This window comes from Gymnoscopelus microlampas, assembly GCF_963454915.1.
Source record: "Gymnoscopelus microlampas genome assembly, chromosome: 5".
NCBI classification, from domain to species: Eukaryota; Metazoa; Chordata; class Actinopteri; order Myctophiformes; family Myctophidae; genus Gymnoscopelus; species Gymnoscopelus microlampas.
This window is the reverse complement of record NC_139942.1, coordinates 54680420-54752508: the sequence shown is the minus strand read 5'-3', so window position 1 is coordinate 54752508 and position 72089 is coordinate 54680420. Positions and strand designations below refer to the sequence as shown.

General features: G+C 42.3%; 4 protein-coding genes and 1 pseudogene across 5 annotated transcripts; 3 read left to right on the top strand and 2 right to left on the bottom strand.

Annotated features, from left to right (window-relative positions):
* Positions 1 to 7389: 7389 nt before the first annotated feature.
* On the bottom strand, positions 7390 to 14674 carry LOC311046359 (target of EGR1 protein 1-like). The gene is made up of 9 exons (XM_084058612.1): positions 14283 to 14674; positions 13285 to 13325; positions 12711 to 12807; positions 12019 to 12177; positions 11767 to 11880; positions 11071 to 11219; positions 10389 to 10554; positions 9494 to 9998; positions 7390 to 8666 (listed from the first exon to the last, which is right to left on the bottom strand). Exons 1-9 carry the CDS (start codon positions 14388 to 14390, stop codon positions 8284 to 8286), a joined length of 1722 nt encoding a protein of 573 aa, XP_083914738.1. The 5' UTR covers positions 14391 to 14674; the 3' UTR covers positions 7390 to 8283.
* A 1098-nt stretch (positions 14675 to 15772) lies between these two features.
* Positions 15773 to 22990, top strand: LOC311045216 (uncharacterized protein; the record flags this gene model as incomplete). The annotated part of the gene is made up of 4 exons (XM_084057015.1): positions 15773 to 15925; positions 18035 to 18227; positions 20592 to 20782; positions 22553 to 22990. The coding sequence occupies 4 exons, from the start codon at positions 15773 to 15775 to the stop codon at positions 22988 to 22990; spliced, it is 975 nt and encodes a 324-aa protein (XP_083913141.1).
* A 3881-nt stretch (positions 22991 to 26871) lies between these two features.
* LOC311045215 (selenoprotein Pb-like) lies at positions 26872 to 32726 on the top strand (annotated as a pseudogene). The gene is made up of 6 exons (XR_014602878.1): positions 26872 to 26898; positions 28914 to 29168; positions 30227 to 30439; positions 31637 to 31745; positions 32339 to 32491; positions 32574 to 32726. The product of XR_014602878.1 is annotated as a selenoprotein Pb-like (transcript).
* A 3148-nt stretch (positions 32727 to 35874) lies between these two features.
* On the top strand, positions 35875 to 46724 carry LOC311045213 (very long chain fatty acid elongase 4-like; the record flags this gene model as incomplete). Its single annotated transcript, XM_084057013.1, has 8 exons — positions 35875 to 35916; positions 39815 to 39887; positions 39992 to 40179; positions 41948 to 42028; positions 42709 to 42765; positions 43229 to 43343; positions 43499 to 43626; positions 46548 to 46724. The coding sequence occupies 8 exons, from the start codon at positions 35875 to 35877 to the stop codon at positions 46722 to 46724; spliced, it is 861 nt and encodes a 286-aa protein (XP_083913139.1).
* Positions 46725 to 54580: 7856 nt separating this feature from the next.
* LOC311045212 (outer dynein arm-docking complex subunit 3-like) lies at positions 54581 to 69087 on the bottom strand (the record flags this gene model as incomplete). Its single annotated transcript, XM_084057012.1, has 13 exons — positions 54581 to 54699; positions 54904 to 54991; positions 57587 to 57742; positions 57890 to 58046; positions 60090 to 60250; positions 61662 to 61817; positions 63193 to 63315; positions 64615 to 64740; positions 64924 to 65025; positions 65789 to 65986; positions 67137 to 67214; positions 67953 to 68074; positions 69009 to 69087. 13 exons carry the CDS (start codon positions 69085 to 69087, stop codon positions 54581 to 54583), a joined length of 1665 nt encoding a protein of 554 aa, XP_083913138.1.
* Positions 69088 to 72089: the final 3002 nt, after the last annotated feature.

The following is a 72089-nucleotide window of genomic DNA, read 5'->3' as shown; positions in this document are numbered from 1 at the left end:
CTTGGCCTGAAAACGTTCAAGACCCCTGTTTTAAGCATTATGTAAAGATGGACCATTTGAAAAAGACATTTGATATCCCATGCATTTAGATTCTTGAATCTAAAGCGCTTTCTTTGTCAAATAGACCGGCTTTTTTAAGATGACAATTTTGTCAATGTATGCAAACCTAAAAAGGGATCGGATAAGAGCACAAAAGAAAAATTACATTTAAAAGTATGTTTAGCATCAATTAAAACAGTTGACAATGAGTAGACAAAGCAAAATGATTACCTAAGTTGTCAGTTAGCCTGACACATAGAAGGGCTAGACAATGAGAAAAGAGATGCATTATCATTTAGTGTTTTATTTAATTAGAACAAAAATACATGTTTTTGTAAAACTGTGGAATATAAATTTAGATAGTCATTCTTATAATATAAGAAAAATATGTATCTTTCACAGTTCAAATTCTTGAACCTCACGGCTGCCCTCCTGTGTTTACTTGGGGTCATTACACACAGATGTCTTATCACATACAGTCAATGTTATCTGAGGTAGTGTTATCTTAACTAACTAGCCCTCCATGAGTAATGCACTGTGATTTGAACGTGCGTTTATGATCAAGATTCAGATTATAGTCTTTCTTCATTCCCTGCCATTGAATGCATACAGTAATAAGAGATCACTAAACAGCCGTGAATCACAATACTACCCTATATAAATATTACACTTGCTATGAAGTCCATGTCTATTAAGCATTATAAACACAGTGGTTATAATGAATTAAGTTTATGTAATGACATTCCTGAAGGTGTTTGGTTCTTGCATAGATTTAATGCTATCGTTTCATTTCAGTATTTAAAGCACCAAATGACCCTAAAAGTGACTTATAATCACAATATAAAGATTATAATGTATTTCAAACAAATTGAGCCCCAGGCTCTGGAATATCCTACCTCTCCATTATTAGATTGTATAGTGCATGTACTTATATAAGCACTCATGAGCATGTATGAGTGCTTATAACTCTAATTATACAATGTTATAGGCCGATTGTAATTCGTTGTTTGTAATGCATTATAGATATGTGATTCATAGGATGTGTTACCATATTGGCTTAATTCTTCGATGAAACTTCTCAATAAATTGATTTGGCTTCACTTTTTACTAAACGCTTTGGATAAATCTGGTACCTAATAATGAACACACCAGGTACCATGGTGATAGGATGTATCCTTCCAAAGGATACAGCACCAGGTATTGAATTATGTCTGGGCATATCATGACATGAGGTTTACCCATTACAACATGAATCTATAATATTCATCTAACCGTCTAAGACCCCATAATAATACCACAATGAAAACAAGTCCCCCGGACTTTTTTGTGTAATCTTTTTAGCCTTGACCCATTAAGACTGGGAACGCAGATTTCTTTGCCTATTCAAACATAGCAGGTCTACAAGCTATGAGCTTGTAGATCTGCTATTTTTGAAAAATCATGAAGATTTGTGCAAATCTTTGAATATATATATTATATTTTTAAAGCGAACATTTGGCCGTGGACCCCCATCTGAAAATATTTTGTTCCAGGGACTCCCAGAAGCGAAGATTTGAGTTACAAATGTATGTATAGAGAGAGAGAGAAAGATTTGCACACATTTTCACAACTTTCTTTAAAAAAAATAGCAGATCTACAAGCTCATAGCGCGGCACTCTATGTGCCACCCTATGAGCTTGTATATCTGCTATTTTTTAATAGCCAAAGAAATCTAAAAATGACACACGATGCGTTCCCGGTCTTGATGGATAAATGTCTGACTGTACTACGTACCGTTAACATTTTTGACTAATAAAATATTCAATCAAAACATTCAATCAATCGATGTCCATCTCCACAGATATAATCTAGTATCAGCCTGGCTGGATCTTTTTACTTTATACTTTTTACTCTCAGGCATTAGGGGACCACACCAGCTCACTTATGAGGAGGTAACAGCTGATTTAGTCTCTACTGTGTTGCAGGCTACTTAGTATCCAATGGGTGAACATTGGGGTAGTAAAAAACTACAACTACATCTGTCAATTTTGTCACAATGTTTCAAGTTCACAGACCAACCCCTGATTGGTTTAACGCATTAAGACCTGAGGCCTATTCTACAAAATATCTGCTAAATCCTAACTGTTTTTTTTAAAGACTTATGGTACTATGTCAGTGGTTATCAAACTCTTTCATGTCAAGGAGGACCCCAAAATGTATATGTATTTGGCCACGGACCCCCCCCCCCCCCCCCATCTCAAAATATTTTGTTCCAGGGACCCCCCAGAAGCACAGATTTGAGTTACAAATGTTCGCTTTAAAAAAAATATCTATTCAAAGATTTGCAAACATTTTCAAGATTTTTCAAAAAATAGCAGATCTACAAGCTCATAGTGCGGCACTCGGTGCCGCGCTATGAGCTTGTAGATCTGCTATTTTTGAATAGCCAAAGTGTAAAATAAAATAAAATCAAAAAGTGACACAGATGCGTTCCAGGTCTTAATGGGTTTAGAAAGACAATGGAAAGAGGAAACATTCAGACGGGCTGAGGTGTCGATGTGGATCCCCCACAAACTGTTTTACTGTAAAATGTTTTTGTTCCATATTTTGTTATAATACGATACTGTACATACACGGTGCATGTGATCTTTCTCTGACTCACCGTCGCCCTGAACTTCCACATTCTCATTATCGTTCCATAGCTGGAACGATAACGAGAACGGGTCTGCGTCGTCCGAGGCGATCCCAACAATTCTCTTAGGCCTGCCCATGAACCCATAATATCTTATATGCTTCTTCGTACACCCTCTCTCTTCTTCTTCTTCCTTCTCCTCATCATCACGATTCTCTGCGTCGCACAATGTGTCCTTACTTATCTCAGCCTCCTCGGCAGCACGGCTCTCCAGACATCTCTCACGTTTTCCTGCTTCAGACTCGTTCCTACTCGTCGTCTTCTCGCACCGGTAGGGCTTCTCCTCCTCCGTGTGTGTGAGGCGCATGTGGGATTTGAGGTTGCACCACTGGGTGAACGAGCTCTGGCACGTCGTGTGCACGTCGGCTATGTGCCTCTCCAGTGCACAGCCGCTGGGAAACCCCATGCTGCATACGTGGCAAATGAATGTTTTGGGGCCTCTGTGACTCAGCAGGTGTTCACGGCGCGCTAGCATCTTGGCAAACACCTGTGGATAGTCGGGATATCGATAGGGCTTCTCCGCGGGGAGGTGGCTCTGCTCGTGTGCACCTTTTTGCGTCTTTGTGTCAGCAGCACCAGAACCCTCTGGATCACTGGGACAGCTGTGAGCGTCACCCGAGGGCACTGCCTGTAAAAGATAGATAGAGATTTAGAGCATACATGGGCAACTGGCGGCCCGGGGGCCACATGCGGCCCCCACCTTCACTTAATGCGGCCCGCAGGTTAATATCAGAATACTGATATATAATTGATTTCAGCTGTTATAATTCCAAACATGCAAACATGACCCGCTTTAATTACTTCAGTCTATATTATAGTAGCTTAATGACTAGTATTATACATTTTATTGTCTTTTTTATGTCCATTGTATTTAAGTTCATAAAGTTAACATAAGTATAACTAAATGCATTTGAAATTAAATAAAAATGTTACTTTTCAGGATTCCAATTCAAAAATAGCAAAAATTCAAATTCCAATTCAAGGATTCCAATTCCAATTCAAAACGCGTCGCGCTGCGACGCGTTTTGAGCTTGTACTTAGATCGGCTATTTTTTTAGAGAGTTTGTAGAGTTTAAACAATGCCGAAACAATTAACTGTTTTTCTGATTAAAAAAACATTTGAAAAAAGCTTATATATTTGTAATGGGTGAAAAGGGAATTTCCCTGGCTGCTTTGAGAAGGCTCCGATGAACTTACAGTGTAATCCATCGGATCAGACTGTCCGTACTGTTGCTCAGTCTCCTCTTTAAGTTCTTGATCTGAGAGGAACAGATCCCGGGACTGACGGTTCTCCTGTGGTACATCCAACTCAAACTTAGGTTCAGCTGCGTTAACGTGGCCCATATACAGTACCGGACAGTCCACATCCACTGGAAACTGTACCGCGGCATCACGCATATTCATATAATCTGTCTGAGTTGCAGCATCGGTCCTCTTTATCATTGGAAAACACTGTACATCTATAGACCGCTCACTGCTGTTCGCTTCCTCCGTGGTCACTGACTGAACAGGGGGACTGTTGGCTTCTTCTGTGGTCACTGACTGAACTGGGGGACTGTTGGCTTCTTCTGTGGTCACTGGCTGAATTGGGTGACAGTCAGGTTCCTCCTTGATGTTCACAGTCTTAATTGGGTGACTGTCAGCATCCTCCTTGATCACCGACTGAACTGGGGGACTGTCGGGTTCCTCCTTGATGGAGTTTGCGTTAAATGGTTCATTGTTTTCAAAGGCTGCAACTGTAGGAGTGGGTCGTGTACCACGGTGGTCTCTAACTTCAACTTTAACCTTCACGATTTCAGGTGGTTTAGCGTAACCATGGTCCATATACACCTGATATTGCCACCCGTATAATGCATCCGCCGGACACTGTGCCGCTGCATCCGACCTGCCCCAACACGTATTAGTTTCAGCGTCAGTAAACACCAGTAAAGGTAAACACTGTTCACTTCCAGACCGCTCAACCGACTCATCAGCACTTTCTTCTACAGGAGGAGGCGGGAGGAAATAAGCATCTAGTAACTCCTGTCTCTGCAGGCATTCTGACTCCTTGCTATGGGGGAAAATCGTAGGCACAGCAACCGGAGTTAATCTCAGACAATTACGACCCACGACTAGAGTTCTTGTGTACCCTGCGAATGAATCGGGAGTGAAATGGCGAGAACACATCCGCGGGTTTTTGGCGAGTTTTACCCCCACACACCCACTCTCCCAGATCCTTCTCCTCTTCATGTCGCTGAGTTTAGGGAAGTTGTGGAGACTCATACCGCTGTCCCTGGTATCTTTAGCCGAGAAATCACAACCAGAGGCAGAACATGACGGCTTACCCATAGTTAAAACTACGTTCTACCGGACAGACCTCCACACTATCTACAACCAAAACACACTATCTACCCAGCATGCGTTGCGCGCGTGAATGTAATGGCGGACCCCTTAGCATCTACGAGTCTTAGCGACCACCCCCTCGGTTTGCCCTGGAATGTCACCAGTAACGCCCGTATTTCTCCAAACATGTACAAATGCAAACTATAAGGTGCTTTACCCGCTTGCCCCAAATGTTAAGTAGGCTTCCGGGGTGTTTGTGTAATGTATTAGTCCATAGTGTTTTAGTCCCGTCTGTGGCCGAACGCTATTTCGCCTCCTCGTTTACTTCCTGTTTACATTGAGTGTAATTCCGGCCTTCACCGGATGCGCCCCCGTCGCTACCGCTCATTGGGAACTTCCGACAGATTCGGCCACAGACGGGATTAAAACACTTCTTTATTGAAAAATATGGATTAATACATTGCACTAACGAACCGGACACCTAGTTAACATTTGGGGCAAGCGGGTAAGCACCTTATTTTTTACATTTGTACGTGTTTGGAGAAGTATGGGCTTTACTTGATCTAAGGCTAAATGTGGGGTAACTTTTTTTTTGTATTAAATAAAAAATATTTCATGTTTCTAACTACGTATTTAGGAGTAAAGCAAAGGGACACTTATAGTATATTAAAGCATATACGTCTTACTAGTCAGGGTTCCTTTGTGTCACAACAAGAGTTAACTAACTAATGTCTCACATAACCCAGTGTCAGTGTGTTACATTTACTTTGCGTGTGTAACGGTAGTCTCTCCGTTTGTTGTTGTTGTTGGCAAACAACTTTATGGTGCACTACCGCCATCTTCTGGACTGGAGTGTGTAGGTCCCCAATCTACATCATTCAGGCCGTGACCCCCCAAAATAATCATATTTGAACTGGGGACCCCCCAAAATAATCATATTTGAACTGAGGCATAACATTTAGTTTGACCTTGTTCCACAGATAAACATTGTGAAAATACAAGCTCACAACACCTTGCAACGTGAGCTTGTAGATCTGCTACTTTCAACATTTTTACCTCGTTATATTATTTGACAATTTGGCCAATATTACAAAATACTTAGCTTTTTTTGAGGTATTAAAAAGGTCTTAAATGGTCACTTCACTGTCATCTGGGGACCCAGACCCGCAGGTTGAGAACCACTGATCTACACCATTTCAGGATCTAGGAGGGCATTCAGAGCACTTCATGTCTTCTCACAAGTCATTCATCTCAAATCAGACACTATAGAGCGTCGCAGTTCCCGCCCACTTCCTGGTGCCGGAAGTAAATACTCAATGCATTTTTCCCATTGACTTTTACAAAAATATTTATATAAATTAATTTAAGCCTAGAATCAAGCTATCCAGGATAGCGGTGAATCATGACCATAAAACGTTTGATTCTGTGAAAAAACTTTTTTGAAAACGGCAAAACAAAGGGTATTTATTAAATAAAGTATATCAGTAGTATATCATATCATTAAATATAAATTTTTTAAAAATCACAGAAAAAAAGGTTTTATGGTCATGATTCACCAGGATCCTGGATGGCTTGATTCTAGGCTTAAATTGATTGATATAAATATTTTTGGAAAAGTCAATGGGAAAAATGCATCGAGTATTTACTTCCGGCACCAGGAAGTGGCGGAACTGCGATGCTCTGTTAACAACACCTCTACTCTATTATTGCTGCTCTGAATAGAAGCTTTTTTTTTCTCTTTGTACCTATGATTGTTCGGGTTGATTTCCTGCACACATGTACCTATATGTCCTAGTACAGGGGTCTTCAACGTTTTCAGGCCAAGGAGGACCCCTTGGCTGAGAGAGAGAGATAAAGCAGGGACCCCCATTATATATTGTATCATTATTTTGTTTCCCCCATAGATTTCATAGGCAGCTTGATCGTTTCACAGCACTATCATGTTGGATTCATGTTAATGTGTATTTCCCAGACATTGAACCATGCACTTAAACAATACTTAGCAAACCTGACCTTTCACTCTGTACTTAGTCTGCTCTTTTTCCCCCTGTACCAAACCACTTTGGCTAAAGTTCGCCTCAGAATAGGGATGCTCGGTTGAAGTGGTTAATGTAAAAATGACACAAATATTGGGCGGACCCCCTGTAGTAACTCTGAGGACCCCCTAGGGGTCCCAGACCCCCTGTTGAAGACCCCTGTCCTAGTAGAGTTTACACATTGGTGTGCGTTTCACCCACTTTTGTTTAAAATTAACAAAGTATGTAAACCTAAGAAGACATAGTTCAGACACTTGCAATGCGTACATTTTCAAAACGCTTTCCTGTGATTTATAATGACACGACAGTCAGGATGTAAAAAAGTATTCAATACGGTACTTTAATTACTTTTCTACAAATACATTGTGCTCTGAAAAAAAAACATGATACATTCTGAAAAGAGCGTGTCCATTTGTATTGTAAGTCCTCTATCTAACTAACAGCCCGATTATGTCAACAAAGAAAATCAAACAAACTTAAAATTTGTACTATATAAAACAAAAGTGCTGACATACACATATCCCCTTGCTGGGTGGCGAACGGCCTTTTCCTGTGTTGTTGAAGCGCAAGGGGGCGGGGGGGGGGGAGAGAGTCAGCGCACTGAAGTCAAGGCACAGACTACTGTGTTGTCGACGGACAACAGATGCACGCTTATGAGAAACGACAACAATAAAACCTGGCAAAACAGTTGCGTGCATTAGCGCAAGATGAGGATATAAAAGGAAACATTCAGTCTAAATGTCCAGTTTGCTAATTCACAAAGTCCTACTGTGCCAGATAATCCCCACACCAAGAGAGTAAAAAAAGAAAAAAACGTTTCGGTCATTATTCAGTCCGACTTCACTGTAGCCTATAGGAGCCTTTTCATAAATGATATTTGTACTTAGGCTGTCCTGAAAGTTTATAACATTTAGAGAAATGTAAAGTTTCAAATACAAAAGTGGTAGCCTAGTAGTAGTTGTGAATGAGCAAACTGGACATTTAGACTGAATGTTTCCTTTATCCTCATCTCTTGCGCTAATGCACGCAACTGTTTTGCCAGGTTCTATTGTTGTCGTTTCTCATAAGCGTGCATCCGTTGTCCGTCAACAACACAGCAGTCTGTGCCTTGACTTCAGTGCGCTGACTTGCGCTTCAACAACACAGGAAAAGGGGGTTCGCTGCTGGGTGGGGGGGGGGGGTCTTTGAAATTAAAAGGTTTTGAGAACCACGGATCTACACGGTCCCTTGCTGTGCCCTCTCTGCCAGGGCGCTGGCTGCACTCTTGGCCCAAACCATCTCCATCTTGTGAAGGTGGGCCTTGGATGACTTGGAGAAGGTGCTCTTAACGATGTGCAGGGGAGCCGCCTTCCCGCTCAGGTACACCTTATTGATGCATTCTGGGAGCCATGAACCTCCCTTCTGCGTCGTCGTCGTCTTCTTCTCCCCCTCTTTTTCTTCTTCTTCTTTCCCTGCTCCTCTCTTACAGAGGGTGGTGGCGTGGGCGAAGATGTATCCGGTCATGAAGGCATCGAACCCGGCCCGGTGCGTGCCTCCTCCCTCTGGCTTCTTTTTCTTGACGTCCGCCGCAGGAGAGATGCAGCTGCCGTTTCCTAGGGCTGTCAACGATCAAACTTTACTTGACGATTTAATTGTCACATAAATAATTGTGATTAACGATTTATTCGTTTTTGGGCATTGAATAATGGAACATATAAATAGAAATGTCATTTCTGTTTTGGCTTTTAGGCTTCTGAGCTGACCAAAAACAGATATGACAAACAACTTTAATATACAAAAACTAATATAACTTTTTTTTTTAATCATATAGCGTAAATAGCCGATCTACAAGCTTACAGCACATCGCAAGGAGTTGTAAGCTCGTCGTTCAGCTATTTACGCTACTTTTTGAAAATATCTGAAAACATATGGACATTTTTCAACATACCGATTATGACGATTACGCAAAATTAGGCGATTATGTAATAATAGGCTCTATGCACAGCAGCCACATTGGAAAGTAATTGGGCCTCTTCCTTACTTCCTTCACAGGCTTTTACCAATGGTCCTAACGAAGGCTCCGTTCCATTCAGTGTAACACAGTGGTTCTCAAAACTTAACTTCAAGGACCTCCATAACTCTGAGTGTGTACAAATGGAACCAAATGGACCCGTAAGGGCCAAATGGTATTTCGTACACGCTCAGAGTTACACACCTGTAAGGGCCCATTTAGAACCCCCCTCAAGGAACAATGAGAGTGAGTCAACATGCACAATATCAGCACCCTGACTCTGTTTGACCGGAATGGAACAGAGCCTTCATTAGTATCATTAATATATTATATAATATTATTAATCCGGGAAAGAAAAGTGTCATTTTTAGATTTCTTCTTTCAATTTCTTCCCAACATGGCTGCTGTGCATAGAGCCTACTGTGACAGGCCTACCGTTTCCTCCTTCTGGTCCCACTGACTCCATTTTCACACCATTGCGTGTTTCGTCGTCAGGTGTGGTGGTGGTGCTGGGGACAACAGGTGTGGTGGTGGTGGGGACAACAGGTGTGGTGCTGGGGACAACAGGTGTAGTGCTGGGGACAACAGGTGTGGTGCTGGAGACACTGAGGTCCTCGCTCTCTCTGTTCTCCTCCATGCCGTCCGGTGGTCCCTGGCATGACTCGGCGGTCGCTGGCCGGTCCTGGATGGCGGCGGCGGCGACGTCGTCAACAGGTCCCTCTTCTTGGGGATCCACTTCCATGATGCAGGCCATTTTATTTTCGGGCGCGCCGTCAAAGACGGCCGAGCCTCCCTCCGCCTTCTGTCCTCCTTTCTTCTTGTCTCTCTTTCTCTTCCTCCTGCTTCTCCTGTCGTCCGTTCCCTTCTCGTCCTGATGGAGGATGAGGTCGATGTCGTGGGACGAGGTGCACTGGGAACCGTGGGGACACCAGCCGAATGCCTGACACATGCACACACACACACACACACACATGTCAGGAAATTCCTTTGACCTCAAGTTGTGTCAACAATCCTGGACTTAAGTCTGCTCCTTTACTGTTATTATTAGTATTATTAGTATTATGACTAACAAGTCATAATAATGTTATTAGTAACACACAATACTACTGCAGTAGTTACTAGTACTGCTAATAATCCTTAACAAATAACATTTTTAAGTAGAACAGAAACTGCAGCTATTAATCCCTTAGTAGAAGTAGTAGTGTGTTGGTTTTGGTATTAGTTGTAGTAACTGAAGTGAGTGTGAGTGATCTCCTAGCAGATTTCCTGAAGCTCTTTCATTACTTAATGACTTTATTGCTGCTGAGACAAAAAAAAACTATTCACTTACAGAGAAGCGCTCGCAAACGTTGCCGGGCTGCCCTTCAGGGGAGGCCATGGCCGGACATGCTCTGTAATCTACATAGTTGGACATCTGACCAGCGTACTGACAGAAGTCCACATGGACATGGGGTCCGGGCCGTCCTGACGCCACGCTGCGACTGGTGTCCAACTTACTGCAAAGGAGGATAGCAAGGAGAGAAATGATGTTTAGATGAGAAGCAGCTGATTTCACTATGAGCTGGTATAGATGTACCAACACTGGGATTATCATAATGTTATCTAGGTCAGTGGTTCCCACACTGGGTGTCGGGGGCCCTCAGGGGGGTCCCCTAAATGAGTCCCCAGCATACAACATACAGTGTAAGTGTATACAGGGGATCTGATTCTGCACATGTCTAAAGTTACAATTTAAGATCTTTTTAAAGGTTTCATGACATTCAGTTTTACAACTGTCTTTGTCATGGTCCTTCAAACGTGTATAAAAAGTTTTAACTGAAAATTCCACTCTAGTGAGCCATTCCAGGTGTTTTTCTCTCACATTTCTAAAGCCTTTTCAACTGCAATCCCAAGTCCCCAGTTTACATATGATTATTTTGGAGCAGGGTCGTGGCCTGAAAAGTTTGAGAACCAGTGATCTAGGAGGTCATCGAGCCTTATGCGATATATATATACAAGTTATCGGTGCTGACCATTTCTTGTAGGCGTACTCCAGATAGGAGGCTGTGAGGCGGAGCTGGAACTCCGTGGCGTACTTGGTGTCATAGACGCCCGCTGGGAACATCTCAGACAGGTCAGCTGTGAAGGTGGCCAGACGCTCAGGGAGGTGGGCATAGAAACACTGGGAGGAGAGGACAACAACAGTGTTGTTAACTGATGACAGTGCCGATGAATCATTATTTAACCCTTTTAACTTGAGCACAATATGAATAAATGTAAAATGCATGCCATGAACTTTATTCAGTCTTCTTCTCCTTTCGGCTGTTCCCTTCAGGGGTCACCACAGCAAATCATCTGCCTCCATCTCACCCTGATTTAGCTCTCACCCGGACTTGAACCTAACTATGGATTATACCGACAAGGGACTTTACTTTTTTTATTTGCTCTTCCTCATGGACCTACTTGCGGATTAAACCAGTGTCAGTCTACCTTATGTGGATTATGCGGTCGCCACGCACTGACGTTTTTGCCCCTTAATCCCCATGTACAACGCACTGACTTGTCTTTTGTGTTTTCTTCTAGCACCTTAACGAACGTCATAAGTATATCATGCAGAGTATGCATCTATCTTCTATGCTCATGCAACGTTATATCTTATTTCAGGTACCATAGATAATTTGTATGTTCTTTGAATGGAAGTGAATTGAAGGGTGAAGGAGAACACCTACCTGGTAGAGGAAGGCCATGTCAATGAGGCCGTTGTGGAGCACCAGAGGTTTCCTGGCACGGAGGAGTTCAGTGAACAACGCACGGACAGTCACACCCTGGTTGTCTGATCCTCCCTGGAAGAACCACGAGAGAGAGAGAAGAGAAACCATTATGCAGCATGCAGCAACAGGACGCCAGTGAAGGGGGACGCAGAAGGGACGAGATGTAGGGAGGTTGAAGACCAGCCGTGCAGCGGATTTTCTGGACCATACCTTGTTATTGCCTTTGCAGTACGGGACCCCCTGGGCATACTGCTTGTTGAAGTCAAAGCCGTGCTGCACCAGGAACTGCACTGACTGAGGCTCTATGATGTACTCCTCTGAACACAGCACCGTCAGGTTGTACACCTGGACCAGGTACGTGTCTGCAGCCTGACAGACAGACAGAGGGACAAAACGTAGATTTTTTAGAAGAACAAAACATGGAAGATGAGAAAATCATTTATGCTATTTAAACATTACAAAGTTATCAATTCTTATGTTCTACAGTAGCAAAGACAGCAAAAGAATTAAGGCTCAACAGAGCCAACATCAGTTATTAATTATTTGCTAAACCATATTGGTCTTGGCATCTGGCAGTTATGGGGCGGCCATAGCTGAGTGGTTAGTGAGCCCGCCTTGGGAGCCAGAGGCCCTGGTTGCCCCAGGTTCGATTCCAGGCCAGGCCAGCATATGTGTCAATGAAATGAAATTTGTCCCTGAGCAAGACTCTTAACCCCTAATTGCTCACAGGTTCTCATTGGAAACAAGACCGCAAGGACTTACATGTTCATAACACAGAGATCTGTGTAGATCTGCTCATTTCACTATTCATGATATGATGAAGTTAATCCTCTTTATGTAGCAGTGTGTTGGTTCTAGACAGAGAGTAAAGCGAAGGAACAAGGAACAACGTTTTGTCGTACTTTATCGTCCAGTGTTTTGTAGCAGGCGATTCCCAGGGAGAGGATGGAGCGAGAGCGAGCTGCATGGCATATGGCTTTATATCGCTCTTCTATGCATCTGAGAAGAGACATGAAATACACGTTAAACTTTAACAACACGGAGAATGTCTCTTTCTCGAGGCCTCCACAGACCAAGGTATTATCAGTCTCTCAAACCATTTGGCTATAGCAGTGGTTCTCAAACTTTAACATGTCAAGGGCCCCCAAAATGTATTTGGCCGTGGACCCCCATCTCAAAATCCAGTTGTTCGCTTATAAATATATGTATATTCAAAGGTTTGCAAAAATGTTGATTTACAACAGATCTACAAGCTCGTAGCTTGTATATGAGCAAAAGTATAAAAGGTTAAAGTGGTTTAAATTATTGTGATGCTATGTTAACACATTTAAGCTGGGGACCCCCTGGAACCCCCCCCCCCAAGGACCCCTGGGGGTCCCCGGACCCCACTTTGAGAACCAATGGGCTATAGGGCCATGTACTGAAGATCAATGCAAAGATGACCAAAAAAAAAAAAGAGAAGACGACCAAACTCACTCAGCCAACAGGGCTTTCCTGTTCCCAAGACCACTCAGCTCCTGAAGAGGACAGACAGACTGATTATCACACTGGCTGGCTACTTAAAGGGATATTTCACTTTCAAAAATCACTTTTCAAAAATAGCAGATCTACAAGCTCATGAGCTTGTATATCTGCTATTTTTGAAAGGAGCCCCTGGCCCCCTGGTACTCCTTCAAGGACCACTGGTGGTCCCCGGACCACTGGTTGAAAACCACTGTATTATGGTCTACTCAGGATTTTGGGAGCACACCCCGGACAGTTTAGCAGATCTACAAGCTCACAACGGGTCGCAAAGCAACGCGTTGTGAGCTTGTAGATCTGCTATTTTCAAATAGCCAAAGTATGTAGGGATAACTTGATTAATGCATGTTTTGTAATAATAATACACATCTACAAAGTAACTAGTAGATAAAGGGTGTGTGTGTGTGTGTGTGTGTGTGTGTGTGTGTGTGTGTGTGTGTGTGTGTGTGTGTGTGTGTGTGTGTGTGTGTGTGTGTGTGTGTGTGTGTGTGTGTGTGTGGTACAGCAGTGGTTCTCAAACTTTTTCATGTCAAGGACCCCCAAATTGACACTTATTAACCCGCGGACCCCCATTTGAAAAGATATGCCAGGGACCCCCATAAGAGAAGATTTTTTACGGCTCTAGCAGTGATTCTCAACCATTTTAATTTCAAGGACCCCCTAGTTTGACATGCATTAGGGCTACGGACCCCCATTTAATGGCATTTATATCACTTGGACCGCAATTTATATTGTAAAATCTATGTCAATTTAACTCTGAGAGTGTACAAATGGAACCAAATGGACCCTAACGGGTCCATTTGGTTCCATTTGTACACTCTCAGAGTTACAGACCCATAAGGGTCCATTTGGTGCCTAATCTATCATTTTGCTGGGGACCCCCTGAAACCGCCTCAAGTACCCCTGGGGGTCCCCGTACCCCACTTTGAGAACCAATGTAGTACAGTACTCACAGTATCTACTGCTATGAAGCAGGAGGTTCTGATGGCCAGCAGCATCGCAGGCCACAGCTCTTTAAAGTTATCATTCTGAACATCCACCACTGGGACTATCATATCCATCTGGATCAACAGGAGCTTAATTCTGTGTTTCTGCCAAATAAATGTACTTTATAACGATAATAAAATGAATTATTCCTGCACACCTTAGCTCAAAGCTAACTATGTTAGCAGTAAAGACACAGTAATGGTAACTTCTGACATATTGACTTGACTAAAATACTAATATAACTAATATCTGCTGTTGTTTTACTATGGCTTGTACTTGTGTTTCATTAATATTCCGTAGATGTATATATTATATTATAAGTGTGTGAGAGAGAGACACAACATGCAGAATGTAAACACTACAGCATGCTGGAAGGAAGGGGTCCTGACTGGAAGGACCATCTCGGCTTATAGCTGTCTACACATTGCTGGAGTAAAATAAAAAATAATAATAAAGTAAAATAAATAATAACACTCTACACCACAACTAAAATGACTGCTTAAAGGTTTGTATTCTTATGTTTCACATCCTATTTGTACATAAAACGTGCCATGAGGATGTTAGCCTTAGATCAAGACTATCGTAGATTTTTATCGAGTCGGACTTTTACTTTCCTATCTACGAGTCTTAGCGACCATCCCCCCAGTTTGCGCTGCAATGTCACCAGTAAAGCCCGTATTTCTCCAAACATGTACAAATGTAAAATATAAGGTGCTTACCCGCTTGCCCCAAATGTTAACTAGGTGTACGGTGTGTTTGTGTAATGTATTAGTCCATATTTTTCAATAAAAACGTGTTTTAATCCCGTCTGTGGCTGAATCTGTCGGGAGTTCCCAATGTGCGGCAGTGACGGGGCGCATCCGGTGAAAGCCGGAATTACACTCAATGTAAACGAGGGAGGAAAATTGGCGTTCGGCCACAAACGGGATTAAAACACTTCTTTATGAATAATATGGACTAATACATTACACAAACACACCGAACACCTTGTTAACATGTGGTGTAAGCTGGGGGAGTGGTCACTAAGACTCCCATAGATATACAAATGTCAAAACCGATAAAATACATGTGCGATAGTCTTGATCTAAGGCTAACCATGATGTGATCAGGCATCTGCCCAGGACAGCTCATATATAGAGTACGCCACTAAACCCAGTCGTCGAGGACAAGAGCCGCCATTTTGGCTCAAAAAACAAAGTCAAACAAACCCGTTGTTTCAGATTAAATAATGTCATTTCGTTTGACTTTTTAAATATTGCGAAAACACATATAACTGTAGACTGAGTCCTTTGTTGAAATGCTGGGTTATTCTCGCGTTAGTAGTTGTATTACCTTCCCCTAGCTGGGGGGTTAAAGTGATGCATTAGAGTAGACTCAGATCTTTTAGCTTAGACTTGCAGCTAATGTTCATTAGCGTTTAGATCTTAGTATTATTATTGTTATTATAGTTATTGTAATGGGGGGCTGCTCGGCTCCAAACTGCTCTAACTCCACCAGCATAGGGAAGCAGCTGTTCAGGTTCCCTAAGGATCCAGTGAGGAAGAAGAAGTGGATGGTGAACTGCAGGAGAGATCACTTTGTACCAACTCCTCACTCCAGACTGTGTCAGGTACAAAAGTTACCTTCAATTATATTACATGTGGCTTTAGTTCATTGGCATGAGAAAACATGTATAGAGAGGTGTTATGATCATGTATTATTATACTTATTATATAATATATTATGGATCCATTATATATATATATATATATATATATATATATATATGTATATGTATATGTATATATATATATATATATATATATATATATATATATATATATGTATATGTGTGTATATATATATATATATATATATATATATATGTATATGTATATGTATATGTGTATATGTATATGTATATGTATATGTGTATATATATATATATATATGTATATATATATATATATATATATATCTATATCAGTGGTGGAAAGTAACTAAGTACATGTACTGTACTTAAGTACAATTTTGAGGTATTTGTACTTTATTTGAGTATTTCCAATTTCCAATACTTTTACTTCTACTCCCCTACATCTCAGAGGCAAATATTGTACTTTTACTCCACTACAATTATTTGAAAACCTTAGTTACTAGTTACTTTTCAGATATAAATTATGATATTATAAAAACACACATTAACCACTTTAGCCCTATTTTATACCTTGGCTATTTGAAAATAGCAGATCTACAAGCTCACAACGCATCGCGTGTGTGCAACAATGCATGTGATCATGCATTGTCATTATATATTATGGTTTATGAAGCAAAAAAACGTTTCTGTATTTCTTCTCCTGTGTTTTACTTTTTTGAGACTTAAATTGTTTTCTTTATTTGTCATGTGTATGTACTCTATGTTAAAGGGGTATTGCATAATAAGTTATTTAGCTTCAACCTATACAACAGTTTGATTCAAATCTCACCTGCACAAATCTATTATTATTTGTAGCATATTTTGTTGTTGCTTTTATTATTGTTTATTTGCTCCTGTAAATGAACAATCATTTCCATTTGATTCCATGAATGCATAAACTGTCCAAGACATTCTGAGAGGACACTCTCTCTCATAGACAGTTATAGCTTCTTGCAGAGACACTGTTGACTCTGACTAAACCCTTTAAGACCTGAGGCGATTCTTAAAAAATGTTTTCTAAATCCTAACAGTTTTTTGAAAAAAAAACGAAAAAAACAAATTCTCAAGATTTTTCAAAAATAGCAGATCTACAAGCTCATAGCGCGGCACTCGGTGCCGCGCTATGAGCTTGTATATCTGCTATTTTTGAATAGCCAAAGAAATTTAAAGTGACACAGATGCGTTCCAGGTCTTAATCAAGACTCTTTAATTTATCTCAGCCTTTCACCGTCGGATATCTTATATCCTTGAAGAGCTGTGCACTTTCATCAAGGATAATATGGTATGATACTGTAAGTCTTACGGAGGGCGGCATTGGCTCAGCAGGAGGTAGAAGAGCGGCCACTTTGGAACCCCAGTTCGATGGCGTCCTCTGCCATCAGTGTGTGTGAATGGTTGAATGTAATGCACATTGCAAAGCACCTGGGATAAAGGCTCCATATAGTAAATGCAACATTTACTGCAGAGGTCTTCAACAGGGGGTCCGGGACCCCTAGGGGGTCCTCAGAGTTACTACAGGGGGTCCGCCAAATCTGTGTGTGATTTTTACATTAACCACTTCACCTAAGCATCCCTATTCTGAGGAGAACTTTAGCCAAAAATACACAACGCCTCGAGCTGCGAGACGTTGTGCGCTTGTAGATCTGCTATTTTCTGCAAGTGGTTTGGTATAGGGGGGGGAAAAGAGCAGACTAAGTACAGAGTGAAAGGTCAGGTTTAAGTATTGTTTAAGTGCATGGTTAAATGCCTGGAAATACACATTAACATGAATCCAACATGATAGTGCTGTGAAACAAGTCTATAAAGCTGTCTATGAAATCTATGAACAAAATAAATATTTTATACAATATATATATTATTTATCTCGCTCTCAGCCAAGGGGTCCTTGGCCTGAAAACGTTGAAGAGCCCTGATTTACTGTATCATACCATTTTATTTGTGTAACTTTTTGTGTACTCTGTGTGAGTAAAGATGATCTATGTGAGTAGAGAGATCTGAGGTATTAACATTGTGTGTGTGTGTGATCCTCGTGGTGCCGCCACACAGGTCCACTTTGAACAGAGTCAGTTTGAGGAGATCGCCCGCTCGCCTTCTGGAGGGAAGAAGTTGAAGCCCAACGCCATCCCCACCCTCTTCAATGTGAAAGGAGTGTTAGACCCTACGTACCCTGTAGTCACCTCCATCACCTCCTCCACCTCTTCTCCATACCTCCTGATGATGCCTCTCAAAACTGAACCGGGTAAAACCTCCCCTTATTTTGTGCTTGAATTCAACCAAGCAGTGGTGGAAAAAGTACTCTATACTCGCATCTTTTACTTAAGTAAAAGTATCAATACTGCAGTGTAGAAATACTCTGTTACAAGTAAAAAGTCCGGTGATCAAACATTATTTGAGTAAAAGTACAAAAGTATTGGCATCAAAATATACTTAAAGGACAATTTTAGTTTTTTACAACCAAGGTTTATCTTTTAGCTTGTGATTAAAGTAAATAAAAGATGAGCGTTATTTTTTTTTTCATTTACTGCTTTCTATAGTTTTAGCAATTTTTGCGATATTTTTTACAGTGGGCGGGGGCATTCTGTCCGGTGGCTAAATATGCCTTTTTTACACAATAAAAAAGGTCCTGTGGTCTTTGATGGCCAGATGTGAGTTATTGGGGGCTAGAAAGGCTACTGTAAATAATAATAAAGAAAACACCAGGTTATTGTGTAAAAAAAGACATATTTAGCCACCGCCCACTGTAAAAAAGATCACGAAAATTGCTAAAACTATAGAAAGCAGTACATATTAACATTTTAACACTCATCTTTTATTTACTTTAATTACAATCTAAAACATAAACCTTAGTTGTAAAAAAACAAAGTTGTCCTTTAAAGTACCAACAGTAAAAGTACTCATTGTGCAGAATGTCCCATTTCACAAGTTCATAATGGATACAAATCTTTTGAAAATAGCCGATCTACAAGCTCACAATGCGTCGCGATGCGACGCATTGTGAGCTTGTAGATCGGCTATTTTTAAATGGTGAAATATATATAGGGCTGAAGTGGGTAATGTATGTTTTGTTATAATAATCTAAATCTGCAAAGTAACTAGTAATTAAAGTTTTCAAATGGGAAATACTCCAGTAAAGTAAACATTCTTCCAAAGTGTACTTAAGTACAGTACTTGAGTAAATGTACTTAGTTACTTTAAACCACTGCAACCAAGTAATAGGGCTCAATTGAATTGTTGCAAAAAAATCTAATAGTTTTTCATAATTGACCAAATTGATTAATGTGATTAACCACTGTGCCAGACGTATTTCTGGCTGTGTTTGCCCAGTGCCAGAGATATAACCTTGTACAGTAGATATGCTATTTTTGAAAAATCTTGAAAATGTGTGCATATCTTTGAATATGTATATTTTTTATTTTTTATATGTATTATTTTTTAAAGTGAACATTCATCGTCATCAGTGCCCATACCCTAGGTGGGGTTGGCGAAAGGGCCTACTTTCTGTGTGGAGTTTGCATGTTCTCCCCGTGTCTCTCAGGGTAGTTAATTCCCTCACAAAAACATGTAGTAATCCTGGACGCCGCCCCCATGACAGCCGGGGCGCCTGATGGAGGGGAAAGGAACTGGTTGGAATAACGTGTTCCTTCCACGCGCTACGTCCTACCAGGGAAACTCTCCCCTGTCAGGTGACAAGACACCGGCTTCGAATGCTATCAATGCATTGAATGGGAGATTATCACGTCTATCAGACCATTGAATGGGCGAAGTAGGCGAGCTACCGTCTACCCCGCGATTTGTCAGACCATTCATTGGGCGTAATCAGGAGCTACTGACCTACCGACGGAGGCGGAGCAGTCCCCACAACAATATTTACGATTCTGTCCATATCGGTACATAACTCGAACGGCGCTGAGTAGGCACAGGCGAGGGTCGCACCGCTCCGGACGGCAACTCAGTCGCCTTAGCTCCTTCGGTGGCCCGTCGCGGGGCTCCACCTCGCCTGAGACTGCGCGCCTCCGTCATGGTCCGAAACCGAAACAACCAAAACCAAAACCGAAACTAAAGTATTTAAGTCATCTCCGTCGGTAGGTCAGTAGCTCCTGATTACGCCCACTGAATGGTCTGATAAATCGCGGGGTAGCTAGTAGGTCGCCTACTTCGCCCATTCAATGGTCTGATAGAACGTGATAATCTCCCATTCTATGCATTGATAGCATCCGAATCAGGTGCACAAGAAGGTCAGTTGGCTCTCATGCATTGAAGGAGGCATAAGCTCGGCCCTGGCCTCCCTAGAATGGTGAGGGGAGTGTAGCGCCCAGGATCACTTAGAAAATTGGCACCGGGTGAAAGATAAGGGTTACAAAATCGTGGGCTAAAAATGTTAAGGAAAAAAAAAGCGAACATTTTTAACTCATGTCTTTGCTTCTGGGGGGGGGGGGGGGTCCCTGGCACAAAAACATTTTCAGATTGGGGTCTGCGGCCAAATGTATATCAATTTTAGGGGTCCTTGGCATCATGAAAAGGGTTGAAAACCACTGATGTATAACAGATCCAAAATGAAGAAAGCCACGATTTAACCAGACATGTTGTGCACTGCCCCCTCTAGTGGACAGAGAGCTAACCTTCGGGGACCACGGCTACGCCAGACGCACCCCTCTGCCGGGGCTGGAGGAGGAGGAGCAGGCTGAGGGGGGAGGAGGAGGCGCGGGGGAGGAGCATCCGCCCTGCACGCAGTGTCAGCTCCTCAAGAAGCAGCTGGAGCAGGAGACGCAGCACACCGCGCGGCTGCAGAAGGAGGTAGGGGGCGCTGTTCTCTCTCTCTCTAAACACAGTGCTTCTTCTCCAACCTTTTCAGACCCACGTTGCTATCTTTAATCCATTAAAGGGGAATACCGCTCATTTTCAACATTGAACTATGTCTTTAACCCATTGAGACCTGAAGCCGATTCTACATGTCTCCTAAATCTCAACAGTTTTCTGAAAAACGTATGTTTCTGTATCAGTGGTGCTCAATCTTTTTCATGTCAAGGACCCCCAAAATGATATGTATTTGGCCGTGGACCCCCATCAAAATATTTTGTTCCAGGGACCCCCCCAGAAGCAAAGATTTGAGTTAAAAATGTTCGCTTTAAAAATATATATATATATTTCAAAGATTTGCACACATTTTCACGAATTTTCCAAAAATAGCAGATCTACAAGCTCATAGTGCGGCACTCGGTGCCACGCTATGAGCTTGTAGATCTGCTATTTTTGAATAGCCAAAGTGTAAAATAATGCTTTTTAGCTCAAATCTAAAAATGACACAGTTCCAGGTCTCAATGGGTTAACGCTATATATGGTGGTGCACAGCGGATTTGTACGGGGCGAGGCGCCCGCGCGGGGACTTCTTTCCTCTACATTAGAAGAGTTAGGACGTCACGTTCTAATACAGCCAGAATACCCAATCTCAGCACACTGCCCACAGTGGCGCACCTCGCTAATCATTAGACTCACAATCCACTACCACTGGGAGTCTGGGCTCGACTCCCGCTTGGGACAATACTTTTTCAAACAACCGCGGACTACTTTTTTTCGCCGATAAAGTATAGTTTTGGACCGGACCGGACCTAAAGCGTGCGAGTTGCCGTGCCGAACGTTGCAAAGTTTTTTGAGCCTACTCAGCCCCGTCCGAGTTATGTACCGATAGGCACAGAATAGTAAATGATGTTGTAGGGACTGCGTTTGCCCCAACTGACACTCAAAGTGACTACTGGCCACTCACAGCGCGTCTTTCCCGGGACTTACACAACTCTACAAATCCGCAGTGCATTCCCAAAGCTTGCGTCTTTAATGTGTGAAAAACACATTATAACCAGGGGTGCACATAACCTTTTAGGTCTGGTACGCAGAAGAGCACCTGGACATGTGACTTGGTGCGCATGGCGCCCGTCCCGTTTTGTCAACGGGGGGGGGGGGGGGTTCAGCCCGGACAGTTTTGTCAACGGGGGGGGGGGGGGGGGGGGGTGGTTCAGCACGGTGCCCACCGGACAGTTTTGTCAACGGGGGGGGGGGGGGGGGGGGGGGGCGAGAAAAAAAGGACGCTCTGCTTCTAAATTCCGCCGATTATCTGCTGCGCTGATTTTATCCGCCAGATTGGGACGTTCACGGCATATTTTGCACCATTACGGTGCGTTCATCATCGGTGACGAGTGCCTCTAACAGCCGCTGCTGGCTGCGTGCACGCAGCGAGGCAATGCGAGGCGATGCGAGTCATATCTCTACCCCTGTGCCTAATGGCTGTACATGGGGCCGACGGGTGCTTTAGAGTGATTGTGTGAGTGTGGCTTCAGGAAGTAAATTCCTAGCCTCGATCTCCAGGCTTTTATTTTTTAGTTTTGCTAAAAAATAAAAGCTTGGAAATTCCTGTCCCAGCTGTTGGTGCGCAAAAGCGCCTCGCGTCGCCTGATGTGGTGCGCATTTTTTATTTTGGATGCGCATGCGCACCTGCGCACCAGTTATGTGCACCCCTGATTATAACCCAGTATCTCTCTCTCTCCGTCTCCTCGTTCCACACACACACACCAGGCGGAGGAGATGAAGAAGCGTCTGTTCCGTCTGGACCGCATCGAGAGGGGCCTCCAGAGCTTCCTGTTCGAGGACCAGGTCCGCGCGCTCTCCCTCACCAAGCACTCGCGCCGCGCCGTCTGGTCGCCCGAGACCGTGCTGAAGGCGCGCAAGATCCGCGGCGCCGTGGGCACCAAGGGCTACGAGTACCTCCGCGAGCTGGGCTACCCGCTGCCTTCCTACCGGACGCTGTGCAACCGCCTGGAGACCAAGATCATGGTCACCACGGACATGAGCTGCGAGGAGCTGGCCGAGCTGGGCCTGGGCCTCATGGCGGCCACCTGCGGCGGGGGCGGGGGGGGAAACAGTCACCCCTCGGGAGGAGGGGGGGACGCCGTGGTCGTGGTGGGCGGCGGGGACAATGGCGAGGAGGAGGAACTCATAGGGGCGTTGTCCTGATTGAAGCCAGGAGGACCCGGCAGGCTGCGTGCGGCGTTTGCTCATGAACTAGTGGTGGGGAAAAAGTACTCACATTTTTTTTTACTTTAAGTAAAAAAGTATCAATACCGCAATGTAAAAATAGTCCGCAAAAGTATTGATATCAAAATGTACTTAAAAAGTACCAAAAGTAGAAAGTACTCGCTCTGCAGAATGTTCCCGTTTGGCAACTTTTCAAATGTGTAAAATCGTTTGAAAATAGCAGATCTACAAGCTTAATTTTCCCCCTTTTATTATTTTATTCATATAAATGTTGGAGTAGGCAATTGATTGTTCCGTTACCCTTATTTTCTACCAGTCTAGTCATTATTAATGGCATAATAATTTCCCTGTTCTTTAATGAATTCTCCCCTTACGTTTCTGTGCTGCCACTATTCTTGTACCATATACTTGCCAGTGCAGTGAGGAGGAGCCCTCACCGGGAGGAGCACGTACTAGCACCTACGTCCTACTCCTCCTTGCTAACGGGTGACAAACATCGCCATTCCCGGCCTGGCTTCCCTCCCTCCTCTGAACACAGGATAATTGTGTTGGTGTAGTAGACGCTTGGCCGAGCCGGACGCACCTCTGTGGTGGACAGGTTACACCCATTAATAATAATGTGCTTAATGCTTAATTCATGGACCAAATAATACCTAAGCAAGACCTGGCTTCTTTAATCCATTAAGATTTATTTGGCTATTCAAAAAATAGCAGATATATAAGCTCATAGCGTGGGCCGCAGTACAGATTAAAAAGAAACATTTATTTTTTTAAGAAAGACTTATGTATGTAATATCAGTGGTTCTCAAACGTTTTTCATGTCAAGGACCCCCAAAATGATATGCATTTGTCCGCGGACCCCCCCATCTCAAAATATTTTGTTCCAGGGACCCCCAGAAGCAAAGATTTGAGTTCAATCAGAGTTCAATGTAGATCTGCTATTTTTGAATAGCCAAATAAATCTAAAGTGACACAGATGTGCTCCTGGATTGAATGGGTTAAAAGTTCATCTTGGACCCCCCCCGCCCCCCCAATTGTCTGTTGACTTGAAATCTTAGAGCAGCACCGTTATAATTTAGAGATGATGATGCTTATATACTAATGCTGATCCTCACCATGACAATAAGCCTATATAAGCTTATGGCCTGAAGGAACTCAACCCTGCATTATATAGCATCAGTTATCCTGATGAGCCCATGAGATGGGAAGCTATAAGGCATAAGGAGACTGCTACGAAATGAGTATGAAAAGATACAGTATAGAGAAGAAAATATAGATGCATGATTTGCACAACTTGTTGCTCATTTGTGTTCAGGTGCAATTGTTCCGCAACGGCTTTAATCGATGGTGAATGTTTCACTTTATAGCACACTGGTCCTCACAACAACATGAAAGCAGGGTAAGAAAAGAAAAGGTATTGCTTTCAGTACAGCTCATTCAGGGGGTGGGTTTGGTTTATGGGTATCAATGATTGTAAATTTTGTGTCGTCTGGGGTTATATTTCCTCCATAAATGTTTGTAATCAAATGAGGAACTGGTAGAGCAGTGTTTCTCAACCTTTTCAGGCCGTGAGCCCCCCCAAAATAATCATATTTGAACTGGGGACCCCCCAAAATAATCATATTTGAACTGGGGACCCCCCCAAAATAAATCATATTTGAACTGGGGACCCCCCCAAAATAATCATATTTGAACTGGGGACTCTCCAAATTAATCATATTTGAACTGGGGACCCCCCCACCCTGACAAGCACTTGGATTGTAGGAGTTGATGCATTACATTTTGTTTGACTCGGTTCCACAGATAAATATTGTGAAAATAGCAGATCTACAAGCTCACAACCCCTCGCAACGTGAGGCGTTGTGAGCTTGTAGATTGGCTATTTTAGTTTGCTTCTTTCTTATGTTATTTGGCAATTTTTGTGCTATTAAAAACGGATTAAAAGTCCTTAAATTGTCACCTCACTGTCATCTGGGGACCCGCTCAAAATCATGCACGGGTTGAGAAGCACTGTGGTAGAGAGTGAATCTTGGCTCAATGACCCCATGGCCTCATTGCAGTTATAAACCCAATCAACCATGACTGGATGGTCAGAAATACCAAGGCGGACCAAAGGCCTGACTTATGCTTGTTTGTCCATGTGTGTCTTGCACACCCGGTACGACAACTATAAAGCAGGCGTGATAAGTAATGTGCATAGCACTGCCTCCTTGTATCGGAATGCACACCAGATTATACGTGTTAATTCCTACTATACAGTCAGCTCTAAAGTTACCTAACACACAATCAGCAAAACACCCATAGTGACTAAATAAAGTGATTTCTAAATAATTCTATTGTGTTGTTTTTATATATGGGTCTGAGAGAGATCTTATGGACTTCTTAAAGTTGCACTGTATGTAACTTTCCTCTTCTAACCCGGATTTGAATCCTGTTTCCTGCACTAATGCTGAAATATGAATATGAATTCATATTTGAATATGAATCTTGAGCATCAGGTAAAAAATCGTGTCAGATTCTGTCATGACCTTTGACACAATACAGACACAATACAACCACCCCGGTTGTATAAGTTCTATTGTATTAACATACTCTTCTACCATACAGATTACATTTACATTAAATTGTATACATACAAACAAAAAGTTGCATAGTGCTGCTTTAAACTATATCTTACAACCCTGTTCAATACATGAGAATGCTTTAATTAAACGGTGTGAAGAATAAAACAATAAATAACCGGATCCGGCAGATCTACAAGCTCACAACACGTTGCATAGCGACGCGTTGTGAGCTTGTAGATCTGCTATTTTTAAACATTTTAGTACTTTTACTTTTGGTGCTTTAAGTATATTTTGATGCAAATAACATTCTGAACACAGGCCTTTTACTTGTAACAGAGTATTGTTACTTGTAAATACTGTTTACTTATAGGACTGTAGTGTACTTTGACCCAATCACTCAGAGAGAAAGAGTGTGTGTGTGTGGGGGGGGGGGGGTTGCAAACATTACAAATTACATTCATTCCCCATCTCACCCCACAATTTAATGGGCAATTGGCATTTGAAAATAGATTCGTCTAGCTGTGGGGTTACAAAGGCTATCATGTTGTCTCTGCAAACTTTGACAGATTCTGGCCTTCTGTCTGTTTGGTAGAGCATCAACATGGCGGTGGGCTACCATAGTTCAAAGCCTCAGCAACAAACACATAGTAAAGTAAATATTGCTCAATAATGGGGTCAATATCTCCAGTGGAGAGATAAAGGGCACATGGGGGAGGCTAGAAGATTTAACCACTTAAGCCCTATAAACTGTGATGATCAGCGACCACAACAATTCATTTTAGTTTTGGTCTCATTCCTAAGCCAATAATTTGATGACCAGCGGACCGATAGGCAGCGGTTCCGGTAGGAGACGCAAAGGAGACTCCTTTGCGTCTCCTATACCGGAAACCGCTGCCGGTCATCAAATGATTGGCTTAGGAATGCGACAAAAACATATTTTCTGGGGTGAACTATCCCTTTAAGCGGTTAAAGTTGTTGTAGGCTATAAATAACAGACATATTTTGCTGCTGCATGGATATTGGATGCCCTATGAGTCATTGTTTGTTCTTAGCAGTATATTGAACTAACTGATGTTTTTGTCAGTCCAAAACGCCTACTCTCCCTCTCCCTCCCTCTCTCTCTCCCTCTCCCTCTCTTTTTCTCTCCCTCTCCCTCTCTCTCTCTCTCTCTCTCTCTCTCTCTCTCTCTCTCTCTCTCTCTCTCTCTCTCTCTCTCTCTGTGTTTTGTAGGCAGGTCTTAGCCAACCAAGGCACTTATAAACAGCATATCATCCATGTGTTACTTTATGTGGGTCACAGGAACAACAGACAGCAGACTGAGAGGTCAGTGATGGATTGCTTTTAACATATTTAATTTCTTACACATATAACCCCCTGGACATACTGTACATGTTGTGTATGCAAAATGATAGCTTTGTGTGTTTGTGGGCCATTTAATTAAAATACAAAATTCTCAAAAACTAGACTATATACTGTACAAGTAAATAGATTATTTTCCTTTCTTTTTGTTCTTGTCAGTGCACACCTTTTACTGAAGAGTAATCTGGTGGCTGTGATGCAACCAGCGATAGTTTGATGTCATTGTTTTAACAAAATGCCCTTTAAATAATTTGGACCCTGAAATAGTTTTGTTTGAACTGAAAATCGATTATACTTTGTTGTCAAATAAGAGACAGATCTACAAGCTCACGCATGGCAACGCATACAGGATGTTGGTGTTGCGAAATGTTGTGAGCTTGTAGATCTGCTATTTTTGTCTGTCTTTCTTTCTTTGTTTCTTTGTTTCTTTCTTTCTCTTTCTTTCTCTCTCTCTTCCCATCTGTCCATGTGTGACTCCATCACTCTATCTGTGTCCATTCATCCTCTCACATAGATATCTTCCACATTGCTGACTCACACTCAGAGAGAGAGAGAGAGATTAGTTCCACATGACATGACGTGACAGAGACAATATGAGTTCCGTTGTAATTCATTTGGGAATCGATTGACTGCCTGTTTGGCACAGAGGAGCCAGTGGAAAGATTTTGATCTGCCATTACTAGCAGCCAGGACTCAATTTTGTCCTAAACTGTTTGTTTGTTTGTTTTGTTTGTTTGTTTGTTTGTTTGTTAGTCCACTGTGTCACAACATGGGGTCCGGGGACCCCCAGGGGACCTTATGGGTCTGTATTGTAAATGGAACCACGTTGACATTTGTACTCTCTCTCAGAGTTAAATAAACACTGAGGATTTTACCAGCCTATCAAACTGGTAATACGGTTGAGAATGACTGTTAGTCAATCTGTTGACATTCTTATCTATCTATTTATTTACCATGTGGTTCAGTGAACAGAGGTACTGTGTCTTTAATTAACTCACCACTGCTGCTGATAACATCCACAACACCTGATTATTTACACATCTCTGTAAATCTCCCTCATTATATTGATTGATTGAATAGTATCTGTCCTGAAAACAGCACGCTGTACAGTAAGACATTAAGGCTTAAAGGATAACCCAAAAAAAGATCCTGGGGACTTGTTCCATTAGTAGACCTTGTATTGCGAATTTGTACTTCCATGTACTGTTATGTACTGTTCTCATGTCTTACTAAATAAAGTACATCAATCAATCAATCAATCAGTCCTATGTATTCAATTCATCAACATAGCATTACAAAAAGTTGTTGTTGCTCCCTCTAGTGTTGTGGCTGGCTGGCTGCATGTGTGTCAATGACTTAGGAGTAGTCAGGTATATAAATATGAGGATATACTATTGAGGGTATTGAGGGCACTGCCCCTTTGACTATCTTAAATACCAACCCATTTGTATTTACTTAAGACCGTTTCATTTTATATTTATTTGGTTATTCAAAAATAGCAGATCTACAAGCTCATACTGTGCCACATTACGAGCTTGTAGATCTGCAATTTTTTTGAAAAAATCATGAAAATGTGTGGAAATCTTTGAATGTATACATTTTTAAAGCAAACATTTGTAACTCAAATCTTTGCTTCTGGGGGATTCTACAAATGTCTTCTAAATCCTAAACTTATGTTGCTATAATCAGTGGTGCTCAAACTTTTTCATGTCAAGGACCACCCAAAATGATATGTATTTGGCCGCGGACCCCCATCTCAAAACATGTTGTTCCAGGGACCCCCAGAAGCAAAGCTTTGAGTTAAAAATGTTTCGCTTTAAAAATATGTATATTAAAAGATTTGCACACATTTTCACGATTAAAAGAAAAATAGCAGATATACAAGCTCATAGTGCGGCACTCGGTGCCGCACTATGAGCTTGTATATCTGCTATTTTTATAACATAATAATAACATGATAACATCCTCTGTTTCTGCAGGTGTGTCTAGAGAGGCTAGACAGAGACAATGTGGTCTCTGTGGCTGACTGCTCTGCTGTGGGCCTCCTCCTCCTCCTCCTCCTCCTCCTCAGCCTCTCTGCTGGTGGAAGGGGACAATGACCCGTCCAGGATCTGTAAGCCTGCCCCCTACTGGCAGGTAGAGGGAAAGGCGCCCATGCCGGAGCTTCTGGGAAATGTAGTTGTGGTGGCCCTGCTGAAGGCCAGCTGACGCTTCTGTCTCACCCAGGCCTCCAAGTAAGAGATGAGATGAACAGCAGCATTATATATGGTTGAATGTTGAAATGGTGAATTTATTTATTTATTTCCATCGTCAAAATAGATTCATCACTTTATCGACTGATGGGACGAATATCATCCTCTGCCAAGTACAGTACATTGATTTTGTATGGCTACAGACCGTGGTGCTATTTATACACATCAACCAGCCGCAATTCCCAGTGATTTATCTATCGCCCATTCACTGCCCAGATACTCTGAGAGGCTATTGTGCGTCCTAGAAGGAAGAGTTCACTCGTTTTGGAACTTTTGGTGAAATGTCTTGAGCTACTTTGGGGTGTGATCAATGATGGAAAAAGTACTCAAATATTTTGCTCAAGTAAAAGTATCAATACTGCAATGTACTCTGTTACAAGTAAAAGTCCGGAATTCAACATTTATTTGAAAGTAAAAGTAAAAAGTATTGGTATCAAAATGTACTTAAAGTACCAAAAGCAAAAGTGCTAAAATGTTTGAAAATAGCAGATCTACAAGCTAACAACGCTTAGCTTGTAGATCTGCTATTTTCAAATAGCCTATAGGTATAGAATAGGACTAAAGTGGTTAATGTATGTTTTATAATGTAATAATGTATTTCTGTCTGGGGACCCCCAGGGGTCCTTGAGGGCGTTCCAGGGGGTCCCCAGCAAAATGAGTTAATATAGCATTCAAATCTGTTTAACCACTTTAAACCTATATATATATATGGGCTATTTTCCAAAGGTCTTGAACATTTTTGAATATTTTTGAAAATGATATACAAATACACAATTTGGATGGGAGTTCCTGGCACAACAGCTTTTCAGATGGGGGTCCTCAGCCAAATACATATTAATTTGGCATTAAAAAGGTAATTTATACATTTCTAAATGTTTACATTTGTTTTCAATCACCCCGCCCAGATGTAGCAGATCTACATGTTCACAATCAGCTATTTTAACTATTTTTGAAAACGTAAACTAGGGCTTGATGATCTCAATACTCACATTGTGTCTCTCTCTCTCTCTCTCTCTCTCTCTCTCTCTCTCTCTCTGTAGAATTGGGGACCTTGGGGTCAAGCTGCAGCGCAGCAACCTGACGGCCGTGTCCTTCATGATCGTCAACGAGCGGGCGGCTCTGTCCAGGGCCATGTACTGGGAGCTGAAGAGAAGAGCGCCCCCTGCTGTACCCGTCTACCAGCAGGCCCCACTGCAGGAGGACGTGTGGGAGCTCCTGGACGGAGACAAAGATGACTTCCTGGTGTACGACAGGTACAGGAAACCAGGACACTTTGGGGCTCTATTCTGGCCCTGCCCTAAATGGTATTTTTTGCGGCCGCTATACCCGCTATTCATTATGCCGATTCCGTTATTTGAGCCTGGAGGTGTGGACCTGGGCGTGTTGTTACATAAATTGCTATTTTGTCCACAACCAATTGAGAAAGTGCATAGCGGATTCTAAAATCCCCCGCTATGACAAATTTGTTTAGTAGAGCGTGCCGGGGCGCACTGGGGCGCACAACATTCAAAGGCTCCTTCTCTCCTAAATCTCAACTAATCTCTGTGATTCCAATCTGGGAATCCATCGTCAAATAAAAAGGTTCAGCTCTGGGCGGAGCTGAACGGGCGACCCGTGCTCAGGGAAACCGGGGTTTTGGTCTGCCTTGAGCCTTTCACTTCCGGTGGTGCGACTATGTTTTCATTCCCACTAACAATATTTCTACACGGAACACTAACACCACTTCTCCCAAAGAACATGGATGGTTTTGGTTATAAGCCCACTTGTTTCTATGACGAAAGAACAAGTAAAAATGTTACTAACTTTCTGTGGTTTTGTCTGCTCCGAGGACGCTATTGTTAAATGAGTTTCGGTTTGTTTCCGGTGGGAAACGATTCGCACACACGTAAATCCCGCCCACTACACTTGATTGGGTAAAGCGCGGCCTGCTTTCGTGATCTGAAGGCACGCCCACGCCACACCAATGTGCACGGGTTGTCAACACGGCTACCGACAGATCCAAGCGCAACGATGGATCTGTTCTTGAGAGATTACTGTGATTCTAATGTTCTTATAATCAGCAGAAGTGAGAGTGTCAATTGTGTTTATATAGTCTATTCAAAGAAGACAATTTGTGCACGCTATGCTCTCCAAATTACGCGCGTCAGTTTTATTCATCGATTACGCAGGAAATAATGAACTGATTACAAAAACTATAAAATTATCTATAATCAGTAACATGTAGGTGATGTCTGTCAAATGTAGTTTTATTGAAAGGCAATCAAAAGGCAATCGAAAGCTCAAATGTTTGTTAGTAGTACTTCTGTGTCTATATATATATATCAATATTACTCTCTCTCTCTCTCTCTCTCTCTCTCTCTCTCTCTCTCTCTCTCTCTCTCTCTCTCTCTCTCTCTCTCTCTCTCTCTCTCTCTCTCTCTCTCTCTCTCTCTCTCTCTCTCTCTCTCTAGGTGTGGTCTGCTGACCTTCCACATTGTTCTGCCATACAGTTTTCTACATTACCCCTACATAGAGGCTGCCATCAGAGCCACCTACCTTAAAGACATCTGCAACTGCTCCGTGAGTACACACACACACACACACACACACACACATTGGGACACAGGAATGTACAAATAAATACTCACAGTCACAAGGACCTACTTGTATATAATGACGATAATAATGAATTGCATTTTTATAGTGCTTTTCTAAGTACTCACATCACTTTACAATGGTTCATTCAGTCATACGTTGGGGAGGTGAAGCGGCGAACAGTCGACGCCAGCGTCCTCACCTCTCACATTCACATACAATCATAGCATTCATACACCGATGGAGGAGGAAACCACGCAAGGCACCAACCTGCTCATCAGGAGCAATTAGGGGTTCAGCGTCTTGCTCAAGGACACTTCCACACTAACTCATCACCTATTCGATCTGATCTTGATCAACGGTTCTTCAGTCTGATGGTTATGAGACCAACAGTAGGCTATATTAGCACGGCAACTATCGATTATCCTCTTTGTGATTATTATATCCATTACTAAATCGATTGGTCTGATTAACCATTTAAGCCCTATTTTATACGTTGTCATACAACGGATATACAACGACAAAATGATAATAATTCATTATCGTTACATTTTTCATGTGTTTGCTCTCTCCTGTAGGAGCGTGCCAATTCTTCCATCGCTGTTGCTGGCGGGAGGAGAGAAACCGTAGAGGAATTAAAACAAGACAACATGAACCACACAGACAGTGACAACACTACAGTAGTACACACTACAACACTGCAAACCAAACACACAGACAGTGACACTACAGTACACACTACAACAACACTGCAAACCAATGCTCCTGGAGATGATGTGCATCATCACCATGATCACAACATGAACCACACAGACAGTGACAACACTACACTACCCACAATGCCAAGTGCTGCTTCTGGAGATGATGTCCATCACCATCATCACCATCATCATCTCCATCAACATCATCATGCTAGCAAACAGTCACCCCCATGAGATGGGAACGTGCGGACTGTGTGCTAGATAAAATAATAATGTTGCATGTACTCTTGCGTGTTATGCGATTCCCAAACCAGTTGTCCTCAAAACCCCGGCCACAATAATTGCTGTGATTGGCTGAGATGCGCGAAGGGAGCGAGAAGGGAGCGCGAAGGGAGTGATTTTTTTCGGTTCACGTGATATCCTATACCGTCCACCATATGGCTTGCCTCATGAGGGTGATCGATTGTTTTCAAGTGATTTAAATTCATGCGTTTGTTATGGAAAAACATGCACATAATCTGGACAATGAGTGAACGATTGGCTCACGATGTGAATTACTGTACCGGTATGTTTTCTATGTCCTTCATAGTGTCTTTGTTATGGCCGTACAGTTGAGTTATGTTAGATTTATTGTTTTATAGGATAGTCATTGTGTCCCATATGTAACTGAGTTATGAGACCAAATGAAATGAACTGATGAACGCGTTATTGTTCTGTTATTCTGAAAACACGAGTCAGACAGAACGTTGTACGCAGCCTCACTAGTAGTGACTAGCCCAGTGGTTCTCAGGACCCCCAGGGGGGTTCCCACATGATTTTGTGGGGGTCCCCAGATGACAGTAAAGAGATAATTGAAGGACCTTTTTAATACCTCAAAAAGAAAGAATAGAAAAAGACCATTACTGCATCAGAGTAATCAACAAACTATATTATAAAAACTGGTCAGACATTGGCCAAATTGTCAAATAATATAAGAAGGAGGCAAATAGTGAAAATAGCAGATCTACAAGCTCACAACGCGAGGCGTTGTGAGCTTGTAGATCGGCTATTTTCACTATATTTATCTGTGGAACCGAAAATTAAATGCCTCAACTCCTACATTCCAAGTGCTTATCAGGGTGGGAGGTCCCCAGTTCAAAGATGATTATTTTGGAGGGTCCTCAGTTCAAATATGATTATTTTGGGGGGTCTTCAGTCCAAAAATTACATTTTTTGGGCGGTCCTCATTTCAAAAATGATACTTTTGGGCGGTCCTCAGTTCAAATATGATTATTTTGGGCTGTCCTCAGTTCAAATATGATTATTGGGGGGGGGGGGGGGGGTCACGGCCTGAAAAGGTTGAGAACCACTGGACTAGCCAACTCTATCTGCTGGAGACCATATGGTGATGCCACTTTCCCATGTGGAATCTGGACAAGATCCTCAGTGAGTGTCTGAATCCAGACTGAACAAGTGTTCTGTCTCTGATCGTCCTCATCATGTGAAGCCAGGCCTAACAGAGCTGTTCTTCTCTGTGTGGTTTACACTGACCGGGGGTGTCTGTGCTGTCCTCTCCTGTTGATGAAGTCTGCAGGGTTAAACCTGACCTCAGGGAGTCTGTGGACGGATGTGTGTGGAGAGAGACAGACTGGACCCGCCAGTTCATTCTAACCCACACAGAGCTATAACAGAGCTATAACAGGACCCTGATGATGAGGAGGTTACTGTTCATACGCTCGTTTCAAATGCTGCTGTTTTTTTTGTTTTGTTTTCTGAGCATCAAATGTGTCATCATGAGCGGTGGTGAGATGAATCAATAAAGATGAATACACAAATCACTCTTGGTTTAACTGCAAGTGTGGACCAGCACATCTAAACACTTTGTGTATATTGGAAAGTACTTTTCCATTGCATTGTGTTAGCTCTACTCATACTCTACTTTACTTTACCCTACTTTGTTTACTTGGTTTTCCCCTGCAGATGGTGACCCCTCATAGTGCCGGTACACAGGTATGTGATGTCCTTAACTACTGTACCTTTAGTTTAGAGATTGATTTTGACATTTTCATTAGGAAGAAAACCCGGATTGGAACCGGATCTGGATCTTCAAATAGCTAAATCAACAGGAAGTTAACATTTTATATAAAAAAAAAACAGTACTGGGTTTGGTGATGTTCTATATTGTCTGAATCAGCTTTGTTTGCATTCGTTTACGTGCTAAAAGAGTGACTTTGAGAGCTGTTTCAGCGTACAATGTAAGTCAATGAGGAGCATATTTTGAATTATCAATTTCTAATCAATGGAGCAATTATTTTAGATTTCTTGTCCACCTTTAGAGTTACATCATGGCAAGGTAACTACACAACCCAAACCTCTACCAAAGTGGTCTTGCCCTTAAAGTCTAGATTTGACAGTATCTGAAAGAAATGTCATGGGTGATCCTGAAGAGGGCAGTACATGCACACACACAAACCATTAAACATCACAGTTAGTTCTTTAATGAAGAGTGAGTTAAAATTCCTCCCAGTAAGTAGTAGCCATGTAAGAGACCCATACAAAAATGTGATGAAAGTATATTTTGATGACAATACTTTTGTAGTTTTAGTCAAGTAAAAGTTTTAGTCATGGACTTTTACTTGTGAGTATTTCCCACATTATTGCTATACTTTTACTTAATCTAAGGACTTCTTCCACCTCTGTACAGTACATGTACATCACCAGGGGAGCTGACATATTTAAGTCATCTTGTTGGTGCAATAAGTACTTTAAGATTACAGTAAGGATGATATTGGAATTTGTTCAGCTACTGTAGTCATAATCTGAGTTCCCAGAAGTTTTCGCCATGGCTCTCGCATACAAACGGGAGGGGCGAGGAAACACTGTAGTCATTACTTAATGTCAGGGATGTGCACAGATAGACTCTAGGTGGTGCTAGAGCACCTGCCCTTTGCCCTCTTGACCAGAAGTGCCCTTTTGAAAAAAAGGCACAGCAGGGGTCTTCAACAGGGGGTCCGGGACCCCTAGGGGGTCCTCAGAGTTACTACAGGGGGTCCGCCAAATCTTTATGTGATATGATTTTTCTTTTTACCATAACCACTCGAAACCTAGCATCCCTTTTCTGAGGAGAACTTTAGCCAAAAATAGCAGATCTACAAGCTCACAACGCCTCGCGCTGCGAGGCGTTGTGGGCTTGTAGATCGGCTATTTTTGGCAAAGAAGTAGAGGGAAAAAAGAGCAGACCAAGTAAACCAAAAAAAAGTATAATTTACTTGAGCACCTGCCCCTCAAAATGTCTGTGCACGCCACTGTTACTTAATGTACGTTTGCCATATGTCACGACACACACACACAGGTGGATTACCTCAGTGTAGGATCAGTGATGTAATGACTGACAGGTCGTCAGAGCAGACAGAGGGCAGAGAGAGATGAGCTGAATGCAGAGACAGATCCTACAACAACCAGAGAGCACAATGCAGGTACTGTACCATAACTACACCTCACAACACTGTAGTTGTTATTAGGTTATTTCCAGTGGTGGAAAGTAAGTACACTTACCCAAGTGCTGTACTTAATTTTGAGGTATTTGTACTTTACTTGAGTATTTCCAATTCCCAATACTTTTACTCGCACTCCACTACATCTCAGAGGCAACTGTTGTACTTTTACTCCACTTCAATGTTTTTGAAATCTTTAGTTACTATAGTTACTATGTAGATGTTTATTATTATTATCACAAAACCTACAGTAACCACTTCAGCCCTTTATACATTTCGGCCATTTGAAAATAGCAGATCTACAAGCTCACAATGCGTCGTGATTGTGAGCTTGTAGATCTGCTATTTTCAAAAGGTTTTTATACATTTGAAAACTGAAATGGGACATTCTGGATTCTGCATATTGAGTATTTTCTACTTTCTACTTTAAGAACATTTTGATACCAATACTTTTGTACTTTTACTTAAGCTTTGAATACTGGACTTCCAACGTATATGTTTTCTCATGACAATAAAGCTCCTTTGAATTTAATTGACATGTATTGATCACACAAGGGAAGTTCAGTTGTCATGGTAACTGAACATAGACAACTGAACTGTCCATTATTAGATTAAGGTCAGGTTCACATAGATCCCCTTACTTACGCCTGTGTTCATTATTGATGAGGACGACCACATAATTAACCATAATTAGTGTGTCATAGTTTCCTCCTATATTCTACGTTTATGGCTGAATGTACTTTTGAATGTACAATTACTTGTACAAGCTCTTGCTTTATTGGATGTTGTTTATTTGATACACTTTGTTTTAGCTCTTGCTCATTTGATTTTCCTATTTGTCTCATCTGTTTAAGTAAGTAGGTAGCTGATATATTGCACTTTTACCTTAGCGCTAGGCACTCTTAGTTCAGTTGCTTGTTTTAGAAGAGAATGCACTTAAGATGATTAGTAGTTTTCTTGCACTTATGTAAGTCGCTTTGGATCAAAGCATCTGCTAAATGACCGTAATGTAATGAATGACTATCTTATTATGAATTACACAAGGCTCCTCAGGTAGATTAAAGCCAGGCTGTAAAACTACAGTAGTGTTAGCCAAAGGATTTCCCAACATAAACCCCAGTGAAGCTACTCTTCTAGACCAGTGGTTTTCAACCTTTTTCATGCCAAGGACCCCTAAAATGATATACATTTGGCCGCGGACCCCCATGTGAAAATATTTTGTGCCAGGGACCCCCAGAAGCAAAGATATCAGTTAATTTTTGCTTTAAAAAAAATATATTTTTCAAAGATATGCACACTTTAAAAAAATATATCAGATGCACAAGCTCATAGTGCGCACTGTAGATCTGCTATTTTTGAATAGCCAAAGCTAAGTGGTTAAAATGATTGTGACGCTATGTTAACTAATTTCGCTGGGGACCCCCTGGTACCCCCCCCCCCAGGACCACTGGTGGTCCCCGGACCACTGGTTGAGAACCACTGTTCTAGACTGAAGCAGGGGTTCCCAAAGTAGGGGTCGCGACCCCACTTGGGGTCGCGGGAGACTGACGTGGGGTCGCGAAATTATTTTGGGTCATAAAAAAAAAAAAAAAAAAAAAAAGTTTTTTTTTTATTTTTATTTTTTACTTTAGATTCAACAAAATGGATGAAATACCATCTAAAATGATCACAAATGGTACATTTTACCATTTTAACACATTAAAAATGCACCGAACGTGCAAGTTTATGTGCATAAATGACCTCCAGGTTTAGGTGGGGTCGCGAGTCAATTTCCGCCTTATTTTGGGGTCGCGGGCTGAAAAGTTTGGGAACCCATGGACTGAAGGACTTTCCACAACACAGAGAAACAGAAACAGCTCTAATTTTGTATTGATGATGATTGATTGACACAGCAGCAGTCAGATGAAGGGCCCATCACTCACCCCTTTGAGCTACACTATTATTGAGCTTTTGAACAGGGACAACTGAACTCCATGATGTTGTTTTATGTTGTTGTTTGATTGTATTATGTCAGTAATGGTGACTGGTGACTCTCACTCAGTGGTGGAAAAGGTACTCACATTTTTTTACTTAAGTAAAAGTATCAATACTGCAATTCAAAGGTAAACTGTAACAAGTAAAAGTCTGGGATTCTAAATTTACTTACTGTAAAAGCACACAATATTGGTATCAAAATATACTTAAAGTACCAAAAGTAGAAAGCACTCGTTCTGCAGAATGTCCCGTTTCATACGTTTCATAAGTTTCAAATGTATAAACATCTTTTTGTGAGCTTGTAGATCGGCTAATTTCAAATGGCCAAAATATATATTGGGCCTGCAGTAGTTAATGTGTGTTTTGTAATAATAATCAGAATCTACAAAGTAACTAGTAACTAAAGTTTTCAAATAATTGTAGTGGAGTAAAAATATATTTTTTGCCTCTGAGGTGTATTGGAGTAGAAGCAAAAGTAAAAAAAATACCTCAAAATTGTACTTCAGCATGTACTTGAGTAAAATGTAGACTACTCTCACTTAGCCTGGTTCCAGACGAATCTGCCTTTGCAAAATTGCATCCACTTTAGCCCTCGGCGCAGTGTGTCGTGTGATATTGTCTGGCCACGCGAGGCTAACTCTCACTCACAGTTGCTCTGTGCATAACATCCATCTGACACTAGAGGGCAGCAATGGTGCCCACTAAACACTGGCTCTGATCCACACATCCTCATAATATAATGAGCCACATGGTGCTTTCATCAGTAATATCATCTATTATGCTATGTTTAATGTGGGATTACAGAGCATAATCCATAGAATGTCATCTATAAAAATCTGTGGGTGGTTGGTTTGAACTTAATAAGGGATCTCTGATGGGAACACATTGTGTGTATTTTCCTCTCAGAATTAATTAATTATGTTAATAGATTTAAATGTAATTTTCAGGCAGAGTAGAGCACGTTTCAAGAGTTGAAGACACGTGTCATCTCAAAATACCGTATTATGAGTCATTACTATAATTATTATTATCATGATTAATTTTACCCCCAAATAAATGTGACTTCTAAATGCCCTCATGTCTGAAAAGTTCAGCATTTTTGACCAGCTGGAAATTACCATATAGAAAAGAGAAAAGCAAGGTTTTGCTATCCAACACATTAAAATGTATATATATTTTAACCAATTTTAGTGACACACAATTAACCCTGGCTTCCCTAGGCCTAGGGCACATTTTCTTTCTTTCTCACATTTATTTGTCTTTTCAAAAATAGTATATAAGTCTTAATTAGTTCATGTTCTCTTCAAATGAACCTCTGAGCATGATGGTCTCACATGTATTTTATTTTCCAAAAACAGTTTAAGTCTTAATTAGTTCATGTTCCCTTCAAATGAACCTCTGGCATATTCACATTCATTTTGGGGGATTAGACCAGGGGTCTTCAACGTTTTCAGCCCAAGGACCCCCTAGCAGAGAGAGAGATGAATCATGGACCCCTTAGCTGAGAGAGAGAGATGAAGCAGGGACCCCCTAGCTGAGAGAGAGATGAAGCAGGGACCTATAAAATTGTGTTTCAGATTCAATGTTTTTGTTTACGTGGTCTGCTCTTTTTTCCCTCTACACATATACCTCTTTGCCAAAAATAGCTGATCTACAAGCTCACAACGCCTCGCAGCGCGAGGCGTTGTGAGCTTGTAGATCTGCTATTTTTGGCTAAAGTTCTCCTCAGAAAACTGACGCTAGGGGTCAAGTGGATAAGGTAAAAAAAAAAACATATCACACAAAGATTTAGTAACTCTGAGGACCCCCTAGGGGTCCCGGACCCCCTGTTGAAGACCCCTGGATTAGACTATTAGTTTTTAGAAGGTGTTTCTCCCTCTTCTCATGCTGTGTTTATGAATCTCAGGGTCTTCATCACATAGCCATCAGCACATGGCACAAAGCACAGCAGTACTACCAAGGCATTCTAGAAAATGGAGGTAAGACTTGTTCTAATCTAGTATAAAGTCCTCATCCGGCAGCAACATGGTGTTATTAACATTAAAGTATTGTGACATAATTCTCTCTTCTTCCCATTGTCCAGATAAGAGAACAGATGATTGGCTGCTGGTCTACTCTCCCGTACCAATCACGTGCATCTTCCTGTGCTATTTGCTCACAATATGGGCGGGGCCAAAGCTGATGGAACACAGGCAGCCAATCAACCTTAAGCCTGTCCTGATAGTCTATAACTTTGCCATGGTCTGCCTGTCTGCCTACATGTTCTATGAGGTACAACATACCTTTATTGTATGTGGAAATAGAAATAGTAGACTTAGTAGAGTAGTTGTTTTTGAGCATTGGGTCTCAAAGTGGGGTCCTGGGGGGGGGGGGGTACCAGGCGGTCCCCAGGTGATTAGCTTAATGTGCAACATTGTTGTCTCACTCAACAGTAAACAAACCAACATAGGCCTACAGTATAAGTGTATACAGGGTATCAGCACATTTATAAAGTGACAATTTAAGGACTTTTAAGACCAATTGGCCAAATTGTCAAATATTACTTAAGAAAGAGGCAAACATTGTGAAAATAGCCGATCTACAAGTTCACAACTTGTGAGCTTGTAGTTTGGCTATTTTCACAATATTTATCAGTGGAACCGAGTCTGTCAGGGTGGGGGTCCCCAGTTCAAATATGATTTATTTGGGGGGTCGCGGCACTGAAAGGTTTGGGAGCCCTTGGCGTTAGGGTACTATAAATGGCCAGCCAACAGGCCTCTCTTTTTTGTGGGATTAATTTGCCCCACAATATGTTTTTTGTCATGACAAGTAGGCCTACATTCACACAGAGTGTGAATATTATATGGCCATGAAGTGATGTAATTCTTATTCGGGACAAGGTCTATTTATCTGAGCTTCCGGACCATGAATCCTGTAAGAATGAGGCATCAAATCAAGGAATAGTTTTATCACAGAATATTCGCCGGTGACTGTCAGCGAGTATTTTGCATTTTTTGTTTTGTTTATTTGTTGCGCCCCTGGTGTGTAGAGGCCTAGTTAATTATTGATGGCAAGTGATGTTGTGCAAGAAGTATAAATTGGGCTGACAACAAAGAAGGTGTGAGTGTTTTTATCCACCTAAACCCTACACAGTGTCACGACCACGCCCATGCCCTCATTCCAGAGATCCTCATCTCCACCTGTTCCTCATTAGTCCAGCACTCCTATATATACCCCCCTCTTCCCTTCTGTCAGCAGGTTATATTGTTTGGCTCTATACGCTAGCAGTTCCTCACGGTCCCGTCCGTGTTTGCCCTTGTTTATCGTGTCTCTGAACCTTGCCTTTCCCACTTGTACCTTTGTTGGACTTTATTAAACACCCTTGAAACCTGCGCCTGCATTCAAGAATGTCGTTACACATAGGCCTACTTATACAAGCTCACGGGACTCTCTCTTCCTTTGGTGTGTCGCCCATGGCGCCTAAACCCTAACCTTTAACTTCACCAAACACTATGCCTAAACCTAACCTAAACCCTAACCTTTAACTTCACCAAACACTATGCCTAAACCTAACCTAAACCCTAACCTTTAACTTCACCAAACACTATGCCTAAACCTAACCTAAACCCTAACCTTTAACTTCACCAAACACTATGCCTAAATCTAACCTTAAGCCTAACCTCACAAACACTATGCCTAACCTTAACCTGAACCCTAACGTCACAAACACTATGCCTAACCCTAACCTCACAAACACTATGTCTAACCCTAACCTCACAAACACTATGTCTAACCCTAACCTCACAAACACTATGTCTAACCCCTAACCTCTCAAACACTATGCCTAACCGTAACCTTAACCCTAACCCCACAGAAACGATGCCCAAACTTGACCTCAAAACCACGTCGACCTGGGCGAAACACAGGGGAAAAGACAGAGTCCGTTGTTATGACGCTTTGTGAGCTTGTAGATTTTCAATTTTCTGAATGTTTTGTCACAGAATAGTGAGTGGTTATAGACAGATGAAAATGGTGTTTTATTTGGTCTTTCCCCATGCAGTTCACAGCCTCTGCCTGGCTGGCCAAATACAGTCTGCTGTGCCAGCCGGTGGACTACAGTGACAGCCCGCTGGCCATGAGGGTGAATGGAGATTTTGGATTTATTTTGTGCTTTCATGTGACAAATTCCTCTGTTATACTTTGCACCCAAACCCAACCCCCAGTTGCAAAGATTTTAGTTAAATTGTTCGCCTTAAAATACATATGTATTCAAAGATTATAATTTTAGCGTCGTGCATAGCGCAGCACGAAGTGACGCACTATGAGCTTGTAGATCTGCTATTTTTGAATAGCCAAAGCAATGTGCTATATATATAGCCATACATCTAAAATGACACAGATCCTTTCCCGGTTTTAATGGGTTTAGATTTTAGTGTTGGCTATTCAAAAATAGCAGATGTACAAGCTCACAGCGCGTCCCTTCGTGCTGCGCTGCATGCTTGTACATGTGCTATTTTTGAACATTTCAGAAAAAATCTTGAAAGTGTTTGAAAATGTTAGAATAATTTAGATTTAGATTAATTTAGACTTCTGGGGGTCCTCCTTGGCGCAAAAAAAAGTTTGAGAACTACTGATTTAGAAGGCATTCCCTGTCAAATAAACATAAATATATATATATATTTTTTAAAGTGTAGAATCGGTCTCAGGGTTAAAGCAGTCAAATTTGCATCGAAGGTTTCAAAAAAGATGACGAGTAATAAACGCGGTGTGTATGTTTGTCATTGAGTTGCTCTGCTGACATGCAGCTTTCCTGTTCAACAGATGGCCAGGGTCTGCTGGTGGTTCTACTTCTCCAAAGTCATAGAGCTCACTGACACTGTGAGTACAATGCTGAGTCAATGGTACCATGACTTTTTTAATGACAGCCACTCTATGCCTATGTGTGCATGAATATTGTCCGTAGTTTTGTCTGTATATGTAAATACGAATACAAGAACGGTCGCCCTAAATCACGGTCACCCCGGGTCAAATCCGGCGACGTCAGAACGGTCGCCCCCACCACGTATGTCTGGCCACCACGGTCCAGTCAAATCCGCTCAAGCGGGGCGACTGGACCGACGCTGGGGGGCGAGCAGTCCGCTCAAAAAATGGGGGCGAGTGTGTTTTGGGGCGACTGTTCCGGTTACCGTACATACATTTTTTGTCTGCGTTTGCTCCTATGCATAATGTGCACACTTCCTCTGTGTGTGTGTGTGTGTGTGTGTGTGTGTGTGTGTGTGTGTGTGTGTGTGTGTGTGTGTGTGTGTGTGTGTGTGTGTGTGTGTGTGTGTGTGTGGTCTAGGTATTCTTCATCCTGAGAAAAAAGAGCGGTCAGCTGACATTCCTCCATGTCTACCATCATTCCACTATGATCTTCAACTGGTGGGCCGGAGTCAAATACGTAGCCGGGGGCCAGTGTGAGTGCATGCACTGACACGCACACACACGCACGCACACTCACACTCACACACTCCTCTCTCTGTCTCATATCCGTTTCCATTGTGGTCCTGTGTGTGTGTGTGTGTGTGTGTGTGTGTGTGTGTGTGTGTGTGTGTGTGTGTCCATCCTGCAGCGTTCCTGATAGGTCAGATCAACTCTCTGGTCCATGTAGTGATGTATCTGTACTACGGCCTGGCGGCACTAGGACCGCACATGAACCGATACCTCTGGTGGAAGTCCTGCCTCACCTCTCTGCAGCTGGTACGTGATGCTGAACTTCACAATCACTTTTATAGTCACATGATCACTTGGTTTACAGGTATAAAACAGTCTGTGAAATTCGTTTTTCGTGCAAGCTCCATCGTTTTTGATTGTTTCCAGAAAGAGAAAGAAAAATAAAGAAGGGGGGATAAAAAATAAAAAAACAAAGGTGTCTACTGTCTACAAATTCCACACAGAGAGAGAGAGAGAGAGAGAGAGAGAGAGAGAGAGAGATCAGCCAGGTGCTCAATGCAGATAAAAGTTGAGTTAAAGAGATTGGTGATTCTAAGCTCAACGGGGGGGGGGAGAACTCTGAAACTAATAAGGTATCTACATATTTACACAATTCAGTTCAATTCAATTCAAAGACTAAAGATATTAACAATTTCGTCAACAAATAAAAACTAGACTAAAATGTTAATGACCTCGCCTTTGTTTGAGATGTAAACCATCTGAAACATACTGTAGATACTGACCACTACCTCAGGCATACGCTAACTTCACGCGTGTTAAGGTGGTTAAATTGACTTAAAATTAAACAATCTACCCCCTGTTAGGTTCTCTATGCAGTAGCATGCAGAAAATAGGCTCTACACTTAAAGTAAGCAGATAAGTAGTTGTTGTTAAGGCCTCTGTCTCTCTCCTCCATTCACCATCTGTCAGTGGTGTAAAGTAACTTAAGTGCATTTACTCAAGTACTGTACTTCAGTACAATTTTGAGGTACTTTTACTTTACTGGCGAATTTCCAATTGTCTATGCTTTTACTTCTACTCCACTACATCTCAGAGGCAAATATTGTACTTTTACTCCACTACAATTATTTGAAAACTTTAGTTAATAGTTACTTTGCAGATATAAATTATTACATTATAAAACATTAACCACTTCGGCCCTAGTTTATACCTATAGGCTATTTGAAAATAGACGATCTACAAGCTCACAATGCGACGCGTTGTGAGCTGTAGATCGGCTATTTTCAAACATTTTAGTACTTTTACTTTTGGTGCTTTTATGTACGTTTTGATACCAATACTTTTGTACTTGTACTCAAGTAAATTTTGAATTCCGGACTTTTGCCTGACTTCTACATTTGCAGTATTGATACTTTTACTTAAGTAAAACATTTGAGTACTTACCACCACTGCCATCTGTTAGCTAACGGGTTAGCCCTCCTCGCGACCTCATCATATCACATTGTTCTGTCTTTAGCCAGACATTAAATACAGGTTTTGCCTTCATACAGTACTGTAGAGGTCATGAACCCTCCAGGCACACTGGAGTTGACCCTCAAGCGTTTCTTTAACAGCTGGATTAACAACCAGCGAGCTGAAGCTACCAGACAATAAGGTTGTGTGTCTGTGGGTCACATATTATGGCTGTGTGTTGAGGGGTAATTACTTCATACAAAAGCAGGGTAATTATTACATATATGGGGCAGGGAGGGGGGGTTGGGGGGTTAATTACGCGAACAATGCCCCTTCACAATTCCATTATGCTTTAACTTACATGAATATGTGTACGTACACACAGACATGTTCTGCACACAAAGACACACACACACACACACACACACACACACACACACACACACACACACACACACAAAAATGATGGTCCCTGTATGGCTGTAATGCTGTGACCTCTGGCTCCATATGCTTATGGATTATTCTATACTATAGACTCTATAGGTTAAGACAATAGACTTATATATGCTGTGGGGGTGGGTGGGGCTTATTCGGCTCTTTTAAAATGAGAACAAATTAAAAACCTTTAATTTTGGCTTGGGATAACACAATGGGTCACGGGGACTCTTGCTAGTAAAAGCCCAAATGACAGGAGTATTATTTCTGTGTTTTAATGAATCTGGGTTCCTTGGAGAGAGGCTAATGTTTGTATCTCAAAGCCCAGCATGAACAAAAGCGCATAAGGCTTTGTTTATGCTTGGCTTTAAAATGCATCTTTTGTGCATCGTTACTGCATTCTTATCAGTGTTGATTTCGTCGACTTTTGAATTTCTGGCGAAAACTAAATTAAAACTAAGCTAAGATGACTAAAACTAAGACTAAATGCATTGACAAATGTGTCAACAAATAAAAACTAGACTAACATGTTAGTGAGGGACTAGTGGAGAAGAGATCCAGTAGAACTAAAAGACAAGTTGTTCTATGTTTGGTTGCGCTCTGGTGTTGCGCTCTGCGATGCGCTGCGGCACGCAAACAAGTGTAAAATCAGCCATCACGACGCCATCGCAGCACCGCCAAAATACATTTTAGTCGACTAAATCAACTGTAGATTTAGTCGAATAAAATCTTATTATATTTAGTCAACTAAAACTAGCCTAACAGCAAAACTTTTCAGATGACTAAATGGAATTTCATTCAAAATCAACACAAATTCTTATATCATATAGTTTGGCACAATCCGATTGCGTTCTATTTAACCCAGATACATTTTAATGCCAAGTGTCAACAGGGTGTAAGTTTTCTTTAGGACTAAGATGATGTATTTTCAGCCAGATCATTTAAGCCTCCATGTCTTCAGATGGGACAGTAGTGTAACTATTGCATCACAGTCTGAACCATCCCAGTCAGCTGCAGGATGTCTGGAAGACCAGATATGGATGGATGTCGAAAAATGACGTCTTACAAACGTCCTGTCTGTTCTGCTCACTGGGAAGTTCTTCTCTTCTATCTCTTTCTTCCTCATTCTCCGTCTCCTTCTCTGTCCCAATGTCTCTGATGCAGATCAGATAAGCATGAATGTTGCAACTTCCACGTGCTGGTCTGCCAGTTTGTGTAAAGTAACTAACTGTCTGTCTGTTTGTCTCTCTGTCTGCTATCTCTCTCCTCCAGCTCCAGTTCGCCATAGTGACAGTCTGTCTGTCTGTTTGTCTGTCTGTCTGTCTCTCTCTCTCCTCCAGCTCCAGTTCGTCATAGTGACGGTTCACACCACATACAACCTGTATGCTGACTGTAACTTCCCTGATGCTATGAACGCTGTGGTGACTCTGTACGCTGTCAGCCTCATCCTGCTCTTCAGCAACTTCTACTATCACAGCTACCTCAACAAGAACAACAAGAACACCAAGAGGGCCTGAGAGACCATGATATATATGAATGAATGAATGCATGAATGAATGCATGCATGCATACATTCATGCATGAATGAATGAATGAAAGAGAGCAAGAACAAAAGGAAGAAAAAATAGGAGGACTGATGAGAAAATGATGTGTAAATATGCATAACATTACATACATTAAATGTATTCTTTAAATTACCTGTCTGTCTGTCTGTCTGTCTGTCTGTCTGTCTGTCTGTCTGTCTGTCTGTCTGTCTGTCTGTGACACACACACACACACACACACACACACACACACACACACACACACACACACACACACACACACACACACACACACACACACACACACACACACACACACAGTGAGCCATGTCCAATTCCCTCCCATCCCCCATGGGTCATTAGTGAAGAGGGGTCCTGTTGCCAAATTGAAATAAATCTGGTCAGTCCACCCCCCCCCCCCCTCCTGCCCCGCCCCCTCCCTCTTTAACTCCTTTTAATCTAATCTCTTTTTGAGACGCTTCATTTCCCTTCATGGCCATTGGCTGACAGACAGGGCCAATCCACTGTCAGCTTACACAGTTTTCATTAGCCATAAGTCCCGCCCGCCCCGTCTCTCTCCCTCCCTCTTATGTAGATAGGCTGCACCCCCGCCCCACCAACCCCCCCCCCCCCCCCCCCCCCCCACCTACCAATTCATCCACTTACCCCCCCCACTCCCCCCCGCCCGTCCGTCTGTCATATTGTGCAAGGTCTTTCTGATTGCCTTTGTGAACACAACATGTCTCTCTTTATCGCCCTCCCATGGACAGAGACGAAATCACTGGCGAGTGAGTGAGTGAGTGAGTGAGTGAGTGAGTGAGTGAGTGAGCGAGAGAGAGAGTGATTGAGTGATTGAGTGGGTGAGCGCGTGGGTGAGTGAGTGAGTAAGTGGGTGGGTGGGTGAGTGAGTGAGTGAGTGAGTGAGTGGGTGGGTGGGTGCGTGGGTGCGTGGGTGCGTGCCAGTGTTGATTTTGACAATTTTGATTTAGTTTAGTCATAGTCTTTTGAATAAAATTCTGTTTAGTTTTAGTCATATTTTAGTCATCTGAAATGTTTACTTTTAGTCTAGGTTTAGTCGACTAAATATAAGATTTTAGTCGACTAAATGTACAGTTGATTTAGTCAACAAAAATGTAATTTTGGTATCGAAATGATTTTCTCTTAGCTGCATGCTGAAAATAGCCTGTATACAAGCTCACAACTCGTCGCGCTGCAACGCCTTTTGAGCTTGTAGATCAACTATTTTCGGTCTGTGACATCCGCGCACATCCATGATGACTTCTCTTTTAGTTCTACTGGATCTCTTCTCCACTAGTCCCTCACGAACATTTGTGTCTAGTTTTTTATTTGTTGACGAAATTGTCAGTATATTTAGTCATAGTTTTAGTAATCATAGCTTAGTTCAGGGGTCTTCAACAGGGGGTCCGGGACCCCTAGGGGGTCCTCAGAGCTATTATAGGGGTCCGCCAAATCTTTGTGTGATATGATTTTTTTTTTACCTTAACCACTTGAACCCTAGCATCCCTTTTCTGAGGAGAACTTTAGCCAAAAAATAGCAGATCTACAAGCTCACAACGCCTCGCGCTGCGAGGCGTTGTGAGCTTGTAGATCGGCTATTTTTGGCAAAGAGGTGTAGAGGGGGGAAAAGAGCAGACCAGGTAAACAAAAACAGTTTAATCTGAAACACAATTTTATACGATATAGAGGGGGTCCCTGCTTCATCTCTCTCTCAGCTAGGGGGTCCTTGGCCTGAAAACGTTGAGGACCCCTGGCTTAGTTTTTATTTAGTTTTAATTTAGTTTTCGTCAGTGTTAAAAGGTAGTCAACAGACATTTTTTCGTCATAGTTTTAGTCGACAAAATCAACACCGGTGCGCGCGTGAGCATAGGTGAGTGCTGAGCCTGAGTGGGTGAGCAAATTATACAGTACGTACTACATAACCCACTCTCTCTATTCTACCCTATGCCCAACAAAAGGTCACGTTGCGTTTGAGGTGTGTATTTTTAACTGTGTGAATCAATACCATTCAACACATGTGTCTCTGTCTCCCCAGTAACTGGTGTCAGAGTGTCAGGGCCTCGATTGGCCAGAGAGAGAGAGAGAGAGAGAGAGAGAGAGAGAGAGAGAGAGAGAAGCTGGTATGTAATCAGTCAGGAGGAGGTTGAAGATCCTCTCAAAGCCACTCCTGGTAATTACCATGCTTGTGAGGAAAGGTGTGGGGACGTGCTCATCATTCTGACACTCTCTGAAGAGTTAAATTAATACTCAGGATCCTCCATCCACTCCAGACAGATTTATACCTTTAGTTGCTGCACCGCTTGGTGTTGTGAAACAGAAAATTGCCCGATCTCTACGCTCACAACGTGATGCGCGGCGATGCGTTGTGAGCTTGTAGATCTGCTGTTTCCGGTGTGTGACAAAGTATATACAGTACATGTATGAGGCCCTTCAGTGATTCCTGAGACCCTGACACACGCATGCACGCACGCACGCACGCACGCACGCAGCCACGCACGCACGCAGGATCTGCTACCTTTGCTATTGTTGTCTTCTCCAGGCTGAAGGCCCGCAAGCCTGCACGCCCGCGTGCGTGCGTGCGTGCAGGCAGCACACTGCTACAGATTTGGCTGCGATTGAGCCACTGGATTGTTCATACAAAGAGGGTTAACAAGACCATACAGCCATCTGAGCACGATAAGATGAGTATTATATTTGATCTCTCTCTGTGTGTGTGTGTGTGTGTGTGTGTGTGTGTGTGTGTGTGTGTGTGTGTGTGTGTGTGTGTGTGTGTGTTTTGTATGTAACAATGCTCTGCTTTACATGCATTTTGTAACTGGCTGTTTCCCCTTTATCTGACGGCACTGGCAGTGTTTATGTCCTTTGTACATCTTGTACTTCTGTGTGTGTGTGTGTGTGTGTGTGTGTGTGTGTGTGTGTGTGTGTGTGTGTGTGTGTGTGTGTGTGTGTGTGTGTGTGTGTGTGTGTGTGTGTGTGTGTGTGTGTGTGTGTGTGTGTGGAGAGGAGGAAAGGAAAGTAGAGGATCTATTTGTCTGTCTGTCTGTCCACACGCACACACGCACCCGGGAGTCATTCCTTCACATACATGAACAGAGTTATCCCGAATCTTTCCCAAATCTATTCTTCTATAGTGTTGCTCATTATCTTATCTAGACCACTCTAAAGTTTCTAATCTGGATTCCAGGCCAGTTTTCTGTTTCTGAGACAGACTTGCACCGTTAGCAGCACTTGGTGGTAAAATGGGCCCAAATAAATCATCAGGTTTGAAAGAATCTAATTTGCTCAATCATTTCTAATCTTGCAAAGAGGTCTTCCTCCATTCATGTGAGCTCCTCATCAGCTAGTGTTTGTGTAAAAAAAAAGGAAAAAATAGATTTTCATGTGCTTTATCCAATATCCACTATCCTAAGGTCAGGGGTCTTCAACGTTTTCAGGCCAAGGACCCCCTAGCTGAGAGAGAGATGAAGCAGGGACCCCCTACTCTATATTGTATAAAATTGTTTCAGATTAAAGTTTTTTTTTACTTAGTCTGCTCTTTTTCCCTCTACACCTATAGCCTCTTTGCCAAAAATAGCCGATCTACAAGCTCTCAACACCTTGCAGCGCGAGGCGTTGAGAGCGCCATTTTCGGCTAATGTTCCCCTCAGAAAAGGGGAACATTAGCCCCTTTTCTGAGGGGCTAATGTTCCCCTCAGAAAAGGGTTCAAGTGGTTGAGGTAAAAAAAACTAAATCCTATCACACAAAGATTTGGCAGGCAAAAAAGTCAATTTTAGGGGGTCCTTGACATGAAAAAGTTTGAGAACCACTGCTTTAACTCTTTCCCCCCATGCACGCTTTTGGCCTTTTTCAAGTTCCTTTTTTGTTGTTGCATTGTTGCCCTCTCTTAATTAATCTCTCTCTCTCTCCCTATAACCTCAAGGTCAAAGTGCCTGTGTGCAAAAGCAGGTGTCTATCAATCAAACCCTTTTTCTCCAGTGTGTGTGTGTCTGGTTCCGTGCACTTTCTGTGAGCACCATTTGTGCGTGTGCGCGTGCGTTGCAGTTAGCCTAGCCGCCATTCTTGAACGCTGTCTTGGGGCTGACCTTTTGTTCCCCACAGCCAGCGAGACCCCATCTGTTTCTGACACCCCCACCCCCCCCACAATGGTGGACAATGGGATGAACCCAATGCCCCCCATGCAGCCCAGTATCAGTGGATGCTTGCTGAGGGACGTACCACTCTGCCGTGAAGGGCAAACTTGATTTATGGCCTTTATTGTTTTGTGTTTTTTTTTTGTTGGCCCAGACCATCACGAATGTAAAGAGAGATCCTATAGGGTGGGTTGTTTTAACAACGGGGAGCAAATTATTTGATTTATGGCATCCTGGCTCTCATCCTCTCGTGGTGTGGGGCTGTCTGAACAGAGAGAGGGACCCACATGGGATCAGTTGTGCAGAACAGATCTGTATCAGAAAGGATTAGACATCAGTGTTTTTTTGTTCCTGCTGTCAAATCCTTCTTTTGTTTACATGGAGATATTTGGGCAGCAGTACCTCTTGTTAACCAGTAGGTGTCTCCTATCCAACACCAGGGGCTAAAGATTTTCAACTGAAGAGTAGCCAGTGGTTCTCTTTAAAGTGATGGGGGTCCAGCCAGGACCCTCTCTAAGGCATACATATGGATTTTTGGGGCGGTGTAGCCGCCCCCTATAAGTGAGTTTTGGACACCGACCAAAAAATGTGTGTACCCCCTAACCCTTCCATTGTTAATGCAAATCGATACTGTTTTCATATCAGCCAATCACATTACAGCTAGTGTCATCACCACTAGCTGTAATGTGATTGGCTGACTTTGCAAATTCAGGACTGTGATTGGCTAGCGAAACACATGACACATGTGCAGCCCTATGAATAGCAGTATGGACTTTAAAAAAAGTCATTTATCCTTTTTTTAAAGTGAGTCATGTTGTGATGACCACACACCGCCCACTTCACACTGGTTGTGATTTTTATATTACAATTCCAAACATGCAAACATGACCCGCTTTACCTACGTCCAATGTATTTGTATTTAAGTTCATAAAGCTAACATGAGTATAACTAAATGCAATTTTATTTAATGTAATTTTAGAAATTACATAAAAATGTAACTTTTCAGGATTCCAATTCAAAAATAGCAAAAAATAAGTAATACCAAAAATAGCAGATCTACAAGCTCAAAACGCGTCGTTTGGAAACCACTGGTTTCCAAATGAACCCCAAAAAATTACTTATCTTCTTTCAATGACACACCCCATGAAGTCTTGAATTCATGGAGATTTTCTTTAGGTTTTGTCGCATTCCTAGGCCAATAATTTGATGACCGGGTCATTGGTCAATAGGATCAAATTATTGGCTCAGGAATGCAGGAAAGCTACCTGTCTTGTCTCGCCTCGTTTCTCCACCTGTGTCCCGTTAGTCCCCCAGCCAATCCCTGTGTTGATTGTCTTTGAGTTTCACCTGTGTCTTGTTAGTCCAGTGTCTATTTAAACCTCCCTGTGGTCAGTATTCCCCTGACAGATTATAGTTAATGTCATGGTGTGCCCTGCTCTTGTATGTCCTGCTTTAATGTCAGTGTGTATCCTGAGTTTGTTCATAAATATCATCATTGAACTGGATCTGTCTGGCCTGCTTGTGTGGTTCTGCACTTGGGTCCAAAACTGTCACGATATGAGAGACGAGTGTTGGACCCAAGTGCAGAATCACGCAGGCAGGCAGGCAGATCCAGTTCAATGATGATATTTATTAACAAACTCAAGATACAAACTGGCATTAAAGCAGGACATACAAGGGCAGGACACACCATGACATTTTTCAAAAAAATTGCAGATCCAAATAAATTGAAAAAATAGCAGATCTACAAGTTCATAGCGTAGATCTGCAATTTTTGAACAGCCAAATATAAATTTTAAAATGACATGCGTTCCCGGTCTTAAAGGGTTTTAGATGGTTGTCTTGTAATGTGCTGAGCAGGGAGCATATAGCAGAGCCTGAACGACCAAGATCAAATATAATACACACACTTGTCTTTACATTTTATGAATAAAAGCAGTTTTCAATCTATTCATCAGTGTTTTGACTGAAATGCGGTTTGTCGGCAAGAATCAGCACAACCAAACAAATCAATGTATTTTTTGATTTTGATATTTTACACGGTTCAATATCACCATGTCTTTCATTCTGTCCTGCTATTGGACAGCTAGCTGTCTTTCAAGGTACAGATAGAGGGATTTTTCCAGGTTTGACATTTTTCATTTGGGTTATTATTGCTGACATGAGACTTTTTACTGTCTTTGTAAAAGAGCCGAGGTTCTTATAGCCTCAAGGGGGTTTGAGGAACCTGCTTAAGTAAATAAGTTAAGCTAAATCAATACTCAAAATGCCAGCCGCAGGGATACACCGTGAATCCACAACTCAACAAGATACGTATACTGTCAGATCGTATATATATACCGTGTTTTAGACTTAGATCATGGTGGACACATTTAACCCATTAAGACCTGGAACGCATCTGTGTCACTTTTTGATTTGAGCTTAAAAGCATTATTTTACATTTTGACTATTCAAAAATAGCAGATATACAAGCTCATAGCGCGGCACCGAGTGCCGCGCTACGAGCTTGTAGATCTGCTATTTTTGAAAATTTGTGAAAATGTGTGCAAATCTTTGAATATATATTATTTTAAAGCAAACATTTTTTATCTCAAATCTTTGCTTCTGGGGGGTCCCTGGAACAAACTATTTTGAGATGTGGGTCAGCGGCGAAATAAACATAATTTTGTGGGGGTCCTTGGCATGAACAAGTTTGAGCACCACTGATATAGAAACATGTTTTTCAGAATACTGTTGGGAGTCAGAAGACATTTTGTAGAATCGGCTTCAGGTCTTAATAAGTTAAACATGACTTTATTACTTCTTATGTCCTTATCACCGATGATGATGATTAATGATGACATTATTATAACAAGTCACATAAGTAATCAGATGAAGGTGTTTTAATGAGGGATATGTCTTAATTGCACATCACAGCGTTAACAGGCAAATGTTGGTGTGCAAGATACTTGGAACTTTTGGAAGGGATATAGCCTCCATATGCCAGATCGTATCATGGTGTAACACAGTCTACACATGGCTGATACAGACAATGTGTGAGATTTGATTTGAATATGTAGACATTATCATTTTTTAAATTGTTTTTTACATGGTCATTTATTAGCCAAAGGTATTATAGTGGCTGATAGTAATCCCCAATAAACTGATCTCATGTCCAAACGAAAGCTCAAGTTTAAAATGCTGCACTTCAGTATCACAAGATATTACAATGATGCAATAACATACGTACATCTGTGTAAAGAAGTAAAGAAACAATCATCAGTTAAAAACTATTGCAACATTTTTCAAAAGTATTTCATGAATAAAATAAAAACAACTAGTGATTTCCATGAATAAATAAAAAAAAACATTTAAGAAGTAGTGAAAATAGCAGATCTACAAGCTCACAATGCAGAGCGTCTTGAAGATCTGCTATTTGTGCCCCGTCACCTCTGGTCTTTAATGACTTAAATTAAAACCTTATAATACGTCTTTGACCGGGGTCCCGCAGGGGTCTATACTTGGTCCCCTCCCTTTACCCTCTACACCAAATCTCTTCACTGAAAATAGCCGATCTACAAGGTCACAGCGATGTCAGCTATTTCCACAGAATGTTGGCCTGTTATTACATGACGTGTCCAGAAGAAGAAGAGTGGCGCTATAGGGTGGTTCATATGGTTTTCAATCATGAGCCCTCCTCTCTATTTCTTCCTGCCGTTCCTTGGCTTCCTCTTGGTTCTGGAGTCGATGATCAGCTGAGACTGACGCTTCAGCGCCTCGTGTGAGATGAAGTTAGTCTCGTCGTCATCGCTCTCGTCCTCTGAAAAACAAACAGGGACACACACACACACACACACACACACACAGTGATATAGCCTGAGAGAGAGAGAAAGCGACTGACTGCATGCGCTTTGCATTTTGTCCCCTACTGTATAACAGTGGCTCTCAAACGTTTTCATGTCATGGACCCCTAAACTTTGAGAACCACTGCCCTATAATATAACCTCTGAGTCCCCAAACTCACCTCCATCCAAAGCATCCGGCCCCTGGTCGTCGGGTAGCTTGATGCGAGTGTTGTAATCTGGCAGCTTCCTCTCCATCCTGACATGGAACTGCACACATACACATACACACACACACACACACACACACACACACACACACACACACACACACACACACACACACACACACACACACACACACACACACACACATGCGCACGCACACACGCAATGCTCTCAAATTGAATATGTACTGTAGCACAGGTAGCTCTAAAGCAGTGGTTTTCTAACTTTTTTCTAACAGAATCTCAAGCTACACCTGTATTCATACCGAAAACAGACGATCTACAATGAATTGTGAGCCTGTAGATCTGCTTTTTCAGTTTTGTTTAAAAAAGAATAATGAAATACACAGTATAATGACATGGCCCAAATAGGGACGCCAGGTTGAAAGGGGTTAGAATATTTTTTTTGTGGGCTACATAATTTGACTCTGTACTGGGAAACGTGTGCACAAGCAGGCAGACAGACAGACGGGTACAACGGGTATTCTTACAATGGGTACAATGGGTATTGATTAACCATTCCCTATTTGCATCGTTACCGACTTGCATCATTCCCGAGTAGGCCAGTGCCCGTTAGTAGTAAATAAATAAAAATCCCACCCTGTGTGAAGAGAGTGGTGCCTTTGAAAGTGTAACTGGTTGCATCCTTGTGTTACAATCAGCAACAATATGTTGTCACGTGACACGTGACAACATATTGTCACGTGTCACGTGAAGCTTGACCAATCAGCCGTGCTCAAACATACGGACGGACATACGGACACACGGACAAAGTCAGATGTAGGAGTGGTTGGCACCACTCAAAAATAAATGTTTTTGTATAGTTTTGTTGTAGGTATATTGCAATAATAATGTGTGGTTGTCATCAAAATCCCGAGGCACACCTTGACTTGTCTCACGACACACCAGTGTGTCTCGACTCTTGACACAACCCGTTTGGAAAGTGTACGCTGTATACTTCAACTGGAGTCACAATAGAGAAAAAAGGATGTAGCCAACTTGACAATGGAATGGTAATTATTTGACAAATACTAGAAATATGATGTCAAATTGCCTCAGGTATGTCCCTCAGTGTGGGGAACCACATCGCATGCGTTCATTAATTCACCACGAGGCATCGGGGACAGTAATGAAACTAAATGCCTGACAAGTGTAAGGACTAACGAAAGAAGGACTAAGTCACGGTGATAATGCTGAGTCATCCTAATCATTTTAGACATGCACTAGCTCAGCATCTGCTGAGTCATTAATAAACCACCCCCCTCAGCCCCCCCTCAAAACAAAAGAGTGAACAAAAATCTATTTTCTGCTTATAAAGTGTTCTGGAGAATGACAGACACAAGTGTGTTGTCAGCTTTAGCTATTCAGTACAGTAGGTGTTATTGGTGGGTGTGCAGAGCTGTTCTGAGGTCAGATTGTGTACCGTCAGATCGGGGGTTTTGTCGGCGAGCGCCAATAAGGTCCCCGACAGCATTCGGCGCAAATATCTTGCAGTGTGTAGTAGGCCTAAGGGTGTCCACTTCCTGTTTGTAACACATCTGGGTTACTAGGCAAATCAGGAGAAAATCAACGTCGTTATTGACCTTTCTCACCTTTCTTTGTCCCAGTAACACGCTCTCGCGAGATCTAGCACCAGTAAACATAGGACGTTCAGAACGGCACCCACTTATGAGACCATTTGTGTACCATTTGGCCCCCTAGTGCATGGCGAAGCGTCGATTGGGCTATCGTCCTAAATTATACAACAGGTAGTTCCGACCAAGCAATCTGATTGGTTGAAATAGCTTTCTAGCCGTGCTTCAAACCAGCATCATAGCACGGGCCTAATCACATTAATAAATCACTCCGCAGTGCAGTCCAGTCCGCACCTGATTAGACCATTATATGGCACAGCTGTGCTGTGAAGTCACTCTGTCCCACGGTAGGAAAACAAACAGACAGTAGCCTGACCCACCGCCGCCACCGGAGAACAAACAGCTATGCAAAATGGACTATGTTGTTAATTTGGTGGATTTACGGTTGATCAATGGTTAGAAGGTTATACATATCCTCCTGTGTAAAGTAAAATGACTCCCATTTCGTTAACAGTCCAGTAGGCTATATGCTCCGTCGTACGACCGTGTCACGCGGCCAAAATAGCCGATCTACAAGTTCACAACGCGTCGCCATCGCGACGCGTTGTCAGCTTGTAGATCAGTTATTTTGGCCGCGTGACACGGTCGTACGACGGAGCATATAGCCTACTGGAATTCATTCCACTGCGCAAGCATTGATAGCTCAGCTGTGTTGATGAGACGGTGCCTCAAACTCAAAGCACTGCTACAGGGACTATTTAATGTCTCTCAGTCAAAAACTCTTCTCTTTACAGGGAAACGGACAATAGCGAAACATTTTTATTATTAATTGCCCCACAATATGAATACATTTGGATGTGTTTTGTTGGTAACTGTTGTATAATCGCAATATTACACTTGAGGGTGTGCTTTACCTTACATTATTGGCACTTCAGTGATGCTGGCGGAACTCGGCTTCGCCTCGTTCCTGACCGCATCACTGGCGTGCCAATAATGACGGTAAAGCACACCCTCTCGTGTAATATTGCTTAATTAAAGCATCTTTGGCCCGGGTCGGGTCTCACCTCCTCATCTTTCATGTCCTTCAGCACGTCGACCAGGTTCCTGCCCTGCAGCGCCCCCTGTAGGCGCTGTAGCTTACGCTCACACCGGGCCAGCATCTGGACCACGCCCTGCTCTGAGTCCACAGAGGGCTGTGGCTCCACCTCCTCCTCCTCCTCCTCCTGGAGACCAACACAACACAACACAGCTGCGTTGGTGGGTGAGCTGAGAGGACGCTTCAGGTACTACATGCAGTGATTCCCAACCGTTTACATTCAAGGACCCCCAGTTTGATAAGTGAAGTGTGAAGACATTCTTTTTTGTACCAGTGAGATGTGTTGCAGTTTGTCGGCCAGGTGTTCCACGCCGGCGCCCACCGTGGCGAGGGTCTTCACCAGCACGTCCAGGCGCTCTTTGGCTCCGTCGCGCCTCCTCTCTGCCAGGCGCAGGTTGTACTCCACCTCCTCCAGAGCCTGTTGGTCTCTGTTAAACAGGAAGAGAGACGCATCAAACACCTGCTGGTAGATCAGATCTAAACGGCGGTGGGTTTTATAATGACGCGGTTCTATCAGCCTCTGAGCGACGGCAGTGTGATGGCGTCGCCCCGGAAATAGCAAAGCTCACAACGCGTTGCATGGTGAGCTGACAGAGAGCTTCTAAATCTCATGTACACAATGTTTGGATGGATATGCTATGTGTAAATGTGTTGATTTTCTGCGCTTGCTCTCGTACAGTGAGGACGTCTTTGCTGCTCGCTCTGTCCTATGCTCTGCCCTATGCTTAGCCCCTTTCGGGACCCTGTTTACCTTTTTTGTATTTGGGAAGGCGGTATCCAGGGTCCCTTGTCGCTCAAAGCACTCTCTCTCGAAGTCGCGGGTACCACTGTCTCGTCTCGGGCTAATAGCTCGTCGCTTAGAAGTTGCAGAGATTTCTCAAAGGTACCAAAAAGAGCAATACTAGCGCGCGGTAAATCTGCATTAATGCGCTCGGATCGGCGATGCCGTTTAACATTTTTAATAATTTAGTCAAACTTAAGCTCCTCTCTCACACTCTGCTCCACTTCTCATGTCCCGCCTCCCTGCGGTGACTGACAAGCTGCGCGTCCTACGCATACCTCTATGGTCCTACGGTACTGCCTCTGATTGGCGAGCTCCTACATGTTTGCATGACAATCACAACGCGGGGAGGCGGGACATGGGAAGTGGAGCAGAGTGTGAGAGAGGAGCTTAAGTTTTACTAAATTATTAAAAAAGTTAAACGGCATCGCCGATCCGAGCGCATTAATGCAGATTTACCGCACGCTAGTATTGCTCTTTTTGGTACCTTTGAGAAATCTCTGCAACTTCTAAGCAACAAGCTATTAGCCCGAGACGAGACAGTGGTACCCGCGAGTACGAGAGAGAGTGCTTTAACCGATAAGGGACCCTGGATACCGCCTTCCCAAATACAAAAAAGGTAAACAGGGTCCTGAAAGGGGCTACCCTATGCTCTGCCCTATGCTTACATTCTTCTGCTGATATACATGTTCTATTTTTCTTTGAGAAACCACGAATGGATCCTGGATATTCATAAACCCATGGGACTCTATTTCTTCTATAGATACAAGCTTTTGCCATATTTCAATATACTATTTTTTCGACCTCCAGTGACTGGGTACGTGGCATATAGCCAAAGCTAATTAGCATCAGGATGTGCCCGACTATTTCAACAGAGGACTACCAAAAACTGCTTCAAAAGATATACTGTAGCAGTGCTGGAAACGGAATTACACCGTTTAAGAGTGAACGTGGAAGTGAATCAACATTATGGGATTCCACAGTCTCAGAGCAACGGACCAACAAGCAGCCACCTTGCACTAGTGTGGCTTCCGATAAACCCCAGGACAAGGCCTTCTCATGGAACACTCTCGGGGCAAAGCCAAAGAACTTGAAGGGGCGATTAACTGGCAGAACTGTCTCTTTTTTTGTATTCCTTCTTTTCTCCTTCTGGCTTCCCTTTTAACCCAGCTACCAGAGGCGTGCACAGACATTTTGAGGGGCAGGTGCTCAAGTAAATTATACTTTTTTTTGGTTTACTTGGTCTGCTCTTTTTTCCCTCTACACCTATACCTCTTTACCAAAAATAGCCGATCTACAAGCCCACAACGCCTCGCAGCGCGAGGCGTTGTGGGCTTGTAGATCTGCTATTTTTGGCCAAAGTTCTCCTCAGAAAAGGGATGCTAGGTTTCGAGTGGTTATGGTAAAAAGAAAAATCATATCACATAAAGATTTGGCGGACCCCCTGTAGTAACTCTGAGGACCCCCTAGGGGTCCCGGACCCCCAGTTGAAGACCCCTGCTGTAAACTGAAAAAAAAGAGAACTTTTTTTTCCTTTTTTTTCAAAAGGGCACTTCTGGTCAAGAGGGCAAAGGGCAGGTGCTCTAGCGCCACCTAGAGTCTATCTGTGCACGTCCCTGCCAGCTACAGCTATAATCAGCTGACAGGTTTGATAAACAAGATGGCCGCTGTGTCTGTGTCTGTGTCTGACCTGGAAAGCTTTGCCTCCCCGGAGTACTTCATGTCCTGGAACTGCTGGTCCAGGAGCTGCTTCTCCTCCTTCAGCCGCAGCAGAGCCTGTTCGTTGTCCACCTTCATCTCCTCCAGGTGCCTCTGGCTCTCCCCCTGGGACACGAAACGCTCCACTATCTCCTACACACACACACACACACACACACACACACACACACACACACACACACACACACACACACACACACACACACACACACACACAGGAATGGATATTTATATTTTGTTGCTGGCTGGCAGAAACCTCTTATCTCCATATTTTGTAACTTTTTGTGGTTTTCTTTTTCGTAAATTAACGCTCCTACTTGATCATACTACAGCGTCACACAAAAGCATTACAAAGAAGCAGATCTGCAAGCTTGAAACGCAGCGCGAAGTGATGTGTTTTGAGCTTGTAGATCTGCTATTTTTATTGTTTTTGAATCCTGAAAGGTTTTGGACATGACATGAGGTTTCCACCTGACGGAGGTGATTCATAAGGATATGTACACTTGTGCATGCACACACAAAATATTCCATAAAAATAAACCACCCACTTGCAACCCACGTCTACGTAGTGGTAGAAAATAACTACCATAGGACTAACCTCGCCTCACCAGACTTTCCACCTCGGGGGAAAGTCTGCTACCATAGTACTGAACCAATTTTGAGGTATTTTTTTTTTCATTTTCTTTAAATACTTTATACTTCTACTGCACTACATCTCAGAGGCAAATATTGCACACGTTACTCCACTACAATTATTTGACAGCTTCAGTTAGAAGTTTGTTTTGCATATTTGTAGATTAATACAAAACATAAATTAACTGATAAATAACGATGTATAGGTTGAGCTACAGCACAAATAAAGTAATTAAAATCATCAATCGTTTAGGCATGGTTTGTTACGTTTAGGAATATAAGGTGCCGACCGTTCCGAGGTCGCCGGATTTGCCCCGGAGTGACTGTATTTTGGGACGAGCGTTTTGGTATTCGATTAATGCATACAGGTGCTACTTGATAATTGGAACTTCACAAGTTAAAGGTAGACCTCCTGTCTCAGAGTGTTTGTGTAATAATAATTTGGATATACAGTAGAACACTACATTTAGCGACAAGGGAAATATCCTACACGTTGTGCGGGCTCTTTTAACCTCTTTGGCTATTAAAAAATAGCAGCTCATATCGCGGCACCGAGTGCCGCGATATGAGCTTGTAGATCTGCTATTTTTTGAAAAATCGTGAAAAATATGTACAATTCTTTGAATAATGTATTTTTAAAGCGAACATTTGTCACTCAAATCTTTGCTTCTGGGGATTCTACAAATGTCTTCTAAATCCAAGTGATAAACAGTTATTTAAAAAAAAATCGTGTTTGCTATAATATCAGTGGTTCTCAAAAATTATATGTATTTGGGCGTGAACCCCCATCTCAAAATATTTTGTTCCAGGGGCCCCCAGAAGTTGTAACAGAGTTAAAAATGTTAGCTTTAAAAAAATATACAATATTCAAAGATTTGCACACATTTTCACGATTTTTCAAAAACAGTACCTGCACGTCTGTGACCCCCGTGGCCTCCTTGATGCGTTGGAAGGCGTCTTCGAAGGTGGAGATGGTCTTCTCCTCCTCCTGGATGAGCCTGATGGTGCTGCGCTGGGCCTCCTCGCTGCCCGGGTCGTCTCCCGGGATGATGGGCACTCTCTGGGCCTGAGGGGCACCGAGGACAGGTGTGTTCAGGTGACAATGGGTTCTTAAAGGGATAGTTCACCCTCAAAATGACCTTTTTTTCTATCGATTAGTCATCCCATGACTTGAATTCCTAAGCCAATAATGTGATGACCGGCAGTGGTTCCGGTAGGAGACACAAAGAGTCTCCTTTGTGTCTCCTACCGGAACCACTGCCTACCGGTCCACTGGTCATCAAATTATTGGCTTAGGACAGGGGTCTTCAATGTTTTCAGGCCAAGGACCCCCTAGCTGAGGGAGAGATGAAGCAGGGACCCCCTCAATATCATATAAAATTGTGTTTCAGATTATACTTTTTTTGTTTACTTGGGCTGCTCTTTTTTTCCCTCTACACCAAAAATAGCCGATCTACAAGCTCACAACGCCTCGCGCTGCGAGGCGTTGTGAGCTTGTAGATCGGCTATTTTTGGCTCAGAAAAGGGCTCAGAAAAGGGATGCTAGGTTTCAAGTGGATAAGGTAAAAAAAAAACACATATCACACAAAGATTTGGCGGACCCCCTGTAGTAACTCTGAGGACCCCCTAGGGGTTCCGGACCCCCTGTTGAAGACCCCTGGACTAGAGTTATGTTTGACTCAGATATGAGTGAACTCTGGCGCTCCAGCTAATGAGTCTGTACTGTCGATAACCGCCTACAGTACATAGCCCACTGTTGAGACCAATTTCAAATAACAATACTGTAGCTTAAGGCAAAACCAGAGCTGTGATCATATTTAATCAGACGTGTTGTTCAAATCTGGCTTTGTTTATTGTTTTGTCTACTTTGTGTATGCTTGTTCATTTGTATTTGACATATTGACATTTTGTAATGTTTTGTTGCCTGCCTATAGGGACTAGATGGATGTAAATTAGTATTCTTGCCAAGATGTTTATTAACCCATTCAATCCAGGCAACACATCTCTGTCACTTTCGATTTCTTTGGCTATTAAAAAATAGCAGATATACAAGCTCATAGCTAGATCTACTATTTTTGAATTTTTCCTTTTTTTTAAAGCAGACATTTGTAACTCAAATCTTTGCTTCTGGGGGTCCCTGGAAGTAAATATTTGACAAATGTTCACTTTATAAAAAATACATATTCCAAGATTTGCACAAATGTTCAAGTTTTTTCAAAAATAGCAGATCTACAAGCTCATAGCGCGGCACTCGGTGCCGCGCTATGAGCTTGTAGATCTGCTATTTTTGAACAGCCAAAGAAATCTTAAAACGACACAAATCATGCTTCCCCGGTCTTAAAGAGTTAACATCAACACTTAAAGTAAACATAATGATAACACTGTTATAGAAGTGTCTACCTGAATAAGCAGACACACACTGGCTGTATAAATAAACTCACCCTCCTGTCTGCCTTCTCAGTCTGAGCCTTGCGCTCTTCCACCTGCTTCCTGTAGAGGGCCATGACACATTCTCTCTGCTTACGCTCCTTACAGAGACTGTCCTCCAGCTGCTGTAACTCTGTCTGCATGGAGACAGAGAGAGAGAGAGAGAGAGAGAGAGAGGATAGTGTAATTAGTGTTCACAACAACATGTTCTGAGTTAACTTGGAAGGCCTTTACCAGCGTTGATTTCGTTGACTAAAACTATGACGAAATATGTTGGTCGACTACCTTTTTTCACTGACGAAAACTAAATAAAAACGAAATAAAAACTAAGCTACGATGACTGAAACTAAGACTAAATATATTGACAATTTCGTCAACAAATAAAAACTAGACTAAAATGTTAGTGAGGGACTAGTGGAGAAGAGATCCAGGAGAACTAAAAGACAAGTCATTTTATGCTTGGTTGCGCTCGGGTGTTGCGCTCTGAAAATAGCTACAAGCTCACAACTGTTGTAAGCTTGTAGATCGGCTATTTTCAGCATGCAACCAAGTGTAAAATCAGTTTAGTCGACTTTGCTTTTGCAACTAACAGTAAGCCTACCTTGGTGTGCTGTCAGTTTCCTGTGTGTGTACTGGCCACCGTAGGGCCATACTTACACACTTAATGATTAATGTGAACATTTTGAACATAGGCCAATACAAGTGATTCACTCTTCAGTAATGACATTTTAAACGTATTGGTGTTGTTCCTGCCGTGTAATTGTTACATTCAACTAAGTTAGACTTTAAACTAACACTGAGCATTTTGTTTTGTTTTGTGTTGCCTTATTAGCGATGAGTATAAGGTAGCGAATAAAAGTGAGAATGTGGACCCGTGTGGAGGCTGTCCTTTTATTTGCTTTTAAATCTCAAAACGGGCTTGCTCCACTATACCCCGCTGAGCTCATAGATCCATACACTCCAGCCAGGGCCCTAAGCTCTGCTGATCAGTCGCTACTGATCGTCCCAAAAACCAATAAAAGGACCTGGGGTGGCCGCGCTTTTGCTGCTGCCGCCCCCCCCACGCTCTGGAATGACCTCCCTCTCCGCATCCGCTCTGCCCAGTCCATTGGGGTTTTCAGATCCCTCCTAAAAACCCACCTATTCTCTTTGGCTTTTAATTGTCCTTGATCTGCTCCTATTGTGTCCTAATAATGCACTGTATTTGTCTGTGCGCCAATGGGCGCTTATTGATGCGTTGATGCTTTGTTTGTCTCAACCTTGTACAGCACTTTGGTCAGCTTCTGTTGTTTTAAATGTGCTTTATGAATAAAGTTTGATTTGATTTGATTTGATTACAACGATGACTGAGAGCGTGTACAAAATGGAAACAAGTCCATTTGGTGCCATTGTGTACACTGGCATTAACAGTGAGGATTTGACAGTGTGAGAGTCACCTTGGCGGACTCTTTCGACAGCTGGGCGTCGTTGTTCATGACCTGCAGTTTGCTGAGCTCCTCTCTGTGGTTCAGGATGTCTTCCTCCAGACCGTCCAGCTGACCCTGGTAGCCCAGACTCTCCTCCTGCATGGGGCCATGGAATAAAAGCAAAAAATATATAATCTGACTGAAAATGTAATGATAATGTTTACGGTGTTATCATTCTAAACCTATGTTGCTGCTGTTCTACATACTGTACAGCCGACCGGTTGAATAAATCACAGATAAAGCCTTTAAAGGGTTTATAAATGACAGTTTGCATTTTACCTGCAGGTGGTTTTTGATGGTGAAATAGGCTGTGGCGATGCGCTCGGCCTCCTGACATTTTAACTGTGTCTTCTCCAAGTTGTTCTCCAGCACACGCAGTTTCTGGAGACAACACACACACACGCACACATGCACGAGCACACGCACGCACACGCACAAACACAAACACACGCACAAATGCACAAACATTTAAGTTTCATGCAAAGGGTGTCAAGAAATAATATTTCATGTTGATGTTGAATAGGTCAGTGGTTCTCAAACTTTTTCATGTCAAGAACCCCCCCAAATGATATGTATTTGGCTGCGGACCCCCCCCTCCCCATCTTAAAATTATTTTGTGCCAGGCAGGGGCGCCGATATTTGTCAGCTGCCCTGCGCGAAAAACTTCTGGGTGGATATTTAACTTTTTTGGGGAGGTTTTGTAACTTTAATTTGGTTTAATTACCTGCTAAGTGAAGACAAAGCCTGGAGCCGGCAAAACATAAACAAATGCGAGTATGAGCGCGCGGCTGCGCGCCCCCCTCGCCCACTGGGTGCTCGTCATTTTGCCTGGGTGCTTTAGCCCAGAGGCACCCGCAGTATCAGCGCCCTTGGTGCCAGGGATGTTTAAAAAATAACAGATCTACAAGCTCATAGCGCGGCACTCGGTGCCGTGCTATGAGCTTGTAGATCTGTTATTTTTTAATCGCCAAACTGCCAAACTATAAAATATGGTTAAAAGTGGTTAAAATGATTGTGACTCTATATTAACACATTTTGCTGTGGACCCTCTGGTACCCCCCCCCCCCCCCCCACCCAAGGACACCTGGGGGTCCCCGGATCCTACTTTGAGAACCAATGGAATAGGTTGACAGTTGATTATTACCCTGGCGTCCTCCTGTCTGTTCCGTGCGCGGACGTCAGCAGACTTTTGCGTCTCCTTGGTGCTGCCCCCTGCCTTCGTCCTCTGGTGCTGCGTCTTGAGCTCGTCCAGACGCAGGCGGAGCGTCTGCGTGGCGTGTCTCATGGCGTCCAGTCGCTTCCTCTTGGTCAGAACCTCCCGTTCCAGCGCTGTGGCGGCCATCTGACAGAACAGGAGGAGGAGGAAGGAGGTGTGAGTGTGTGGCAGCAGTATGGAAGGGAAAGAGATAGAAAGACAGACAAACAAACAAACAAATAAAAGTGAGAGAGGTAGAGGGAGACAAGAAGTCAACTTCTGTGGCAAAGTAGCCCTGCCTGATGCCCAGAATCTCCCTTTGACTGGGTGGTAGATGTTTGATAGCGTGGAAACAAGACGAATCTGCTAGTGAAAAAAATATATCTAGCCCTCTGCAGATTTGGTTTGGCCCCGCTCGGGTGTGAATATCTACGCAGTGATATTAGTCTGGCCATGTCAGGCTAGATGTTTGAGACCCAGGTTCGTGGTACATTGGAGGCTAATATCTCCCCTTTGCTTGAGCGGTATAGGTGTTTGGTAGACTTGAATTTGAATCCACGTATTTTTTTTGGTTGTCGCCAAATCCACCCATATATGCTCTGTCAATGTCAAATCCCACAGTCTTTTGTGATGCACATCCAGTCGCCAGCCACGTCTTACCACACTATTATGTATTAAATAGAATTGTAGAAAAATGTATGAACCCTTCTCTCTAACACCAACTGCTTTAGGGTGTAATATTCAGAAGGCATTTTGCCAAAACATGTCAGTGTGATCATTAACAACCTTTTTTAGCATGGAGAGAAGCGTGCAACCTTCATTCATTTGTCTTTAATCTGACTATGTCGTGGCTTTGCACGTTTTATGTGTGTATGTATGTACACTGACTACACTCTTCAGCTGAATCAACTTTCAACGTTGTAAACAGGGATTTAAACAGAGGGGAATAAACAAACAACAGAAAAAACAAAAGCCATTCTTTGGCATTGTCTCATCGTAGCATCCTAAATGAAATAACATCAAGACGTAACTAATTATTGTCATTATTCTAAGGATGCCTCAAGGAACGCCACATCACACCTGAACAATCTGAAAATATGATCATGGGATTGTTCTTGAATTAAAAATGCCATGCGTATGATTATTACCCTTGTGAATCTCTTCCTTAAGAAGCTGATGCACAGTAAAAACAATCCACTATTGCTATAAATCAATGTGTAGCTGTGAGTGTTGAAGATGTGACAGACAGTGTATAAGTGATCAAGGTCATGTTGTCAGTGACGGTCCTCCCTCTTACCTGCCCTGACATGTTGCGATAGGCAGCCTTCTCTGAACCGCGGCTCTGGAAGGCTTCTTTGATCACCTGCTCATCACCCTAAACGAGAGAGAAACAGAGAAGTCCTTACGGCCACGCCGTTCTGACTGCAACCGACACATGCACGCACACACATGCACACGCACACACACGCGCGCGCGCGCGCGCACACACACACACACACACACACACACACACACACACACACACACACACACACACACACACACAGAATGACACACATACTGTATAGATAGATAGATAGATAGATAGATAGATAGATAGATAGATGATAGATACAGTAGATAGATAGATAGATAGAATGTATTTTATATTGTATTTCATTGCATGTATATGTGTATTTTATGTATTGGTTGTGTTTCTATTGTTTGTATATTGGATGCCAGAGTGCCAAAGGCAAATTCACATTTTTTGTTAAATGTAATGGACAATAAAGTTGTCTTTATCTGTATCTTTATCTTTATCTTTAGATAGATAGATAGATAGATAGATAGGTAGGTAGATAGGTAGGTAGGTAGGTAGGTAGGTAGGTAGGTAGGTAGGTAGGTAGGTAGGTAGGTAGGTAGGTAGGTAGGTAGATAGATAGATAGATAGGATTTACAGCTTTTCTAATTTGTAGCAATTGTAGAAATATTAGACCGTAATTGTGAAATGTTCAATCATGCATACTTTACATTACTTAATACAGTTTTCCAAATCTTATAAATTCTGGACCAAATAGCCAATTTCACATGGACGTGCCCTCTCTTCCTGTTAGCAGTAAAACTCTCTACTTACAGCATGAGACTCGGCCAGCCTCCTGTACATGTTCTTGTTGTCCTGTCTGAGCTGGAGGATGCTCTCTCTGTTGTTCTTGATGCTGGTCTGTGAGGTCTCATAGTAAGCACTCCTTTCTCCCTCTGCATGGTGGAGTATTATGTCACCACATAAAGAGAAATAAGCAACCAGGTCTATGAAAACAAGCCCAAAAGAAGCCACTATATATAGGCCACATGAGCACTTTAAACCTATGTAGATCGGCTATTTGAAAATAGCCAATCAACAAACTCACAATGCCTTGCCATGCCATGTGTTGTGAGCTTGTAGATCTGCTATAATTCTTTTCTATCTTGATTTTTTTTTTAAATATTAGAATATTTTTGTGCAACCCCCAACTAACCAACATTTACAAGCAACTTTACAGATTGATTGATTGAATGCTTTATTTAGTTGAGTTTAGTTTATTTAATTGAGTTGCAGAAAAAAAGTACAGATAATCATAATAAGCAGACATGGCAACTCTCAAATAACTTGCATGGCAATAATTTAGCTTCACATTCCTTAAATTCAACAACCAACTTTTGACATGAAAACACTATAATAAATATTCTTGGCCTATAGAATTAACAGATGACATGCATCTGGCATTACTAAGCTACAAGTTTACACAGTAGTCTTATTAGGGGTTGTGAGCTTTATATAGATTAGAGCCTTTCTTTATTTCAGTTGTTTCATCTTATTATGTGTTTGCTTCTGTTTAACCTTGTTTTACAACCTTAGCAAGTTAGTTGGAATGTGCTTGTCTTCCGTGTTACAGCAAAATTGGTGACCCATCGAATACGGTGACTCCAGAGGTCACTCAATAATAATAATATAAATTTGGTGTTTGAGCAATGTCGTGGTAATGAAATCCTATCACATTCTCTAACTTCCCCACAGAAACAAACTATCATTATTCATTATAACATATAACTAAAGAGTGGAGACGGAGAGGCAGCCACCTCTGCAGTCACAGATTTCGGTAGCTCACCAACGTCGGTGCAACATTTACTATGGCACTCTAGAACAACTCACCCAGTAGTTGTATTTTCCGCTGCATCTCTGTTATCTCGTCATGCAGCGGCGGCTTGATGACGTCGAAGGTGGACGTCATGTCGATGTCGGCTGTCGAGGTAGTAGAAATTAAATCTAATATGTCTCTCTCTGTCTTTATTCACAGACACCACATTCACACACGACGTCCGACGGAAGGCTTGTTGACTGATGTTGCCTAGCAACCACAACGCTTCCACCAACTTAACCACTTAAAGCCCCTATGATTGAGCCCGGGGTCCCTCAGGGCTCTATGCTAGTGTGTTTTCTGTTTTTTTGTGGGGAAAATTGAGGCCAAGTACAAACGCTTGGTAGATTAGTAGTCTATTTCAGCTATAGGGACATTGCTTTGATAAGCTAGTTCTAACAGAATGCAAAATGTATGCACTTTAATTGCTTGTTAACAACAGCAATAACATTAAAATAAAACGCATTATATTATAAGGACATTTTTCAGCTTAAAGGTCTGCACATATACTAAAGATGAAGACACAAAACAAACAAAACATCAAATTCCACACATTCCTTCTGCTAAATAATTATTGGACAGACTTGTGTATTGGTTTAGTTAACCTATAATACAAATCAACCAGCAATAATGCTCTCCTTTTGCAATTATGTGCACAGTGTAAATGTATATGCATTAGTAGGCCTAACTCGGACACTGTGCCCATGTTGCACTTTATACGCTCTCTGACTTAAATAAACACTGAGGATTTTAATGTGTATGTAGCCAGTCAGAGTTGATCCTCAGGGGCCACCGTAGGACAGGTGCACTGGCACTTCCTCAATGCCAATCAGTGAGAGTATTTAAAGGCCCTGCAGTCTTTCAAACATAGTTTGCTTGGTGGTTGAAGGCTGCGGCAGGGGTCATGGTGGACACTCTCAGAGTTTAGGGGGTCCTTGCAAATAAAACATTTGAGAACCACTAGCACAGTTGGACTCCTAGTGCCATAGTGTCTTTAGTAAATCAGTGTCATACATATTCTGAAGAAAACCTGGAGACTTGACATTCAGTAATTGGATATTATGACCAAAATAACATAATGGTGTGTAAAAAAAGATAATCTAAAATTTGCCATGCACGGACAAGACTTAAGTCTTTGCCACGGACATATTGATGACCCCTGGGCTGCAGGTCTATGCGACCTGGATCTCATGTGTTTTATATTTTCCTTACCTGGGTGAGTAACACAATGTATTTATGTTTTTGATTGTTGTTCTAAATGTTCTAAAGCAGCATTTTAATCATTCATTTTGTTACTACCCAGGTTGAGGTCATGTGTGATGAGTCCATGTGTGATGAGTCCATGTGCTGCTGTGCAGAGAGCGGGATAATGTGACAGATCACTGACAATCCAAGGTATATAAATTGGTCATGGTGATTGTTTATTTGATTAGTTTTATTGTTTGTATCCTGTACTATGTTTGTTTCCACTTATTTAGTTATCACCATCACCACTGCTGTTTTGTTTAGCCTGAGTTGTATTGTTTGTTTTTTATTGTTTATTGAGCTATTTCTTGTATTCGTATGTTTTTTTTTTATACTTTGGCTGTATTGCACTGTATTGCTATTTTAATTAGGCATTTAATAAATGTATGTAGTGAAACCTGAAATGCTGTGCTCTGTTAAACTTAATAAAACTCCTTGTTTGGGAGAACAAAGATCTCGTCTCAAACCTCATTGGTGAACTTGCATTGTGGGGAACCCGATTTTAAAGAGGTTATACATTATTTAATTTCCTTGGTTCATCACCATCAGTCTTATCTTATATTTTAACATTTATAGTCAATTCCTTGCTCGACACCAGGTTGCATTTGAGGTGTTTCTTTACCTTTTGAGAAAGGCTAATAAAGTCCCACCTGGTGAGCTGCCTGCTAATGGTAAACAACATGGTCAAGTATCCACATACTCATAACTCATTGGGGCAGTACTAGGCAGTGGGGTAAAGTATAAGCACATTTACGCAAGTACAGTTTTGAAGGTATTTTTACTTTACTGGAGTATTTCCAATTGTCTGTACTTTTACTTCTACTCCACTACATCTCAGAGGCAAATGTTACTTTAGTTACTTTGTAGATTTTGATTATTACAAAACATACATTAACCACTTCAGCCCTATAAACATTTCGTCCATTTGAAAATAGCCGATCTACAAGCTCATAATGCCACGCATTGTGGGCTTGTAGATCTGCTATTTTCTAAAGCTTTTTTACATTTGAAAACTTGTGAAATGGGACATTCTGCACAATGAGTATTTTCTACTTTTGATACCAATACGTTTAGTTCATTTTTAATTCCGACTCTTACTTGTAACAGTATTTCTACATTGCAGTATTGATACTTTTACTTAAGTAAAAAATATGAGTACTTTTAAATTTCCACCACTGCTAGTAGGCAGTAGAGGTCAGTGAGACAGGAGGTGTAGAAGGACAATAAGAGAAGTAAACATTATTCAGAATTAATGGATGCAGCCCATGCATATTCAGGATGTACTGTAGGCCCACAACCACCGACAATTAATCTGAGTAACTTAATTTCTCCTGTGTCCCGTGTATAGGCCTAATTCTCAATGCGGGACACAGCAGCCTTGTGCATTTGCAGTGATTCTTCATGGCTGTCATGGATACAAGTCTGTTGAGAACGAGACAGAGAGGTACGTGGATGAACGCGACATGTAAATAAATAAGAATGCACGACACAAGTTTGCTTTTTAAGTAGTTTGCCTTCTGCGGCGTCTACAGTTCACATTGTGTTAAACAGGCTCTTTGTCTCCTGTTCAACCCACCGTGCTCCCTCACCTCTCTGCATTATTTATCACACCACCTCTGTTCTCCTCTCCTGTCCTCTTGTCTCCTATCCTCTCCTCCTGTCTCCTCTCCTCTGTCCTCTTGTCTCCTCTCCTCTGTCCAGGGGTGTCACGGCCATTCACTGTGCGTACGACGTGACACCCTCACTCTCGCAGATCCGTGATTTCATACCCCCCACTTTTTGAAAAAAAAATATTTTCTTTGATAATAATTCGGTAAAATCAGGCAAAAATAACAATTAAATAACCTAAC

Coding starts and splice junctions, on each gene's coding strand:
- LOC311046359 (XM_084058612.1), bottom strand. CDS start 14,390: ATGGATATGATAGTCCCAGTGGTGGATGTTCAGAATGATAACTTTAAA. Junction 11,881..12,018: donor ACTGCAAAGGCAATAACAAG/GTATGGTCCAGA, acceptor TGGTTCTTCCAG/GGAGGATCAGACAACCAGGG. Junction 9,999..10,388: donor ACGTTTGCGAGCGCTTCTCT/GTAAGTGAATAG, acceptor TGCATGTGTCAG/GCATTCGGCTGGTGTCCCCA.